The 60,893-nt window shown below is 37.6% G+C and overlaps 2 protein-coding genes across 5 annotated transcripts; one reads left to right on the plus strand and one right to left on the minus strand.

The window, feature by feature from the left end:
• Positions 1 to 224: 224 nt before the first annotated feature.
• LOC121331062 (uncharacterized protein KIAA0040-like) lies at positions 225 to 12,833 on the plus strand. 2 transcript variants are annotated; one of them, XM_041278212.1, is made up of 2 exons: positions 225 to 630; positions 10,781 to 12,833. In XM_041278212.1, exon 2 carries the CDS (start codon positions 11,258 to 11,260, stop codon positions 11,585 to 11,587), a length of 330 nt encoding a protein of 109 aa, XP_041134146.1. In that variant the 5' UTR covers positions 225 to 630; positions 10,781 to 11,257; the 3' UTR covers positions 11,588 to 12,833. The 2 variants fall into 2 exon arrangements, with proteins under 2 accessions (XP_041134146.1, XP_041134145.1); XM_041278211.1 differs by lacking the exon at positions 225 to 630 and adding an exon at positions 8,000 to 8,267.
• A 78-nt stretch (positions 12,834 to 12,911) lies between these two features.
• Positions 12,912 to 55,012, minus strand: LOC121331061 (tenascin-N-like). 3 transcript variants are annotated; one of them, XM_041278207.1, is made up of 29 exons: positions 54,868 to 55,012; positions 47,854 to 48,297; positions 47,281 to 47,655; positions 43,109 to 43,372; positions 42,106 to 42,288; positions 41,586 to 41,675; positions 37,940 to 38,203; positions 36,779 to 37,042; positions 35,889 to 36,152; positions 34,728 to 34,991; positions 33,837 to 34,100; positions 32,676 to 32,939; positions 31,200 to 31,463; positions 30,304 to 30,567; positions 28,828 to 29,091; positions 27,833 to 28,096; positions 26,555 to 26,818; positions 25,567 to 25,830; positions 24,653 to 24,916; positions 23,666 to 23,929; positions 22,741 to 23,004; positions 21,858 to 22,121; positions 21,534 to 21,664; positions 20,880 to 21,018; positions 20,483 to 20,634; positions 19,903 to 19,999; positions 19,632 to 19,793; positions 19,165 to 19,328; positions 12,912 to 16,416 (listed from the first exon to the last, which is right to left on the minus strand). In XM_041278207.1, exons 2-29 carry the CDS (start codon positions 48,248 to 48,250, stop codon positions 16,270 to 16,272), a joined length of 6,525 nt encoding a protein of 2,174 aa, XP_041134141.1. In that variant the 5' UTR covers positions 48,251 to 48,297; positions 54,868 to 55,012; the 3' UTR covers positions 12,912 to 16,269. The 3 variants fall into 3 exon arrangements, with proteins under 3 accessions (XP_041134141.1, XP_041134142.1, XP_041134143.1); XM_041278208.1 differs by lacking the exon at positions 24,653 to 24,916; XM_041278209.1 differs by lacking the exon at positions 23,666 to 23,929.
• Between the last annotated feature and the right edge of the window lie 5,881 nt (positions 55,013 to 60,893).

Below are 60,893 nucleotides of genomic sequence, written 5' to 3' on the forward strand. Positions count from 1 at the left end.
GATAATTAATATCCATTTTAAAAACAAACTATTTTAAAGTTAAATGGCATGTAACAGACTTAACTAAAGGGGACTGGAGATATCTTTTAATCTAAATCGTGTCAAGGTACTTTAACTGGCTATTATGGGTTGGTGAAAGAGTTCCTGAGATTAAAATAGAGCCTTGGGTATTAATAGTAGTGCCAGGCCTAATTAAGTACCACTGCTGGAAGTATCTAGGTGTGTGCTGGCTTCTCTGAAAGATCTAATCCTCTACAGTCTATTAAACTGGAGTTATAGCTGGCAGCCGGAACCAAAGTAATAGCTTTTACTTTGAACATTTTCCCCATTCAAATGGCAGAACACTGATGCATATTTTTTGTTAGGCAACAAAATAAACAACACTGAAACATGGGCAGTTTTACAAATCAGTGGGTCTTCAACCTAAATTACCACTGACATGTGAAAGGGCTGATTTACCATCCCCGTTGGAGGGCTTGCAAATAGCGCCATAAACACGTCGACTTCATGGCAAATTTCTGGTGATGGCTTCAAAGTACAGAGAAAACAGACTTGTCGAACCGATTGCAGGAGACTTCTTTAAACTATGTTCTCATGGGAAGTCAGAGACATTTTGATATCCTTTGAAAGGTAAGATTCTCTCTCTCTCTCTCTCTCTCTCTCTCTCTCTCTCTCTCTCTCTCTCTCTCTCTCTCTCTATATATATATATATATATATATATATATATATATATATATATATATATATTATATATTTTTAACATATGTTAAATAGTATGTTGAAGTGTGCTAGTCATCTTGTATAATACCAGTATGCTGAAACTTAAAATGAGGATGCAGTCTGAAAACATGTCTCTGTGGCTTTAAAGCTGATAATAATAGCTGACTGGAATTGAATGATGAGTAACATTTTTACAGTACATTTCTGCAGTAGAATAACAACAACAACAGTTTAGGACTTACAGTGCATAGCACCTTACATAGCAGAAGCCATCCCAAAATGCATTGCAAATAAAACACAGTAACAAAATGCACTAAAAACTAAGATCTAAAACTGACAGGCCAATTGAACTAAATGCTGTTTCAAAATGTTAAGCCTGTAGTCAAGATTACCCTGTTATAGCGAAGAGTAGGGCATTCCAATGTGGGAGCATACGTTCTGAAAGCCCTGCTGTGAAGATTTTGCAAATCTTTGGACCTATAGTACAAGTTACTAAGGAAGAGAGTTTATTGTGCCAGGTTGTTATTTTCAATCGGCTTAGAAACTTTTTACATCTGGAAAATAGGTTTTCTATAAAACAGTGTCATGTTATTTTAAACATGCATACAACATTTTGCATAGTTCTAAAATTGCTGTTATGTGTTTTGTGAGAAACACATTATCTTGCAGTGCATAGCTAAGCTTTTCAATGCTATTTTTGTAATTTTGCATTATTAATTATTGCTTGTACGCAAGCTGTGGCAGGTATAGGGTTGATTCAATCCCTGTCAGGACACACAGGTGTAATGTGGCCATTCCCTAATTAGATAATTGAGGGATAATTGGGGAATGGCTAAATATAGAAATAAACACATACTTTATGACGTTTTTTAACTGATACATTTCACAATCAGTTTTTTCCCAACACATTATTGAGATTTCTGTGTAGATTTACTGAAAACTCTCACAGTTCATAATCCTGGTTCATAACAACGTAGCTGTATAATTAGAAATGTTGTGGGGCATCAGTATTTTATATCTATAACAGTTTATTAGGACATTCTGTGTTTTTAAGAAGGGTTTACCAAAACACAAGTATTTGTGTTCTGTAATGAATTTGTAATTTTAATGTTGAAAAAAAAAAAAAAAGTTAGGGCTATAACATTAAATGTATCAGATACCCTGAAGGTTTCCATTCTAATCTAGCCTTTTAGACACTTCTGGACAATGCTGGGTTGCTGCTTTCAGGGATTTAATGTTTTATTTTGTCTTGCCCCAATAGCACTTTTATGTTGCATACAATTGCTATCTGATGCAATGCATTAAATAAGCCACTTAAACAGAAGAATCATCTGACTTTAGGGTAAAGAAGGAGAAAAATAATGTCATGGCTGTTGACCATTATATTACTACTAAAATTACTAGACATCTTTCTAGTAAGTTATACTGCTGACAACAATTGTTCGTGTTTATCCTTAAGCAATTAATGATACTATATATATATTATATATATATATATAATATATATTATATATAATATAATATATGCTATATATAGAATTATTTAGTACTAAAGATATTGTTTAATATATATATATTTACTGGTTACCCAATTAATGAATAAGACCAAGTGCAGATTTAGAGCAACTGAACACTAGATACAAAGTATATACATTTTACATCATCAGCTGAGCATTGCAGTCTCTTGAACTTCTTATTTTCATGACTTGAGCAACAGCAAAATGCTTCCCTTAACTAGTCAAGCAGCATTTGCAGCTGTGTATTCCACCCAAAATAAACTTTTAGGAACCCGCCCTGTACATTTTGCTCTGTCACCCAAATAAAAAAGGAACTAAATTAAATAGATTGTGAGCCTTGATAGTCAACCTTGGTTCAAAGGGGTTGATTCACAGAAATGTGCTATTTTTTAATTTATTCTAAGAAATGTGCATAACTATTTTAATTATATAAAATCTATATATATATATCTATTCTATATATCGTATATATATATATATATATATATATATATATATATATATAATATATATAAAACTGATTTTATGGGGCCCTTGTTAGTTTATTTACTGCTAACATCTTGCATACTAATGGATAAATAAATGTTGTACATTTTGTGTTAATAATTAGTTACAATACAGCTATGGCCTATGGCCAGCTATAGGTTTTCATGACCTAGTATTTGAGATTGAGATCTAATAAAAATAAAAAAATAAAACTATATGAACATAATTTTTGTATTTTATTTTACATCATGAAGTCACCTTGGATCAAGGTGTCTGCTAATAATAATAATAATAATAATAATAATAATAATAATAATAATAATCAAAGAAAATTAAAAATGATATCACAAAAGTCTACCAGAAGCCATAATAGTAGTACAGTGTTTCATATTAGATTTTGAAATGTCCCATTTTTTAATTTTTGTGAGTTTTTCATTAATTATATGGAAAAACTACAAAACCGCAAGTTCCATTCGACTTTATGAATCAACATTTGTTAATTATGCAAAACTTTTGGCCATAGCTGTATATTAATCTGTTATAAACAAAACATATAATATAATTAAACATGTTATCCGTAGGCGAAAAACATCTCCAGTAATATTCTTAAATATGCCTTTAAACATATGTAACCCCATTTGAATGATATGACCTGGAGTTGATAATCCCAAAGTAGGGATCCGATTGGTTGATACCATTACAGCAGTGATACCATTGGTATATCAAAACATGAAAATATTATGGCTGTGGTACCATTCTATCAATAGCCGTTACTATACTATATTTGCAAGGGTGCTGAAATTATCCTCTAGTAGAGAACCAATGTAATGAAATTAGAGCTTGTTTAAACTTGTTTAAAAAAAAAAAAAAAAAAACATTACTGTAAATTAATAGTGTAGATTTAGGGTTGGGTTTCTGATGGTTCCAGTTGATTACTGGTTGCTATGGAGATATAAAGGCGAATTTGATAAATAAATGAGGATACTGTAGCTGAATCAAGGTATAACATTTCCTGTTTTCGTGCAACTTGCTTTTTTAAAGACACTGTCATATATATTTGTCATATATATTTTAAATTCTTTGACTTTGCTACCATCATTTTAACGTTATATAAACAAAGCTCAAATTCTAATTCTGTATTATAATGTCACACTTTAACAGAAAATTATGGGAGATCCCAAACCCATTTTCAAATAAAAAGAAACTATGAATTGACCAAAGGTGGTTATTGAGCTCAGCAGACTCAACTTTGAAGTATGAAAAATAAATTGGTCATGTGCACTGACTCATTTTTTTGAAGAAAAATAAATACAAAATAAAAAAATAAAAAAATACAGCATTATTCCATCTCAAATGCAAGCTGTTTGAGTCATTCAGCCATTTCTGATTTCCTTTAATTTCAAATGAATAATAAAACAATACACATTTACATCAAGGCTTCATACCTAGTATTAGTCATAAAGGAAATGAAAAAACACAATATGAGATCTGTAGCAGCCTGCTAAACAATTTAATGAAGAGAGTTCCTGGTACTGCAGTTACACAAATATTGTACCCTACTGACATTTGAATAAGCCATCCTTTTTATTCTTATGAATTCATAATTCTGACTTTAACTGCCATTGAGACTTCCATGGCAATTTGCTTTTGGAATTAAATTTACTTAAATTATTGTAATCTGTTTTTTTTTTTTTTTTTTTTTTTTTTTTTTTTTTTTTTTTTGTTGTTGTATAGCTGGAATTCCAATACTATAAAAGGTAAGGAATTGTTTTGCATTGCAGTGATGTCATAGCATTCCAGCAACAGCTAAAATAAAGTACAGCCATTATTTATTTTCATCAAAACTTGTTAAACAGATTAAAAAATATATTGGCATGTACATTGAAAAATCTTATTAAATTAAAAAAAAAAAAAAACACCTCAAAGGGAATTCTCCCATCCAACCAATATGCAAATTGAGCATTAGACATAATAAGAAAAACTCACCCAGCTCTATTTTAATTCTTACCCATTCCTGTAGTTAAATTAACAGAAACAGTTGAGACATTCATAAAGTATGCTGCCAGTGCTTTTTAGCAGTTGGCTTCAACATTTATTTTGGGTGACTCACTGTTTTCAGTTGCTTCACTTTACTATATTAGATTCCCCATGCAGTATGAATTATCAAAAAACACACTAAAGTACACATAAAACATACCTTAGTAGAGTAAACACACATAGATTAATCTGTCAACAAAGACACTGATTAAACATTTATGGTTGAGTCATATAGTTGCTTATTTACAGTACTGCCATCACCCACTTGACCTGTTTCATATCTGCTCAGATCATTTTTTGTCAAAGCTAGTGTAAAAATACTTCTGAAAAAGCTTAATGCACACACAACTCAACACAAATATGCCTCAGTTCTCAAAATCTCAGAAGTAACTTTTTTGCTGGGTGCATTACAAATTAAATATAATAAATCATGGATATAGCCTGTACAGTCCAGTAGCCTACTGAAAATTAAGGTTGGCTAGTGATTTAAAAAGAAAGTGGCAGCATCTCAAACAGTAGCCTCACTGAGCACCATGCAGAGCAGCAGTATCAGATCTGGTGTATTGAAATCAGAAAACGGCACAAAGGACCCAGGATCTGACTTTGCGCACATGCCGTGCAAAATATGTTCCCTGAAGTGGGTGAAGGCCAGCTACTGTTGAATTTCTTGTAGAAAATAACTCAAAGCTGTATCTCTGAGTAGCTTCCTTACCTTACTGACATAAAGGTTAAAGGTTTGTTTTTGATGTCTGATATCAATCAATCAATCTTTAATTTTATAGCGCCTTTCATAATGAACCACCATCGCAAATCGCTTTACAAGATAGTGAGGAACAATGCATAATGCATTAAATACAGTGAAATACAGGGCATAGTACATGAAATACAAACAGTTAAAAAATAATGCAAATACATTAAATACAAGGCTAGGATGTGAATTCTAAACATTGTGGATGCGTGTGTCATATAGAATAAGATGCAGTGAAAAACCTGAAATAGCAATTTAGACAACAGCTAATAACAGATATCAGGCTTAAAGAGCATTGAAAGCAAAAGAGAACAAGCGGGTCTTGAGAGTTGATTTAAAGCGAGCTATTGTGGGAGCTACACACACTAAGGCTGGCAGAGAGTTCCAGAGAGTCGGGGCCATGAAGCTAAAAGAGCGCTCTCCAAGTGCGGTGCACTTTTGCTTGTGTATAACAAGCAAGCCAGAGTCAGAGGACCTCAGCTTGCGTGCAGGGACAAAGCGGGTCAGCAGGTTGGGGAGATACCCTGGATCTGTGTGATGAAGGGCCTTGTAGGCAAGCAGGAGAATTGTGAAAGTAATCCTTTAAACTTTACAGGCAGCCAGTGCAGCTGGGCAAGACAGGGGGTAATGTGATCATGTTTTTTACATCTGATAAGGATCCTAGCAGCGGCATTTTGAACCAGCTGCAATCGGTTTATGGCGTGTGACGGAAGACCACCATAGAGAGAGTTGCTGTAGTCGATTCGAGAGGAGATGAATGCATGACAGAGTATCTCTGTGTCCGGGAGGGAAAGGTAGGGACAAACCTTTGAGATGTTTCGGAGGTGGTAGAAGGATGATTTGACTACAAAGGAGATTTGGGCATCAAAGGAGAAGTTACTATCCAGAAGTACACCAAAACTTTGTACAGTGGGGGAAGGCAGCAGCAGACAGTTTTCAAGGTTCAAGGAAGCAATATTGAGATTATTGAGTTGAGTTTTCGATCCTACTAGAAGTTCAGATTTGTTAGTGTTGAGCTGAAAAAAATTGGCAGACATCCAGGCCTTGGTGTCTTGGATGCAAGCTGAGAGTCGGACCATGGCAGAGGGAAACCAGAGTCTAGTTTTAGGTAGAGCTGGGTGTCATCTGCATAGGAGTGAAACATGAGGCTATGTGGGCAGCTGAGGTAACCCCAGGGAAGCATGTAGATGCTGAAGAGAACAGGCCTAAGAACAGACCCTTGAGGGACACCGCAAGTGACCGGGTTAGCATCATCACTTCTTCCATCATAGAAAACAGACTGCATGGGTCCAGATAGAAAGAGGACAGCCAGGAGAGACAGGTTCCAGAGATCCCATCATACTTCTGAAGGCGGACAAGAAGAATGCTATGAGCTGTGGTATCAAATGCAGCAGTTAGGTCAAGGTGATTATATGGATCATTAGACTCTTTTCACCCTGGTTGTGTAGACAAATGTTTTTGCTATTCTTTCTTTCTTTCTTTCTTTCTTTCTTTCTTTCTTTCTTTCTTTCTTTCTTTCTTTCTTTCATTTTGTTCTTTCTGAGGTACAAATCTATTTGGCTTGATACCAGCTTTCTGTCACACCTAGTTTCAATCCGAACAAAAACAAATAGCAAGATCACATAGCTGGATAAGCAGAATATCCATCTCTGCTCCTGCATCTGTGGGATATAATGATGTACAGCTACCACTTGTGCTAGTACATGCATTTAAGAGCCATATGCTAAATACAGCTATGGTCAAAAGTTTAGCATCACCATTAATTAACTCAAGTCGAATGAAACCTGCAGAATAACGTGACAGTAACATATTGAATTACATACTGCTTTGAAGTTTTCCATATACTTAACGAAAAACTGACAAAAACTGAATAAATGTGAATATGAACTACTCTACTACTATTATGGCTTCCGATACAGTTTTGTAATATTGTTTTGTAGCATATTTGACCACATGATGTTAAATAAAAGATCTAAATTATGTTCATATAGTCATTGTTTTTTTTTTTCTTTTTTCTTTTTTTTAAATCTCTCAATCCTAAAATTCTGTGCTACTAAACCTTTGGCCACTGCTGTAGGCTGAATAAAACATGCCTGACTCATACACACTGTGTTACTCATAATACCAGTTCCACCTAATTTCCAAATACAGAGTTCTCCACCCTAGTTACAAACTTGCAAATGGCCTGAAGCTTTACTTTCCCTATGTGGAGTAGGTTATGTGCTGTTGTGATTTTTCTTTCTTAATTGAAGAGAACTATATAATTTGCCAATCTCATTTGAAATCTGCTCAGAAGCTTTAATAATACCGTGCAGTTTTGATGCAACACCATGTCATTCTGCACCTGCAGCATAAATACTAAGTCAATAAGGACTCAATTCTTGAGTTACTTTCACAATTTAAGCCCTTGCTAGCTTTGGCACACTAAACTCAGGAAGCAGTGTTCTGTGACATCACGGTTAAGTTCTGTGTATAAACTAAACACAGGAATGCAGCGTGTCAGCCAGTGAGTGAGAACAGAAACAGAGGGGGCTTTCTTAGTTGCTGGAAATTAACACACGTTGCCTTGTCTAGGAGCTGGCTGATTTGACAGAATAAGTTGGAGCCCAGGTGAAGGAGAGGGGCATGTCCTTACGAAACATTTAGAGGGAGCTGTGTTTTAAAATGAAACTGCTGTATATCAGAAGGTAAAGGCTTTAGACTGAAACCCCACGAGGCAAAAAAAGCTGGGTTTGTTAAACGGAAAACCTAAAGGCTGGTAAGATGTTTATGTTCAGCTTCTTTTTATAATGATAAAGAGAAACAAGTGTGTTGTTAGCATGTGCTTAAGAAATGAGAGTTCTGAATAGCATCTGTGTTAAATAAGGTACTTTTTTTACATTAGTTCTAGTCTGGTTGCATTCCCATTTGAAAAATGCTGCATTTGAATGTGTGAATCCCCTCAGGTACAACATTATATGCCACACTAGAATGAGTCAAAGACTTGCACTGATACCATAGGAAGCTGTTTGTTCAGAGAAAGGATTTTAAAGCTACTCTTACTATTTTCCAGTTAGCCAAGTATACTGTATTCAGGATTGTACAGCATTACGATGTGGTACAGTATATCAAGTCAATTTAAAATGTAATTTGTTTAATAGATATAGATTTTCAGATTAGTTCTAAAAGCACAGTAAGAGAAGCTTGAAGCCTGTGCCTTTGTTGGGAAATGACTTGCTGCTTTGTGAACTTTACCCAGTGTGACTGTCTAAAATAGTTTAGTTTTAGAGACTGAGTAACTACAGCGAAGGCTTATCTCTACAACAGACTGTGCAGCTGTGAAAATAAAACGTATCTATTGTACAATTTAGGGTTAGAACTGAGGAGTCATTAAAAATAAATGATTGTTTGTTGGTTCACTACAGTTTGTATGTGAATTTCTGACTAAATAATTCAATGATGAATGTCTTTTTATGAAAGGGCCCTGTTACCCATATATTTAAAAACACCATTCTATGTTACATTACAATAACTACATTTTGCTGTCAACTTGGCTTATAGAAAGCAAATGTATTCCGTCACCACATGATAAATTCACAGGAAGTGAAGTCCTAGATGTTGTGGCAGATTAGATTCGCTTTGAGTCAAAACAAAATAGACGTTAGCAAAATGATAAGAGGCTTATGAGAATGCTGTTGTGGGAATTCAGTTGTTCAAACACAGCATTTTTGCTTATTTAAAGAAAAGATCACCCTTTAGCGTCCCTCAGCTGGAAAATCACATACTAATGGTAGTTTTGGAGACAGGTTGTTTCTGTGGACTCCCACAGCAGGTATAGAGCAACGTGGCCAGACATAATTCTGAGGTTCAGCAGACCTGCCAGAAAGATCCACCCCAGAGGGCAGAGGTGAACAAACCCCAGCTATGATACAGGCCTACCCTGTAGATCAATACTGTCCACACCTCTTATCAAAACAAAATATTAAGAAGAAAACTGTACATAATTCATGGTTGTAAATAACATCTATATCCTGCAAGAATGTAGGTTTATAAAAATAAAAAAACAAGTGTTAATCTCTACTTGAACAGATCACACAAAGGCTGTAGCTTTAGATTTGAGTTGTTCGTTTTAGCTGGGGCTTTATTTCTTCCCACAGTGTCTAAACTTATCTTTGAGCTTAAGTTATTATACTTCTTGACTTTGCCCTCTTGCACAGCATAACAGAATATTCGAGGTACAAATATTCTACTTCTCAAAGCCTCCCTAGCAAGGTGTGATAGAGAGGTTTATTCTGTGGACTACATACAAAGCCAACAGCCTTAGACTCCCTTAGTTTTGGTTTCCATTCTCTGTCAAATTACCCAGAGGCAAGGCTCTGTAGAATGTCAGTACTAAACCCACATCCTTTTACAATTGGGCTTGCTCAAGCTATTTAACTAAAACTCAGGACAAAACCAATAATATAATTTTTGTTTTAAAAGAGCGTTAATGTCAGCAATAATATCAGCAAACATGTGAGTCCATTAAAGAAATTACACTTTAGCAGTCAAGTACTTGACATTACACCTTCTCAAGACTTTCTTGGCAGTTTTTTTTTTTCACAGATGCTCTGAAGGAAACAGTTTCCTGTTATTGTGGTTGAGTGTTGGAGAGCAGACGTTGCCTTTTCACACATTCGTTATAGTTAGCAAGGTTCAGCCGACAAGATTATGAAGTCACTTGTAAGGAGGTAGAGAACCACTTGGTAGGCTGGTCGGGCTGCATATTAGAATTAAATTCTGAGAACTTGAAGCTTCATGTCTTGAATCTCAGATTAACTACTGAGAAAACAACCCTGGGGAGTGTGCTCAGTCTTTTTTTTATGTATCATTATACAATTTTACTATTGTAAACCACGACAAAGAAAAAGCAAAAAAGACTAGAATGAAGCAAAGCACAGAATATGAAAAGCATTGCAAACAATTCCTGCTGTCAAATGATATGGTCATTGCTGGTATTGTTCTCGAGGGATCCTTCTTTACACTTTTTCACATCAGTTGAGAGATACCAGGTCTTACTGTATAATAAAATTGGTTGTCTTTACTTGCTGGTGTGGTATCTTAGATCTATCTAGCAAATGCAGTTCTGGCTAGCAATAAGGGCTAAGCCCGATCATGGGTGGACTGTGGAAGTTCAGTTACTACTCACCCAATAAAAATCAGTATGGAGAGAAATAAGGATATCTACCTAGGAAAAAAGTGACTGTAGGAAATAGAAAAATAATGGCTTATATTGTTTTCCTCTCTCCATAGAAGTTTCCTTTTTTGAGCAAATTCAACTCACAAAACCTCCTCAAATGTGGGCAGCATGGATTAAAATAGAACTACAATACATACAGGACTTCAAGAACACATTTCCTGAGAGACACACTTTTGAGTAAGCAGCTAGGACAATTTGATGGAAGTAACCAGCACCCAAGCCATCAAGATCGAAACAGCCACATCAAGATGTGGGTGGAGATGAGGACATCTAGATTATACTAGTAAGACTTTTTTTCTGAGGTGACAGGTCCATTGAGGTTGAGTGTCCTTGGATACCTGTGGTTCAGATGTCCTGCTGACAGCAAGCAGGGACTCAACAAGATCAACACGCAAGAAACCAATAAGTCAAGTTGGTGCAGCTTACTACCTGTATATTTTACTTTGCTGTGTCTGCCAAAGGCTGGTGGGTTATCATTGTTTCATCAATTTAAAAGCTGAAGGTTCATTTATATGACCACGCATTGAAATATGGAGAACAAAGTGCTCTCGTTTTTCAATGACTTGTGGAACATCGCCAGCACCAAGCACAAAGAAGGACTTTACAACACAGTCTGCCTGGTGGTGTTGCTGGCCCTGCCGTTAGTGGTGCTCGTGACCTCCCTGGTGGTGTGCTTTCACTGCTGCTGCTGCCGACGGCAGCCCTGCTGTTCCTGCTGTGGCAGCCATGATGGACCACCGCACACAAAGATGGAGAAGAAAAAGAAAAAGAACAAAAATCGGAAATCAGATGACCTTTGGATTTCCGTCAAACCAGGGCCGATGACACCAGATAGGATGGCATTGACTAGCATGGTCTAGCAATTGAAAACCTTGTATGGACCAATGTGGACCTAAGATTTCTTTTTTTTATTTAAAAAAAGCTTTTAATGGACTACTACGTTCACACTTTAGCCACCTCACTTATTGCACTCTAAGTGGAGACTTGCGCTTTGTTTCAATGGGAATATCCTAGCTAGCTCTTGCCCTGTTGAAATTTACGTATTCCTTAAATTCAGTGTCACATTCAAGAGATTATGACACTGTGGTGGAATTTTCTTTAATGCAGGCCACTACAAAGAGCAGCACTCTGGAATCCCCTAAGGCACTCCTCAAGGTGTTCTAGGACAAAAGGTACAAACAATGTGTGCTTTTGTGTGTGTGTGTGTGTCTATATGGGGGGTCCCCAATGATGATTGGTCCTCATTTAAAATAAAAAAGTTGAATTTAAAGTTTTATTTTACTTCTAGGCCAACAGTATTAATTGTTTGAGCCAAACCCTATAAAAAGCTTTCTGTGGCAGCGCTAGTGGATTTAAAGAAATGCTGTTCACTGTTGAGCCTCAATGTCCTACGAATAATGTGAGTTTTATCATTGGGTGTAGGGTCTTAGCATTGACATATATACATATAAATTATCCGTCACAAGGGTTCATGCCATTGTTTCAGCTGAAATAAATAGTCAATTAAATCTTTATTATGTCTGTGACTTTGTGCCCTTTAGAGGCTGAGCATATTGCTCAATGAGCATTTGGTCTAGATTTCAATTTTGAGTTTGTAAAAGAAAAGGCAGATTAACCGACACAATTTCTACCTACCTTTTTGGGGAAATGTTTATGGAACTAAATGAATATGGAACAATACTTATTGGCCCAGTGAAAATCCAACATGACTGTGGGACAGTTTTAAAAGGGTTTATTTTTTTCATCCAAGTATGGGACAGTATCTCTACAGATCCTAAGTGAAATTGTTCTCATTGTGAAACTGTTCTGTCTAGTGCTTTTTAGTATTTTACTTTTTCAACCCTGCAAACAGAATAAGATCTCTTTAAATACAGATGTCCTTGTTTATAAATGTTATTTATAATAATATAAATATTAAGTACTGTTTACAGACTGTATCTCCTACTGCATGAGCAATAGATTTCTATTCTGATAGACAATATTTTAGTTGTTCTAATTACTGTAATTCTTATGTGGCACATTGAGAGTTTAAAGCCATATAATGTATTTTTCTACATCTGTATTGAATTTTGTTTTGTTTGAAAGTAAACTATCGCAATATTTTAATAAACTGTTTGAAGAGTGTATATGAAAATTCATTTTATGTAAAGAAACTACTGTATCATTTTTGTGTAAAGGTTACAGTCATGGTTGAAGGAAATGCAAAAATCACTTAATTTCTCACCTTTATTTTCAAACGTGAACCTACACCCTTTTCTGGAGGTGGGGTTGTTAATACACTGTACGTTTCTTTTAGTAGACTCTGTGGCCTTCACTTGTTTAGTGCACACTCCAGACATTGGGTGGAAACTTTTCAGCACACAGTATATAAATTAAAGATGGAGTCTTCTGCACTTCTAAGAATGCTTCACGAGAGTTTTATACACAGGCCATGACTGATTATGCAGAAGATAAAAATAGTATAATATTTGAATTCTACCTCAGCACAAATCTTAAATGGAAGATGTGAAATTGGATATCATGTCGACCATTTAACTATAATATACAAACACAGCAGAAAAAGGGGAATATTTTGGATTAAATCAGTTCAATTCTAAGACATCTAAAAAATTATTTTTCAAAATGTCACTAAGAACCAGGCAACTGTTTTTTTATTTTTTTATTTTTTTATTGAGAACCATGAAAATGTTTACATCATCATTTTTCATCCAGCACTTTATTAATATTCAGAATACATTCTATAATTCCACCCTAAAAGTATATTCCTGCAATATTGTCTGAGGTACTGTACTATAAATAGAAAAGTAATTAGACAGAAGACTGATATATTGGAGTGCTTTTGAATTTTGCTTTAATATTCTGTTTATTCTGTCATTCACTTTTAAAAGTTTACCTTTACTGTTTATAGTTTTTTTTAGTCAGTACTCAGTACAATCTAGTGGACATTAATTAAGTTATCTGAACTTTGGGGTGATGAAACAATAGTACAATCATTTCAGAGAGCCCAATTTGATTATAAAGTTATTTGTAATAGTACATAGACTAAATAAATGTCTGGTTTCGACTGTCATATCTAGTTAAAATAAGCAACTTGGCTTTAATGAACACCCAACAAAGCATAGTTCTTAAACTGGAGCAGTGGATAAAGCATCTGTTTAAAAAAAAGGTAATATTTACATTAGATGTCTCTGACTACACTGTAAATACTGTAAAGCCATAAATATTTGCTACCAAAATATTTGGTGAATCACACCCATAAAACTTATTTTGCTTCAGAAATATTGGCAACCTGTTGCAATATACGAAGTACGTATTGTTAGTGGAATATGATATTAATGCCAAAAATGTTTGCGTTTTTTTTTCATACATGAAAAACGCATTATAAAAGGCTCACAAACATGTATTTCTTTACAGTACACTGCAGTAATATAGTAATTTCACTAATGGGTGTGCAGGTACATGCACTAACATATTTGATTAAAAAAGAGAGAAAAAAGTGATTTTACACTGTATTTACAAATGCATTTACAGTGTAATTACTGTGTTTGCTTAAAGACACTTAATGTATTACCCATAGTTATAATACTGATATGAATTATTTTAAAAAGTTAGTAATAACTTGATGGTATACTAACGAAATGTAGTTTAATGATTTATTTACATGTGATGATAACCATTCTATACAACCATCAGCAGATTATATTGATTCTTTGCCGGTGATGATAATTCGCACAAAAAATACTGAACATGCAAATGTATAAAACTACGGTTATGTAAACTTAAAAAAAGTTATTTAAAAAAAATGAAATATATATTTGCAAAAAGAAAAATAAAAGTCCCTCATTAACTGAATCTCAATGGTAGCAGGGCCAATACATTTTGCTAAAAGTAAGTGTGGCCATTAATTGACTTTTCTTAACACTAATGCCTCTATTCATGTGACAATGAAAAAAGTGAGATTCCTGGGCTATTCCCACACATTAAAAAGTGCTTTGCAGTTTCTATAATGCTTGCATAGACTACTCCCAAGAAATGTATCGGCTCAGAATGATCATGATTGACTGCAAGTTTCACAATAATAAATCTGGAATCACTGAATGCAATAAGCAAACAGTGACTAGAGGAGAGCACATTTTCAAAGTAAGATTGTTACACACATTAATTGAATCCATCAAAGCAGCACCCCAACAGGTAAGTTTGTGACTTTCCTGGGAGACGCACATTGAAAATGCATGTAAGAATGCATATGTGGCTGGTGCTGTAGATGTCCTACATTATACACCTATTGTTTTCTTTGATGTAAGGTTGGTAGGCTTTTGCACACTGCATTGTGATATTGAGGCAATTTTATTTCTGCTTCAAGGATAATAAACCTCTGCCTTTGAAATACCTTCTGTGCTGTCATTGTCAGGAGAAAGTGCCGTGAGATACATGGTTCAGAACTCTACTTTTTTTCACTGACCTTTGAAATACATAACTACTGTAAATAAATAATTTGTCAAATTTATTGCATGACTATTGTTTTCTAATAATATCTCTGAAACAAGAATTTTCAGTCATTAGTCATTACAAGACTAACCCTACTGTTAAAGTATATCATGATAAAACTACTTAAGCTACATTCTCCAGGGTCACTGTAGGGCTTGCCATTATAAAACAATACAAAATCATCTCTGTTCTAGCTTGCACCCTTCTACATGAAATTCCATTCCCAATTCTGTAGCTTTTTATGATGTTCTGTACAACAAAGCACTCAGGCGCTTCCAAGGACTCTCTTATCCACTTCATTTTACTGGGGCAAACTTCAAACATCAATGTTTAATATAACATACGTCTAAGTAAATGGGTGAATGGTTCTTTCAAAGATCAAATTTTCTACAAATATACTCTTACTACAGAAATGACTACGTTTAATTAAACAAACAGGGCTGTTGGAATTATTAATCTTCAGTGACAAATAATACCATAAATGTGGCTTTCAATACAAACACGTTTTAACAAGAGAATTGTGCCTTTTTATAACAGAAGCTAAAGATGGTTTGACAGGGGGCTCTACTTGTATCAGCAAGACTAAAAGCAATTTATAAAAAATGGTAGTAGTGTTACATATGCTGTATTCCCATTGAGTTTGTTACAGATATAGTATGAATAATGTTTAAATTGTAAACCAGGATTTCAAAGAAGAGCAAACGTTCAGCTAAAAAAAATGACAACTTTCACATTACATCTTTCACAACAAATGGCTTGCATAGTGGTTTGCATAGGTGCCTATGGATTAAGTGGTAATTTATGTAATCCCTGCCACACTTTACAGTATATACAAGTCTGAGATGAGTATTACGGGGCAGGCTGGCCACAATGCGGGACCAAAGCTAACCACATTGCCCCACAGTTCTCCTGCTGAGTGGGGCGCTGCTGATTATAAAAGACCACACAGTGAAAAGCACAGTGCAACCCCACTACCATTGAAATGCATTCTGAACTGAGCTGATACTAATATTAAAAGCTTATTGTTTTAGTTTATTTTTTCTTTTTTTTTTTCTCATTCGGTTCTCCTCTTTCCCCTGCCAGCGAGGGACCTCTTCTTCCTCCCCAGCACAGGGTTTTCACTGTAGATGCGGGGTCTCATTTTCATTTCCACGAAGGGGATGGAGAACTCGTGTCCCTTCCATGGCTCCCAGTTCACTCCCTGTGGGCAGGAGAAGGACCATTAAACACTGACAAGGAGCAGCAAAACACACTGGAAGAAACAAAATGAATAGATTTTCAAACTGACCCTGCATACTCTTATCCTAAAGGCTTTTTTTTTCTGCAGCTTTAATTGTGAGAATATTTACACTTATGTTTACAGACAGATGTACTGGACATGTAGTTATGAGCTTGGGATCAGTGGAGTGGGCACTTTCCCAGAATTCAAGTTAAGTTTTTAAATCATTACTGCTTCCAAGATACTGAACTAAATCCTCTGCTGCCATCTCCTGACCAGAAATGATACTGCAGTTCTAAAATAATCCATTCATCATATACACTATATATATATATATATATATATATATATATATATATATATATATATATATATATATATATATATGTTACACTCAGGATTCGCTCAATCACCAACAAAAAAAAAACATTTTGAGATTTGAGGATTTCTAAATTAACAAAGAACAAAATGAAAGGGTATTTCAGTCTTTGACCTAATTATTTTGATCACATTGCAAAATGGAAAATACCAAACAAGCAAAGAACAAAACACAAAACAAGAGACCAATTCTTCAGTCTTTGAGTAAAGCGACATACAGTACTGTGCAAAAGTTTTAGGCAGGTGTGAAAAAATGATGTAAAGTAAGAATGCTTTCAAAAATAGACATGTTAATAGTTTATATTTATTAATTAACAAAATGCAAAGTGAGAGAACATTAGAAAAATCTACATCAAATCAATATTTGGTGTGACCACCCTTTGCCTTCAAAACAGCATCAATTCTTCTAGGTACACTTGCACACATTTTTTGAAGGCACTTGGCAGGTAGGTTGGTCCAAACATCTTGGAGAACTAACCACAGTTCTTCTGTGGATTTAGGCAGCCTCAGTTGCTTCTCTCTCTTCCAGACAGACTCGATGATGTTGAGATCAGGGCTCTGTGGGGGCCATGCCATCACTTCCAGGACTCCTTGTTCTTCTTTATGCTGAAGATAGTTCTTAATGACTTTCTCTGTATGTCTCCAGCCCTTCGGCGAACAAACTGCCTTCTGCTACAGCCAAATATTTCAAATTTTGACTCATCAGTCCAGAGCACCTGCTGCCATTTTTCTGCACCCCAGTTTCTGTGTTTTAGTGCATAGTTGAGTCGTTTGGCCTTGTTTCCACGTCAGAGATATGTTTTTTTGGCCTCAAGTCTTCCATGAAGGCCACTTCTGACCAGACTTCTTCAAACAGTAGATGGGTGTACCAGGGTCCCACTGTTTTCTGCCAATTCTGAGCTGATGGCACTGCTGGACATCTTTTGATTGCGAAGGGAAGTAAGCATGATGTGTCTTTCATCTGCTGCAGTAAGTTTCCTTGGCCGACCACTGCATCTATGGACCTCAACGTTGCGTTTCTTTGTGCTTCTTCAAAAGAGCTTGGACAGCACATCTGGAAACCCTTGTCTGCCTTGAAATTTCTACCTGGGAGAGACCTTGCTGATGCAGTTTAACTACCTTGTGTCTTCTTGCTGTGCTCAGTCTTGCCATGGTGTATGACTTTTGACAGTAAACTGTCTTCAGCAACCTCACCTTGTTAGCTGAGTTTGGCTGTTCCTCACCAAGTTTTATTCCTCCTACACAGCTGTTTCTGTTTCAGTTAATGATTGTGTTTCAACCTACGTATTGAATTGATGATCATTAGCACCTGTTTGGTATAATTGTTTAATCATACACCTGACTATATGCCTACAAAATCCCTGACTTTGTGCAAGTGTACCTGGAAGAATTGATGCTGTTTTGAAGGCAAAGGGTGGTCACACCAAATATGGATTTGATTTAGATTTTTCTTCTGTTCACTCACTTTGCATTTAGTTAATTGATAAATATAATCTATTAACATGTCTATTTTTTAAAGCATTCTTACTTTGCAGCATTTTTTCACACCTGCCTAAAACTTTTGCACAGTACTGTACTCAAATTGCGAAATGTGCTTTGAGCAAATGCACAGGGCTGGAACAGATTTTGAAGATGCTGCTCAATCTGCGAATCGCAATTAATTGTGGGGTGTTTTTATTACATGAACTTAAAATCAGTAAATTATATTTATAAGACACACATCATTTATTCATTATGTATGTATATTTATGCATGAAGTTAACCCTTTGAGGCCGTGGCCTCATTTGCAAGGGGGTCATGGTCAAACATTAAACTTCAAGAGAGTTTGAAATAATGTTCATAATGTTTGCTTTGTTATTTAGAAAATACAGTTTTATAGGAAAAAACTAACACAGTTAGAAATTGATTGTTTTATTCATATTATAATACTATATACACAGTATTTAAACTGCAAAATCAAATGTAAATCCACACTGAACAAAATATATATAGTCATATTTATTTACATATGATGTATCAGCTACATTTAAACAAAATATATAAAGTCATATTTACTATCCAACCTTGCCTCAATTATTTTGTTGTCTGATTTATAAATTATCCATGTACTGGAGGCTCAGCCATGGTGGAAAATTATATGCCACTGGGAAGACTATTGTTACCTCAGCCCGTGGCTTCAGGCATTATAGCCCCCTGTTGGTAACAACAGTCTTCCCTCAGGTCAATAATTTATTATAGCCCTCCTCTCCAGTCCATATTTACTATGTATATATGTTTACGAGGAAACCAAAGTGAGTTACTGTAATATAACAAATGGTTATATATGACCCTGCTTTAAGTCTTATGTCTTACCACACTGTGGGTGGTTTGTCCATATTGTCCATTCAGGTTGGCCAAGTGGCAGTTCTTGTACCACCACGCTCCACGATGAGTGAAAGCACAGTTACTGAGAGCAATGTCATTATCCCTGTCCACTGTTGTGAAGGCTCTGCCCTGGTGGTAGGTCATTGCGTCACCTAAAACCAAATGAACACTTTAAAGCTTAACCTTGTATTTCTTGATGATTAGAAATATGCTGTTCCCACATTATTTAGAACCAATTTCTCTTTAATTCAAGTTAATTAGCACCCTTGAACTTGGAAGTACGAAAAGTACGATAAGAAATGTCTTGACAAATTCTTCAACAGCTACAGCCCCAGTTCCAATAAAGTCCCTGTAGCCACATCACAATGCTTTTGCATGTCTGGCTATAGTTGTAAGCTGTTTACTCCCACTTGCAGTGCCAAGGAAGCTGTGTTAGGATCTTTGTAAACACTAACCCGCAGTGCCTCTGTAGTTTCCAATAGTCAGCTTGTATTTCTGTCTTGCTGGTGCCAGTTTAAAGTTGTCATAGACGGCGTACACTGATTCCGAGCCTGCCCTCAGATCCACCCGCAGTTCATACTGTTGTGAATTTGTCAGGTCATACATCTTGTCCAGGCCTGAGATATTAAAAAAATAATTATCAATCACATGTTTCACTGGCTGAATCACCATCCTATTGTTCATTTTTCTAGTGTCTGTTATTCTAGGTTTGATCTTGGTACTAACCCAGCCAGAATTCCTCATTCATGTCCCCAAAGCCTTGAGTGTAGTTCTTCCAGCGTTTAAAGAAATCAATTTTGCCGCTGTTGCGTCTCTGAATAACCTACACAGAACACAGAGAGGGGTGAAGGGTTAACTGTTAAGTGTGTTCCCATCATCTACAACCACATTTTCTATACTATTACGAGAATTTTTAACACACTAGTGAAAAGAAGCACACTCAAGACATATTTTAAAGGTTGTCGGTCAGCACTAAATGCTCCAGGAATATTCACACTTTGAATAGAATCTGTTGTATAAAGAGTAATATGTAAAATATCTCACTCAGGGACTGAATAGTGGTTTTCTAATCTGAATGTGAACTTAAGGTTTGGATCAAGGCTTTTGAGTAAAAGTCTGATTGAGTGTATGAGAAGCATGGATGATTTTTAAAGGTATTTACTTCCAGGGATAACACATTTACTAACAAAACTGAGTAATATTACTTGTTTAACACTAGTGAGTAGTGATTATTCCTCCATCCTTAATAGTGATGTTAGATGTGGGATAGTTGGGAGAGGAATTGACCAGGTGGTAGTAAACTTACAATCCAGCCACCTCCATCAGTGGTCATGTCACAATACACCTTCATTGGTTGGGATCTGTCACTGTTGAGGTAGATGGTGTAGATTCCATTTGATGTGTTTCCATTCTTCATTACCTGAGTACAGTCCATGGGTAAGGGGAAAAGAACTCCGACTGCAACAGAGACAACAACAAAAGAGGCTCAAATTATGTTTCTACCACACATGGTGAAATCCATGTTATGTATGTAAACGCCCTAAAGCTATTAAACGCATTCTTTGGCCATAGACAAAAGCCCAGCAATGTATGCAGCTATGAATCAGTTTGATTTCTTTCACTTGGGGTGTCTGTTATTGTCAGATATGACTTTATTCAGTAAGTATTTTATCCAGGTGTTTACATCGATGATGAGGCCTCACCTGTGGTAAACGTGGTCTCGACTGTCCTGCTGCGCATCGCTCCTCTGAAGGCAACTAGGCGGACGATGTAGTGAACCCCCTGCTCCAAACCTCCTAGAAGGTAACTTCTATCAGCTGAGCTAAGAGTCCTCTCCTTCTCCTTCAGAAGGAATAGATGTGTATACTCATTAACCCAGAGTAGAGTGTTGAAAGAGCAACCACAGGCAGACAGATGTCAAATAAGTAGCATGCAACATGTAGCCACAGAGTAATTAACTACCATTCACAATATTTTAAACTACAGATCATTTTGGATCTGCCCATCACTGAGTCACAACTTAGCTTTGGCCAAAACTAAGAAACAAGAAATGATGGTTATTTATTATGTGATAAATATGTCTGAAGGTTCTTTGTATCTAGATGCAATGATAACAATGGGTCTAGGAGTATCAGTTAGTCTGTGTCAGTGTTCCTTTAAAATCAGAGTTTAAAGCCATATATTAAAAAAAAAAATATATATATATATTTTTATAATTTAAAGCCTATATTACAAAACACCATATTGGGTTCAAAACTTTATTGTGGGATCTTTGGACCCAAAACCCCTTTATCAAAATGCTCCAACAGACAGTACTATATTGTGATTTGCAGTCTCACAGCTAAAAGGAACCTCACCTGTCCTTTTCCATCTGCCCTCTTGTAAGTAAGAATGTAGCCACTGATAACAGCCTGTGGAGGGGTCCATGTTACCACGCCACTGGCCTGTTTGGCGTCAGTCACCTTCAGATTTGTAGGAGCATCAATTTCTGAAAAATAAATAAATAAAAAACCATGGTTGCATTGGTTTTGCGGTTGTACACTCATTTTGCAATTCTACTGATTTCAAAGCAAGACAGTCGCCTCTAGTAGCTTTAGTGGAGGCAGGGAAACAGATGAGACAACCCACACTAGATCATTCTAATGCATTCTATTGTACATATGAAAGGGCATTGCAGTTACCTGTGACAGCTTTAGTGGCGGTCTTCTTGCTGCTAAGATTTCCCTTTATAGCCCAGATGTAGACAGTATACTCCACTCCGGGTCTAAGGCCTGTCAGCTTGTGGGAGTTCTTGTCTGCCCCCACAGAGATCTCCTGGATCTGCCCATCAGCTGAGGTGTATCTGATCCTGTACCCATCGATGGGAGCCTGCACCCTGGTCCAGGTGAGTGTGGCAGTGTCCTCTGTCACACTCCTGGCCACCAGGTTAGTGGGGGCGTCAATCTCTAAGGAGCAGTGAATTTCAACACCATTGATCACAGTATGCAGCAGGAAATATTAACGGAACACAGGTAGTCCGTAGCTGTTATAGATCCCAGAAATGCATCTTCTGACATACCTCAAACTTTGATTTAATGACTGACACTCTTATGTATCGACAGGCTGCCATTAAGCTCCTTACCAGGCAGTGCGTTATTTTAGTTTTATGTTCACATCAATGCAGTCAATACCCAACTCTTTGTCTTTCTCCAGCCTCTAGATAGCAGCATTGAGAGCTGTATTCTTGTATCGCCTAGATAATTATACACATTGGTACATAGCCTTTAAGATGCTTTTGAACCTGAGTTTTCATTTGACATGCTTGTTCGGATAGTCACTAAGGCTTCTTATTACAACCTTACAAGTGTTGCTCTTCTTCAGGTTAACAAATGCTAAAATCCTGGTTCATGTTTTATCTCCTCCAGGGATGACTACAGTAATTCCTTTTTTTCAGGGCTTCCCACGTAAACAAACATCCAGCTGCAGACACTTCAAACAATAATGCCAAATCAAGGAAACACATATGTCACATCTTGACTGCATTACACTAATCCAGAGTTAAATACAGCAGGGCATAGCAATTACCTGTGACAGCTTTAGTAGAGGTCTTCTTGCTGTTGAGATTTCCCTTCATAGCCCAGATGTAGACAGTATACTCCACTCCAGGTCTCAGGCCTGTCAGCTTGTGGGAGTTCTTCTCTGCCCCCACAGAGATCTCCTGGCTTTGCCCATCAGCTGAGGTGTAGCTGATCCTGTACCCGTCAATGGGAGCCTGCACCCTGTTCCAGGTGAGGGTGGCAGTGTCCTCTGTCACACTCTTGGCCACCAGGTTAGTGGGGGCATCGATCTCTGAGGAGAATTGATGATCAATACGCATATGACTTTGCAAAATAATGCTGGCAAAGTCATATGCATTTCTATACAGTTTCATAGAATTACATAGTTAACAAATGTTTTACTGCTATTTTGTAATGATTTTTCTTGTGCAGAAGATGATTTTGAAAAATGGCAACAATTTTGTAATTCATTCAAGTGGAACACCACAGGCATAGCAGCTAATGCATTGGAATTCATAATAAATTCAAGTGGAAGCCCACAGGAATAGCAGCTAATGCATTGGAATTCAAAATGAATTCAAGAGGAAACCCACAGGAATAGCAGCTAATGCATCTGAATTCATAGGCATTTGCAGCCATTATTTTAATGTGTAACCAACACTTTTTCGGACTAGCTTCCAAACATTGTTCAACTTTGCTAATACCTCGTGCTTTGAGATGCTAAAATCCTTATCATCCCAATAGTCCTCCAGGGCAACCCTTTTTATTTACAGGGAGTCCAAGGTCTAGAGACTGCAGGATTTGTACAGTTTATAATCCTACAACATGGATGCTGATGACCTACCCCAAATAAGAAGAACATATTTCACATAATGCATGGAAATCAGGTGTGGCAACCCACACTAGATAATTTTGATGCATTCTATTGTACTATATAAGGGCATTGCAGTTACCTGTGACAGCTTTAGTAGAGGTCTTCTTGCTGCTAAGATTTCCCTTTATAGCCCAGATGTATACAGTATATTCCACTCCAGGTCTCAGGCCTGTCAGCTTGTGGGAGTTTTTGTCTGCCCCCACAGAGATCTCCTGGCTCTGCCCATCAGCTGAGGTGTAGCTGATCCTGTACCCGTCAATGGGAGCCTGCACCCTGTTCCAGGTGAGGGTGGCAGTGTCCTCTGTCACACTCTTGGTCACCAGGTTAGTGGGGGCGTCAATCTCTAAGGAGGAGTGAATTTTAACACCATTGATTACAGCAGTAAAAGGCCGAAGAAACATACTGGTCACCTGGTCTCATTCCTTAGCTGGTTAAGATCCTACCTGTTCCACAAGATCTCAGCCATCTGGGCCACACACTCTTTGACATCCATTGGGTGCCTCCTGGGCAGGTATGAGTTTTGTTCTTGCATCAAACGGAAAACATTTAAATCTGTTTCTTTCTATCGCATGGATAACAGCTCAATCTGCTCTTTCATTTTTCCTTGATGAGAGTGGAAGCTTTATTTCTACACCTTGGTACCAAGTTTTGATAAACATATTTATCACCTAGAAAATCTGATATCCTGGTATACAGCATACATCTACCACTACCAACTCAAATAAACTCTTAACAAAGTTGGAGTCAGTTTTGACTCCTAAGTATCTTTTGCCCCTCACATTTACATGACTTCCTAACACCACTTTAGAAGAATTTAATTAACTCCTCATTTTTGGATGCTAAAATCCTGGTTCGTGCTTTGTGACATCCAGAGAAGACTACTGCAATGTCCTTTTTGCAAGGCTTCCCTGATTTAGAATCTCCAAGCCAGACAGTTCTCACTTCTGCAGGCTAACCCTTTTTCAGGCACCCTGGTCCTTATAAATCCTCACTGGTCAACACATCTCACCAAGAGGATGAGAGGGAGATCATTCTTATCATTCACATTGCTAGACAAGGCAGTTACCTGTGACAGCTTTAGTAGAGGTCTTCTTGCTGTTGAGATTTCCCTTCATAGCCCAGATGTAGACAGTATACTCCACTCCAGGTCTCAGGCCTGTCAGCTTGTGGGAGTTCTTGTCTGCCCCCACAGAGATCTCCTGGCTCTGCCCATCAGCTGAGGTGTAGCTGATCCTGTACCCGTCAATAGGAGCCTGCACCCTGTTCCAGGTGAGGGTGGCAGTGTCCTCTGTCACACTCTTGACCACCAGGTTAGTGGGGGCATCGATCTCTGAGGAGAATTGATGATCAATACGCATATGACTTTGCAAAATAATGCTGGCAAAGTCATATGCATTTCTATACAGTTTCATAGAATTACATAGTTAACAAATGTTTTACTGCTATTTTGTAATGATTTTTCTTGTGCAGAAGATGATTTTGAAAAATGGCAACAATTTTGTAATTCATTCAAGTGGAACACCACAGGCATAGCAGCTAATGCATTGGAATTCATAATAAATTCAAGTGGAATAGCAGCTAATGCATTGGAATTCAAAATGAATTCAAGAGGAAACCCACAGGAATAGCAGCTAATGCATCTAAATTCATAGGCATTTGCAGCCATTATTTTAATGTGTAACCAACACTTTTTCGGACTAGCTTCCAAACATTGTTCAACTTTGCTAATACCTCGTGCTTTGAGATGCTAAAATCCTTATCATCCCAATAGTCCTCCAGGGCAACCCTTTTTATTTACAGGGAGTCCAAGGTCTAGAGACTGCAGGATTTGTACAGTTTATAATCCTACAACATGGATGCTGATGACCTACCCCAAATAAGAAGAACATATTTCACATAATGCATGGAAATCAGGTGTGGCAACCCACACTAGATAATTTTGATGCATTCTATTGTACTATATAAGGGCATTGCAGTTACCTGTGACAGCTTTAGTAGAGGTCTTCTTGCTGCTAAGATTTCCCTTTATAGCCCAGATGTATACAGTATATTCCACTCCAGGTCTCAGGCCTGTCAGCTTGTGGGAGTTTTTGTCTGCCCCCACAGAGATCTCCTGGCTCTGCCCATCAGCTGAGGTGTAGCTGATCCTGTACCCGTCGATGGGAGCCTGCACCCTGTTCCAGGTGAGGGTGGCAGTGTCCTCTGTCACACTCTTGGTCACCAGGTTAGTGGGGGCGTCAATCTCTAAGGAGGAGTGAATTTTAACACCATTGATTACAGCAGTAAAAGGCCGAAGAAACATGCTGGTCACCTGGTCTCATTCCTTAGCTGGTTAAGATCCTGCCTGTTCCACAAGATCTCAGCCATCTGGGCCGCACACTCTTTGACATCCATTGGGTGCCTCCTGGGCAGGTATGAGTTTTGTTCTTGTGTCAAACAGAAAACATTTAAATCTGTTTCTTTCTATCGCATGGATAACAGCTCAATCTGCTCTTTCATTTTTCCTTGATGAGAGTGGAAGCTTTCTTTCTACACCTTGGTACCAAGATTTGATAAACATATTTATCACCTAGAAAATCTGATATCCTGGTATACAGCATACATCTACCACTACCAACTCAAATAAACTCTTAACAAAGTTGGAGACAGTTTTGACTCCTAAGTATCTTTTGCCCCTCACATTTACATGACTTCCTAACACCACTTTAGAAGAATTTAATTAACTCCTCATTTTTGGATGCTAAAATCCTGGTTCATGCTTTGTGACATCCAGAGAAGACTACTGCAATGTCCTTTTTTGCAAGGCTTCCCTGATCTAGAATCTCCAAGCCAGACAGTTCTCACTTCTGCAGGCTAACGCTTTTTCAGGCACCCTGGTCCTTATAAATCCTCACTGGTCAGCACATCTCACCAAGAGGATGAGAGGGAGATTATTCTTATCATTCACATTGCTAGACAAGGCAGTTACCTGTGACAGCTTTAGTAGAGGTCTTCTTGCTGTTGAGATTTCCCTTCATAGCCCAGATATAGACAGTATATTCCACTCCAGGTCTCAGGCCTGTCAGCTTGTGGGAGTTCTTGTCTGCCCCCACAGAGATCTCCTGGCTCTGCCCATCAGCTGAGGTGTAGCTGATCCTGTACCCATTAATGGGAGCCTGTACCCTGTTCCAGGTGAGAGTGGCAGTGTCCTCTGTCACACTTTTGGTCACCAGGTTAGTGGGGGCATCGATCTCTGAGGAGAAATGATGATCAATATCTTTGATCACAACATTCAGCTAGAAAGACTGGTGACACATGCTGTTCTCTCAAGCTCATCCCTTAACTGGTTTTGATCATGTCTGTCCAGAGATGTCAGCTTCTCTTAACTGAAGGCTTTTTCTAATGGTGTACACAGTGTTCCATTTTTGGTATGTTACAGCACACCCCTACACCCTACATTCATAGTCTGCCAGCCAGTCAGGTAATTTAACAATTTGAGTTTCATTGTCATCTCTAACCAGACATAATTCAAATGTAGTACTGCTTCCATCAGACACAACCAAATCTGTAGGTAAAAGCTGTGAAAAATGTATAAAACTGTGTTTTTTGAATCACGTAAGATATTGTACACTCCATAGGTTTCAGACACACGTTACAACTAAAATAATCAGCAAGACCTTAAAATAATGGTTGCAAAGTCATGGGTTTCAATAGCGCTTCATAGGATTACGTAGCAGTAACATCCGAACAAATGTTTTATTGCTATTTTGTAATGATTTTTCTTATGCAGAAGATGATTTTGAAAAGTGGCAACATATTCATAATGAATTCAGGTGGAACACCACAGGAATAACAGCTAATGCATTGGAATTCATAATGAATTCAAGTGGAACACTCAGTAATAGCAGTTAATGCACTGGAATTCATAGGAATTTTCAGCCATTAATTTAATGTGTAACCAACACTTTTTCGGACTAGCTTCCAAACATTGCTCAACTTTGCTAATGCCTGCGACTTTAAGATGCTAAAATCCTTATCATCCCCATAGTCCTCCAGGGCATCCCTTTTTTACAGGGAGTCCAAGGTCTAAAGACTGCAGGATGGGCACAGTTTATAATCCTATAACATGGATGCTAACGACCTACCCTAAATAAGAGGAACGTATTTCATCGATCTCTGTGCATAATGCATGGAAGTCAGGTGAGCCAACCCACACTAGATAATTTTGATGCATTCTGTTATTCTTATATAATGGCACTGCAGGTACCTGTGACAGCTTTAGTAGAGGTCTTCTTGCTGCTGCGATTTCCCTTCATAGCCCAGATGTAGACAGTATACTCCACTCCAGGTTTCAGGCCTGTCAGCTTGTGGGAGTTCTTGTCTGCCCCCACAGAGATCTCCTGGCTCTGCCCATCAGCTGAGGTGTATCTGATCATGTACCCATCGATGGGAGCCTGCGCCCTGGTCCAGGTGAGGGTGGCATTGTCTTCTGTCACACTCTTTGTCACCAGGTTAGTGGGGGCGTCAATCTCTAAGGAGGAGTGAATTTTAACGTCATTGATCACAGCAGTAAAAGGCTGAAGAAACATGCTGGTCTCTTGATCTCATCCCTTACTTGGTTAAGATCCTACCTGTACTATGAGATCTCAGCCATCTGGGCCACATACTCTTTGACATCCATTGGGTGCCTCCTGGGCAGGTATGAGTTTTGTTCTTGTGTAAACAGAAAACATTTAAATCTGTTTCTTTCTATCGCATGAATAACAGCCCAATCTGCTCTTTCATTTTTCCTTGATGAGAGTGGAAGCTCTCTTTCTACACCTTGGTAGCAAGATTTTACAAATATATTTATCACCTAGAAAATTGAATATCCTGGTATACAGCATGCATCTACCAGTACCAACTCAAATAAACTCTTAGCAAAGTTGGAGTCAGTTTTGACTCCTAAGTATCTTTTGCCCCTCACATTTCCATGTCCACTTAGACTTCCTAACACCACTTTAGAAGAATTTAATTAACTCCTCATTTTTGGATGCTAAAATCCTGGCTCATGCTTTGTGACATCCAGAGTAGACTACTGCAATGTCCTTTTGGAAAGGCTTACCTGATCTAGAATCTCCAAGCCAGACAATTCTCACATCTGTAGGCTAACCCTTTTTCATGCACCCTGGTCCTTCTAAATCTTTAATAATCAGCACATCTCACCAGCAGGAAGAGAGGGAGATGATTCATATTAGTCACATTTCTAGACAAGCCAGTTACCTGTGACAGCTTTAGTGAAGGTCTTCTTGCTGTTGAGATTTCCCTTTATAGCCCAGATATAAACAGTATACTCCACTCCAGGTCTCAGGCCTGTCAGCTTGTGGGAGTCCTTGTCTGCCCCCACAGAGATCTCCTGGATCTGCCCATCAGCTGAGGTGTAGCTGATCCTGTACCCGTCAACGGGAGCCTGCACCCTGGTCCAGGTCAGCGTGGCAGTGTCCTCTGTCACACTCTTGGTCACCAGGTTACTGGGGGCGTCGATCTCTGTGGAGAGGTGAAGTTCAATTGATCACACTGATCATGTGGAATGCAGTAGGAAAAACATGCCAGTCTCTCAGGTAGGTGTTGCTTGTCCTAGAGATGACTGCTTCTGTGGCTTGGAGGCTGCTCATCTGCTCCCAGAGTTGTGTGTTCCATATTACATTATATCCTCCAGCTGTTTCTCCCTTTATTCAAGGTTTATGGGATTTACAGTTTCCAGGCTTCAATTATTTTTCTTAATTCTAAAGCTTTGCAGAATATCAAATCAAGGGAAGCCAAGCATATTATCATAGTTGCACAAAGTTCAACATGCAAAGCATTTAACAGACACAGACTATGTTATCCGCTATCATCTAAAGATGGCTTTGATTGAGGTTTCAGCCATGTTTTCATTTTCGTACAGTCAAATAAAAAATCTATTTCTCTTTCAACACCAGGAACATTAACCCTGCTTCTGGGCTTTCATATAATACTGTACGTGCACCATTTCTTTCTATGGGTTAACTCTTAGAGGTCTTGGTGATTGGTTCCCCTCATTAGCTAACAAATTGCATATTCTAATCAGCTTTCTAAAAACTAGAATCATTTTGACAGTATGTCTTTTGACACTCATGATTTCTTGGCCATTAGGAACTTACAGACAACTTAGAAAAAAAAAGTTGTATATAAGGTCTTTATGACCATGCAAGCATAGAGTTTGTGGATTCAGGACACTTTTTAAAACTTATGATGGGTTTTTGTGATGGCCAAGCTAAAATATATAACTCATGCCAGCCCTGCCATTTGAGCTTATTCTTTAGCTCATCTGGTAGTCCTATTTTTGACAGCAGAAGTCTCTCAGTACAAATCCTGAGATCCCCTGTGAAAGATTATAGTTGTGGATCCCTTTACAACATTGGCATCCTGCTTCATGCATATATTTCCTCCAGTTGTCTTTCCCTCTATTCAAGGCTTCTGGCATTTTCAGTATCCAGGATTTAGTTAGTTCTTAATTCTAAAGCTTTGCTGCAAACTAAATCATGGGAAGCCAAGCTAGCTGCACAAAGTTCAATACATGCAAAGCCTTTAACAGCCACATACCATGCTATCTGCTGCCACCTGAAGATGGTTTTGAGCGTCTAAGAATTCAGCTCATTCCAACTTTTTAAATGTGAAACATGTTTGTTTAACCTGACTTTGCCTTGACCCCTACTAATTTAAATATAAGCCACTTACCTGTGACATCTTCAGTGGAGGTCTTCTTGCTGCTGCGATTTCCCTTCATAGCCCAGATGTAGACAGCATACTCCACTCCAGGTCTCAGGCCTGTCAGCTTGTGAGAGTTCCTGTCTGCCCCCACAGAGATCTCCTGGCTCTGCCCATCAGCTGAGGTGTAGCTGATTCTGTACCCGTCGATGGGAGCCTGCACCCTGGTCCAGGTGAGGATGGCAGTGTCCTCTGTCACATTCTTGGTCACCAGGTTACTGGGGGCATCAATGTCTGTGAAGTAGTCAGTTTAACAACTGCATTTCAGAACAACTCATTATTCAAATGTGACGTAAAACCAAGGTCCTATTGTAAGTGACTATGCAGCAGCAGTTTTGATGCATAGTTTACCCCCTAGTCCCTGTAAGTCGCTTTGAATAAAAGCGTCTGATAAATGGCTAATTAATAATAATAATAATAATAATAATAATAGTCAACTTTGGAATCAGCTTGCCATTATGACCTTTAGATCAAACTTCAGAACATTCAACAAATGTGACTTCTACAAATATTAGAAAAGTGAAACCTTGAGCTATTTTACCTTTAAAATAAACAAGCATGTACATTAGAAAACACCTGATCACTGGATTGTGTCTGCACTTTGCACAATAGTTGTAGAATATGGAAGTTCTTAATTCTAAAGCTTTGCTGCATACTAAATCATGGGAAGCCATGCTAATTGTCTTAGCTGTACAAAGTTCAGTACATGCAAAGCCTTTAGCAGCCACATACCATGCTATCTGCTGCTACCTGAAGATGGATTTGAATGTATAAGAATCCAGCTCATTCCAACTTTTAAATGTAAAACATAATTGTTTAACCTGACTTTGCATTGAACCCCACTGACTTCAAGAAAAGCCAGTTACCTGTGATAGCTTTAGTAGAGGTCTTCTTGCTGCTGCGATTTCCCTTCCTAGCCCATATGTAGACAGTATACTCCACTCCAGGTCTCAGGCCTGTCAGCTTGTGGGAGTTCTTGTCTGCCCCCACAGGGATCTCCTGGCTCTGCCCATCAGCTGAGGTGTAGCTGATCCTGTACCCGTCAACGGGAGCCCGCACCCTGGTCCAGGTCAGGGTGGCAGTGTCCTCTGTCACACTCTTTGTCACCAGGTTACTGGGGGCGTCGATCTCTGTGGAGAGGTGAAGTTCAATTGATCACACTGATCATGTGGAATGCAGTAGGAAAAACATGCTAGTCTCTCAGGTAGGTTTTGCTTGTCCTAGAGATGACTGCTTCTGTGGCTTGGAGGCTGCTCATCTGCTCCCAGAGTTGTGTGTTCCATATTACATTATATCCTCCAGCTGTTTCTCCCTTTATTCAAGGTTTATGGGATTTACAGTTTCCAGGCTTCAATTAATTTTCTTAATTCTAAAGCTTTGCAGAATATCAAATCAAGGGAAACCAAGAGTATTATCATAGTTACACAAAGTTCAACATGCAAAGCATTTAACAGACACAGACCATGTTATCCGCTGTCATCTAAAGATGGCTTTGAATGAGGTTTCAGCCATGTTTTCATTTTCGTACAGTCAAATAAAAAATCTATTTCTCTTTCAACACCAGGAACATTAACCCTGCTTCTGGGCTTTCATATAATACTGTACGTGCACCATTTCTTTCTATGGGTTAACTCTTAGAGGTCTTGGTGATTGGTTCCCCTCATTAGCTAACAAATTGCATATTCTAATCAGCTTTCTAAAAACTAGAATCATTTTGACAGTATGTCTTTTGACACTCATGATTTCTTGGCCATTAGGAACTTACAGACAACTTAGAAAAAAAAAGTTGTATATAAGGTCTTTATGACCATGCAAGCATAGAGTTTGTGGATTCAGGACACTTTTTAAAACTTATGATGGGTTTTTGTGATGGCCAAGCTAAAATATATAACTCATGCCAGCCCTGCCATTTGAGCTTATTCTTTAGCTCATCTGGTAGTCCTATTTTTGACAGCAGAAGTCTCTCAGTACAAATCCTGAGATCCCCTGTGAAAGATTATAGTTGTGGATCCCTTTACAACATTGGCATCCTGCTTCATGCATATATTTCCTCCAGTTGTCTTTCCCTCTATTCAAGGCTTCTGGCATTTTCAGTATCCAGGATTTAGTTAGTTCTTAATTCTAAAGCTTTGCTGCAAACTAAATCATGGGAAGCCAAGCTAGCTGCACAAAGTTCAATACATGCAAAGCCTTTAACAGCCACATACCATGCTATCTGCTGCCACCTGAAGATGGTTTTGAGCGTCTAAGAATTCAGCTCATTCCAACTTTTTAAATGTGAAACATGTTTGTTTAACCTGACTTTGCCTTGACCCCTACTAATTTAAATATAAGCCACTTACCTGTGACATCTTCAGTGGAGGTCTTCTTGCTGCTGCGATTTCCCTTCATAGCCCAGATGTAGACAGCATACTCCACTCCAGGTCTCAGGCCTGTCAGCTTGTGAGAGTTCCTGTCTGCCCCCACAGAGATCTCCTGGCTCTGCCCATCAGCTGAGGTGTAGCTGATTCTGTACCCGTCGATGGGAGCCTGCACCCTGGTCCAGGTGAGGATGGCAGTGTCCTCTGTCACATTCTTGGTCACCAGGTTACTGGGGGCATCAATCTCTGTGAAGTAGTCAGTTTAACAACTGCATTTCAGAACAACTCATCATTAGGATGAGACGTAAAACCAAGGTCCTATTGTAAGTGACTATGCAGCAGCAGTTTTGATGCATAGTTAACCCCCTAGTCTCTCTAAGTCTCTTTGGATAAAAGTGTCTGCTAAATGGTAATTAATAAAAATAATAAAAATAGTCAACTTTAGAATCCTCTTACCATCAATCTTCAGAACAGTCAACAAATGTGACTTCTACAGATATTAGAGAAGTGAAACTATTCTACCTTTAAAATAAACAAGCATGTATATTAGAAAAGACTTGATCACTGGATTGTGTCTGCTCTTTGTACAATAGTTGTAGAATATGTAACCTGTGCAATATATGCCAAGCTCTGTACAATGCATTCAACCAATGCCATGAACTTCTCTCTAAAGGATTACTCGCCTCGTGTGGTTTTTGAACTTTTCACATTGAAAAGTCAGCTACTTGGTGGTTTTTGATTTCCGCTGATGCAGTATGAGTTTAGGCCAGCCAACCCATTTTTCAATACTGATGGCACATTGGCACATCATGTGTGCGATAGCTTGCCTACTACTCCTCAAACGGCTTTGGGGGTTTAATAGATGGACCTCATTCTCAGTGCTGCAAATCCAGAGACTTTCAGACCCATAAGAAAAATGGAAAACTGGATTCAATCGCTATGCGTTAGAGATTATCATATATGGCTAGCGTTTATTTACCCTAATGCAATTTGGCACATGTTTAATTTCAACAGGTCAGATAAGGCAGAGCTACTGTAAATTTACCAACATCCTTATGTAAACGTATAGTTGGTTCATAAGTACCATGCCCAACTAGCTTCAATTAGCATTACCAAATTTGTATCCAGATAGGCCAATTATACCTGTGACAGTTTTAGTGGAGGTCTTCTTGCTGCTGCGATTTCCCTTTATAGCCCAGATGTAGACAGTATACTCCACTCCGGGTCTCAGGCCTGTCAGCTTGTGAGAGTTCTTGTCTACCCCCACAGAGATCTCCTGACTCTGCCCATCAGCTGAGGTGTAGTTGATTCTGTACCCATCAATGGGAGCCTGCACCCTGGCCCAGGTGAGGATGGCAGTGTCCTCTGTCACATTCTTGGTCACCAGGTTACTGGGGGCATCAATCTCTGTGAAGTAGTCAGTTTAACAACTGCATTTCAGAACAACTCATCATTAGGATGAGACGTAAAACCGAGGTCCTGTTGTAAGTGACTGTACAGCAGCAGTTTTGATGCATAGTTTACCCCCTAGTCTTTGTAAGTCACTTTGGATAAAAGCGTCTGCTAAATGACTGATTAATAATAATAATAATAATAAAGAGTCAACTTTGGAATCAGCTTGCCATTATGACCTTTAGATCAAACTTCAGAACATTCAACAAATGTGACTTCTACAAATATTAGAGAAGTGAAACCCTAAGCGATATTACCTTTAAAATAAACAAGCATGTATATTAGAGAACACCTGATCACTGGATTGTGTCTGCAGTTTGCACAATAGTTGTAGAATATGTAATTTCTTAATTCTAAAGCTTTGCTGAATGCTAAAACATTGGAAACCAAACTAATTGTCTCAGCTGCACAAAGTTCAATACATACTAAGCCTTTAACAGCCACAGACCATGCTATCTGCTCCCATCTGAAGATGGTTTTGAATGTCTAAGAATCCAGCTCATTCAACCTTTCAAATGTAAAACATAATTGTTTAACCTGACTTTGCCTTGAACCCCACTGATTTTAAGACAAGCCAGTTACCTGTGACAGCTTTAGTAGGGGTCTTCTTGCTGCTGCGATTTCCCTTCATAGCCCAGATGTAGACAGTATACTCCACTCCGGGTCTCAGGCCTGTCAGCTTGTGAGAGTTCTTGTCTGCCCCCACAGAGATCTCCTGGCTCTGCCCATCAGCTGAGGTGTAGCTGATTCTGTACCCGTCGATGGGAGCCTGCACCCTGGTCCAGGAGAGGATGGCAGTGTCCTCTGTCACATTCTTGGTCACCAGGTTACTGGGGGCATCAATCTCTGTGAAGTAGTCAGTTTAACAACTGCATTTCAGAACAACTCATTATTCAAATGTGACGTAAAACCAAGGTCCTATTGTAAGTGACTATGCAGCAGCAGTTTTGATGCATAGTTTACCCCCTAGTCTCTCTAAGTCACTTTGGATAAAAGTGTCTGCTAAATGGTAATTAATAAAAATAATAAAAATAGTCAACTTTGGAATCCTCTTACCATCAATCTTCAGAACAGCCAACAAATGTGACTTCTACAGATATTAGAGAAGTGAAACTATTCTACCTTTAAAATAAACAAGCATGTATATTAGAAAAGACTTGATCACTGGATTGTTTCTGCTCTTTGTACAATAGTTGTAGAATATGTAACCTGTGCAATATATGCCAAGCTCTGTACAATGCATTCAACCAATGCCATGAACTTCTCTCTAAAGGATTACTCGCCTCGTGTGGTTTTTGAACTTTTCACATTGAAAAGTCAGCTACTTGGTGGTTTTTGATTTCTGCTGATGCAGTATGAGTTTAGGCCAGCCAACCCATTTTTCAATACTGATGGCACATTGGCACATCATGTGTGCGATAGCTTGCCTACTACTCCTCAAACGGCTTTGGGGGTTTAATAGATGGACCTCATTCTCAGTGCTGCAAATCCAGAGACTTTCAGACCCATAAGAAAAATGGAAAACTGGATTCAATCGCTATGCGTTAGAGATTATCATATATGGCTAGCGTTTATTTACCCTAATGCAATTTGGCACATGTTTAATTTCAACAGGTCAGATAAGGCAGAGCTACTGTAAATTTACCAACATCCTTATGTAAACGTACAGTTGGTTCATAAGAACCATGCCCAACTAGCTTCAATTAGCATTACCAAATTTGTATCCAGATAGGCCAATTATACCTGTGACAGTTTTAGTAGGGGTCTTCTTGCTGCTGCGATTTCCCTTCATAGCCCAGATGTAGACAGTATACTCCACTCCGGGTCTCAGGCCTGTCAGCTTGTGGGAGTTCTTGTCTACCCCCACAGAGATCTCCTGACTCTGCCCATCAGCTGAGGTGTAGTTGATTCTGTACCCATCAATGGGAGCCTGCACCCTGGCCCAGGTGAGGATGGCAGTGTCCTCTGTCACATTCTTGGTCACCAGGTTACTGGGGGCATCAATCTCTGTGAAGTAGTCAGTTTAACAACTGCATTTCAGAACAACTCATCATTAGGATGAGACGTAAAACCGAGGTCCTGTTGTAAGTGACTATACAGCAGCAGTTTTGATGCATAGTTTACCCCCTAGTCTTTGTAAGTCACTTTGGATAAAAGCGTCTGCTAAATGACTGATTAATAATAATAATAATAAAAAGAATCAACTTTGGAATCAGCTTGCCATTATGACCTTTAGATCAAACTTCAGAACATTCAACAAATGTGACTTCTACAAATATTAGAGAAGTGAAACCCTAAGCGATATTACCTTTAAAATAAACAAGCATGTATATTAGAGAACACCTGATCACTGGATTGTGTCTGCAGTTTGCACAATAGTTGTAGAATATGTAATTTCTTAATTCTAAAGCTTTGCTGAATGCTAAAACATTGGAAACCAAACTAATTGTCTCAGCTGCACAAAGTTCAATACATACTAAGCCTTTAACAGCCACAGACCATGCTATCTGCTCCCATCTGAAGATGGTTTTGAATGTCTAAGAATCCAGCTCATTCAACCTTTCAAATGTAAAACATAATTGTTTAACCTGACTTTGCCTTGAACCCCACTGATTTTAAGAAAAGCCAGTTACCTGTGACAGCTTTAGTAGCGGTCTTCTTGCTGCTGCGATTTCCCTTCATAGCCCAGATGTAGACAGTATACTCCACTCCGGGTCTCAGGCCTGTCAGCTTGTGGGAGTTCTTGTCTACCCCCACAGAGATCTCCTGGCTCTGCCCATCAGCTGAGGTGTAGTTGATTCTGTACCCGTCGATGGGAGCCTGCACCCTGGTCCAGGAGAGGATGGCAGTGTCCTCTGTCACATTCTTGGTCACCAGGTTACTGGGGGCATCAATCTCTGTGAAGTAGTCAGTTTAACAACTGCATTTCAGAACAACTCATTATTCAAATGTGACGTAAAACCAAGGTCCTATTGTAAGTGACTATGCAGCAGCAGTTTTGATGCATAGTTAACCCCCTAGTCTCTCTAAGTCTCTTTGGATAAAAGTGTCTGCTAAATGGTAATTAATAAAAATAATAAAAATAGTCAACTTTGGAATCCTCTTACCATCAGTCTTCAGAACAGTCAACAAATGTGACTTCTACAGATATTAGAGAAGTGAAACTATTCTACCTTTAAAATAAACAAGCATGTATATTAGAAAAGACTTGATCACTGGATTGTTTCTGCTCTTTGTACAATAGTTGTAGAATATGTAACCTGTGTAATATATGCCAAGCTCTGTACAATGCATTCAACCAATGCCATGAACTTCTCTCTAAAGGATTACTCGCCTCGTGTGGTTTTTGAACTTTTCACATTGAAAAGTCAGCTACTTGGTGGTTTTTGATTTCCGCTGATGCAGTATGAGTTTAGGCCAGCCAACCCATTTTTCAATACTGATGGCACATTGGCACATCATGTGTGCGATAGCTTGCCTACTACTCCTCAAACGGCTTTGGGGGTTTAATAGATGGAACTCATTCTCAGTGCTGCAAATCCAGAGACTTTCAGACCCATAAGAAAAATGGAAAACTGGATTCAATCGCTATGCGTTAGAGATTATCATATATGGTTAGCGTTTATTTACCCTAATGCAATTTGGCACATGTTTAATTTCAACAGGTCAGATAAGGCAGAGCTACTGTAAATTTACCAACATCCTTATGTAAACGTACAGTTGGTTCATAAGTACCATGCCCAACTAGCTTCATTTAGCATTACCAAGTATGTATCCCTGTAGGCCAATTATACCTGTGACAGCTTTAGTGGAAGTCTTCTTGCTGCTGCGATTTCCCTTCATAGCCCATATGTAGACAGCATACTCCACTCCGGGTTTCAGGCCTGTCAGCTTGTGAGAGTTCTTGTCTGCCCCCACAGAGATCTCCTGGCTCTGCCCATCAGCTGAGGTGTAGTTGATTCTGTACCCATCGATGGGAGCCTGCACCCTGGTCCAGGTGAGGGTGGCAGTGTCCTCTGTCACATTCTTGGTCACCAGGTTACTGGGGCTGTCAATATCTATGTAGCAGTTATTTACAGAAAAAGCATTTCATTTGTAGCTTCAGTATCGCAGCTCATACAAAAACAGGGATAGTAACTCTTGTGACATTTTACTAAAAGTTTAATTGATATTTTAGGTTCAATTAAATAAATAAAATGCCCCTTGTTATCCACCCAACCCGGTCAGGGCTGATTATTATACACTGACTGTTTACATGTATGCATGTTAATTAAAAACGGTGTCAAATTTAATGCGAGGCACTAAAATAAATGATTACTTACTGCCCTTCCACTCCTCCATAAATTGCATGCTTTTGGATGACCAACTTGCCAAAACATATTTTTAAAGTGTATTTTTAAAGTTTAAATTTTTTTTTCTTATTATAGATCTCAGTAGCATATCTGAGTTTTCATAAATTGCACTGTTGAAAGAGAATTGCTGTGGCAATGATATTTTCTACAATTCTAAAATTAGAGGTTTTATGAGGAAATAAGTCACTGAGGGTTATATATATATATATATATATATATATATATATATATATATATATATATATATATATCATCAGAGTCATAGTATCCTTGTGGACGAAGAGATACACTTATATATATATATATATATATATATATATATATATATATATATATATATATATAACATGTACAGCAATATTCAAGAGCAGTCAGCACCAAAACATCAAATTGCTTGGTGACTTGTGTCTGATTCAGGTTTTTTTCAAGAGGTCGAGCAATTTCCAACTTTTTCTAGCAAGAGAAACAGTGGCACATTTCACTGTTTGTTTACATGCCATTTTGTAGCGATGAGAAGCACTCGTGGAAATCAATGTGCCTCAAGACACTCTGGTGATAACAAGTCGCTTTTGAAAAGACTGAATAAACCCTTTTAATTTAAGTTTGATGATGATGATGATGATGATGATGAGTTAACATGTTACAAAACAGTACTGTATCTGTTGTGAATTAATCGTTATCTGTGCCAAGGTGTTCTTTTAAGCGAAGTTCCTATTCCTATAGGTGAAGTATTTACAATGGAAAGAATCAGTTTGACCACAAGGGTGTTCTCTTAGGAGGTGTGAACACTACTATCTATCTATCTATCTATCTATATTGTAAGGCACCAGGGAGGGGGTTAAAATCCTTCCCTGCTAAAAACCTTGTGAGAATGCACATTTGGGTGTTATGGGGTTTAATTGTGTAATTGTTTTAATGATTTAGTTAATCCTCTGCACCTGGTCGTAATTATAAATTAGAGACAGGTGCAGGGTATTTAAGAGAGGCAGCCAGACTGATCGGGGCTGCTGAGGAAAGAGCCCGACTGTGTGTACGTGAGAGCAGTCGCATCAAAGGAAGGTATTGTGTGGAACACGAGTTTAAGTTTTTGTGTGACAGGTAAACGGCTTAGCTGTCCTGTGGTTTAGTGAGGAACCAGTCTATGTTTAGTCAGAGCTCCAAGAGTGAGCTAGGTGTTTTGTTTGTTTTAATTTAATTGATTTTTTACGGTGCTGACGCGCACTTTTAATAAACACAAATCAAATTAAAACAAACAAAACAAACACCTAGCTCCCTCTTGGAGCTCTGACTAAACATAGACTGGTTCCTCACTAAACCACAGGACGGCTAAGCCGTTTACCTGTCACACAAAAACTTAAACTCGTGTTCCACACAATACCTTCCTTTGATGCGACTGCTCTCACGTACACACAGTCGGGCTCTTTCCTCAGCAGCCCCGATCAGTCTGGCTGCCTCTCTTAAATACCCTGCACCTGTCTCTAATTTATAATTACGACCAGGTGCAGAGGATTAACTAAATCATTAAAACAATTACACAATTAAACCCCATAACACCCAAATGTGCATTCTCACAAGGTTTTTAGCAGGGAAGGATTTTAACCCCCTCCCTGGTACCTTACAATATATATATATATATATATATATATATATATATATATATATATATATATATATATATATATATATATATATATATATATATATATATGCACACAGTACTAACAAAAATTGTTCAGTCATTGGGAAGGACTAATAGATATAAACTCCTAGATTAGCAGTACAACCTGTGGTTTGAAGTCTCCAGAAAATAACAACTTTGTAATGACAAACTATATTTGTATTGCTGGTGCACATTCACAGCTTGACAGGGCTGAACACTGTCGGGATATCATATTCAAGGGTAGAAAATGTTTTCCATAAAGGTTTGCTATTTTTTCTCTCATCTGCTTTTGATTATACTTAATTCAGCGACTGTATGGAATTTGAATCAACTGTATCAGCAACCAGCAAGACATGTAAAATAATCACATAATCCTTTGGCGGTGCTCAGTGGCGCAGTAAGTCATTTTATTTGGCATGTAGAAATAACAGTATATCCTGTTAAAGCATATGTTATATCAGCCTACTGTTCTGGCAACTGAGCAATTTACAAATCTTCATTAGTATGACTTCTGGATACATCAGTCAACTGCTTGAATAATGTGTTTTTTTTTTTCTAGTTGATGTTGCATTGTGTAACGGGCAGTGTTGTGTGACACACTGCCATTACTGATTCTGCTCAGTCCTCTGTCGGTGAGCTGAGATTAAAAATCGCTATAACCACGAATGCGAATGAACCCGGATCTTTTGCACTGTGGTTCAGATGTTCATTTGCAGTGTACTGGGTCGCTGGTGTGCGCCCAGCCTCCGCCCCTGTTACAAATGCAGCCTCAAAGGAGGATAAGGTTTCATGTAACACCATAGATGGCTTTTTATTATAGTACCTAATTTCTTGCCTTTAAAGTCTAAGCTAAATAAATTGCAATTTAGTGGAAGCGTAGTGAAGTGTGGCAAAGTATGATGGAGAAAGGTATGACCATGGTACAGCAAATTGGTTTAAATAGCATTTTTTTTTATTCATTACAGATGGTCATCCTTTGTTATGTAAAATAAAATATATATGTGTTTACTTATGTGTTTTAGATCTTGAATAGGAAGCAGCAAGCCCACTGGATTGGCTTGGTTTTTATTCCCATTGGTTTAATTGGCTAATGTCAGTAAAATGCACAAACATATATACATATATATATATATATATATATATATATATATATATATATATATATATATATATATATATATATATATATATATATATATAACCTGGATTTTTTGCTATTTTACAATGTGTTCACAAGTTAAACAATTGGTAAGTTCAAAATTTATTGCACCCCTTGGATGATTTTGAATTTTAAAAGAAAGCAGAAATCACTTAAGATAACATTTGAAATTATCGTGTTTTTAATATATAAAATACAAGGTGTTTTAAAACTTAAAACAGCAATGTGCAAGTTGTTTAATTTTCAAACATTATGAAAGTGGATCTCACCTGTTACACCATTAACTGAAGATGGCTTTCCCTCTATATCTCTCTTAACTGACTGCACTTTGATCAGGTACAAAGTGCCAGGTTGAAGATCTGCAAACAGTAAACTCAGCATTCATTTCAAGTCATAAGTGGTTTGCCTCAAATGGTCTTAGTCCTTTCTTTATTTTAAGATAATTACACTAAAGATTAGCTAAGGTGCAATAGCTCCTAGAGACAGAGAAAACTAGAGCTTTTCTTAAAGTAGCCAAAGATGGTCCTTTCATTTCAATGATGGTGTAACTTTGTGGGTATTGTTAATGCTGTACTTGCTCCATTACAGCTTTTCAGACTAAGAGCCTACCAAAAGCACTTTTGTTTCAAAATATAGAGAATGCACATATATTGAATACATAGTAAAGCCATTGTTTGCTAAAGCCGTATTTATATAGTGGAATAAAAATCATAGTAACAGTAAAATATTGGCAAAAAATAACTTAGTTTCAAGTAAGAGCAGTTATATCATGTTAAAATTAAAAGTCACCTCTGATGATGTAGCTGGTTTTAGCTCCTTTTGCCATTTGAACCCTGACCTCATTTTCCTGACCTTTTGGGTTGACAATAGTTAGTTTGAAAAAATCTACTTCAGTGGGAGGGTTCTTCCACTCGACATGGATGGAGTCCTCCATCTGAGAGACCACATTGATACTGTCAATAGAAGATACCACTGCAACGGAAAATAAGATAGCAAAGTAAGGTATATTTTAAAACATGAATAAAGACATTTATACTATTCCTGATTACCGGTACAATTATGACCAGCCTGGAAGGATGATTGTTAATGACTTCTAATATACCACATCCTCACATAGCACTGCATAATATAAAAAAAGTCTTTGTCTAAAAATAGATCAATTTTTCTTTTCTTCAAGAAATTAATTATTTAGATCTCAATTTAGAGCAAACAACTTCCAGTAAGTATTGTTTAATTTTTTTTTTTTTAAAGCCAAGATTTCTGAACACCACCTGTTTGAAAAAAAAATTCTGCAAAGCATAACATAAATGAACAGAGAGACAATGAGCTTAGTTTTCAAAAATATTCAAACATGCAAGCAATGGAAACTCAATGGGTTTGCATTTGTGCAATTCTGGGGACAATATGTTTCATACAGAGGCTAATAAATCTCTATGAAGCTCTGCACATCTTTAAAGATTATGGCTCTTTGACACATGTGCATAGAGCACCAACAATTGTTATTAGGATTATTTGTTGAAAAACGTAAATGATGAGGTGTTTGCTAACCTTGCAGCATCTTCAAGTGCCAACAAACGTTTTAACAGCAGGGCTATTAAGAACTGTGTGACATTATTTAGGCCAAATTTGCAAAAAAAAAAACAAACATTTAAGCAAAAGTATTAAAGCAAAATTACAAATGAAGAATTCTAATTACCCCATGAGACTGGTTCAAATATCACATTCAAATGCAGATAGCACTTAATGCAAGATAAGATAAGGTAAGGTATTTGTCATGATATAAAATGGTTACCTGTGCTGGCTTCCAAATTGCTTGGCTCACTGGAGATATCCTTTATGAATGTGTATAAATTGATGATGTAATTGACACCCGAAGTTAGGCCGGTGATCAGGTGGGAGTTCTTGGTCTTGGGCACTTTGATCTGCTTTATATTCCCCTCTGCCCCCTCTGGGTAATAGGTGAGGAGATAATACTCTGCACCAGGTACATAGTCCCAGCTCACCAACAAGGATTCTTCAGAGGCTTTCACTAAACGGAACTCTTTGGGGCCGAGCACTGCAAAATAGGCACAATATTGACTTTAATAAGCAGGTTTGTCTATTTAAATATAATGGGTATTATTCTCAAAACTGTTTAAGAAATATTAAGATTTTTCTTTCTTTTTTTTAAGGATAGTTTGTAAATATTATCTTAGGTTCAACAGTGAGTTGGAGATTAAGCTAATAAATCAGTTGAAATCATAGTGATTTGTAAAACAGCTGGAAGGGGTTTTCAAGAACTGAAAATTTGATTGAATTAATCAAAATTAGCATTACAAAAAAAAAAGCTTTTGTTAAATGTTATGAATGGGGCTCAACAACACATCTATAGTTAGTGCAACAAAGAATAAGCCATTCTGTTTAATTTAAAAAAAAAATCTGTATTGTTCATATATATTACGGTCCAACACGAAAGTAAGTTTGTGAAATTCTGATATATTTATTTAGATTAAATAGATTGAAAACCCTAAATATGTTTTTAATGTAGAGTTTAAAGACAACAATTTTGTAGCACAAATGAAAGTAATGTTTTTGTGTTTGTTTAGAGAAAATATTTGAATGTTGTCCCTATGTTTTTGTTTTTTAATTATTATTTGAAAGAATAATATTTTTCCCAGACTTCTTTATTCAGTAAATAAAGAAGTCAGAAACAGACTTTTCAAAAACAAAATTCAATTATGGCGACAGGCAGCAAAGGGAGGAAGAAATTTCCATTGCAATGTTATTCTGTGGCTTAGGAAAATGTAAAGAAGAGTAGGGTAGAAATCCAGGCATAATATTAAAGAAAAAAAACAGAAATGTACAAAAGCAAAACAGAGATGGTGACCACAAAAGTGAGGAAAATCTCAGCTTTCCTTCTAATCAGAACCAGGCTTTTCCATTGAGATGCAGTACTTATTCAGCAGGTCTACATTTCCATTACTCAGCACACGCCTTTACACAATTCTGGGTAGGGATTGCGCTGATGAGACATTTTTGTCCAAATAATCTTTCAGACACACAGCTAAGGAGAGTAAGATCTGCTTCTGAAATTTCACACGCACACAAACGGGTTTAATGTAATGACACCTGACAATGGAAAAAGAAAAATAATAATTCTGACAGATTTCTTCATGAATGTTTTGTAGCCATGCAAAATCAAGATTACAGTATGTTCTTAACAAATGGTCATCATGACTGTAAAATGTAATTAATTTCTTGGACTATTAAAGAAATTACAATCAACATGTGACGCTTCTGATGTTTTATTTGTTCTGAGTATGATAATTTGGAAGCTGTGGCACAATCAAGACTGATACAATCAGAAGCACTAAATATACTGGTAATCTATAATTATACAAAACATCCAGCATCTTCACATAGGCTACTTCACTTTAAACTGTTTTAGTTTTTTTAAGTTAGTATGCTAGTTCATTCCAGTTATTGGTACCCCATTTATTATCATAAAAAAAGGTTTATTCAACTTAGGACACAAATGTGCTGGCTGTAAAAACATTTAAACCTCAAATGTGACATTTAGAATGCATGCTTATGGAAAACTTTGAAGTGAGGCCGTGCAGCTATCATAGCAGTTAATGCACACTGTTGACACTCATGAAAGTTTTTATTCTTTCCCTTTCTTTACTGTTTATTAGAAGTGGAATATCAGGCAGCTTCTGCTGTGTTATCATGTGTGTCCCATTAGTACTGGAAGATGACCACATAAGAAAAAGAACATTTTTAATGGGTAACATACTACCTTCCTCAAATCTAATTTGCTGCACACAATACAATGAGGGATTACCCGAGGGCATGACGTTTCAGGCTATTGAGGCATGAAAGCAGGGGGCCGCATGTGGATTGTGCTGATCTGGGGTTTTAAAGAACTGGAATGTAGAGAGGCCAAAAAAATGACAGAAAAGCCCCTTTATTCAAAATTATAAAAAAAAAACATGAGGATAATTGTTTTTTTTTTTCTTTGTTTTTTTTAAATCCATTTTTAAGTTTAACTGCTATCTATTGATTAAGTAAATAGATTTTGATTCTGGTTACATTAACTTGACATTGCTGATACCTTTCTCTGGTATTAAGTCATCAGTAGTCCCTCATTAATATGGGAACTCTTATTTGTAAATGAGCACAAATCAACAGATTTCAATACATCTTGAAGTGGGGATGTTGGGAATAACTGATCAAAATTAATCGAAAACCAAAGAAAAAGATTCCCATCTGCATCTTTAATAAAAATCAGACAGCATACACATAGACACATCTAAGCTTATGCTGGGAGGAGTGTCTTGCTTAGGAGTTGTTTGTTCAGCTGCTTTGAAAGTTGTCACTCAGGAATGTAATGTGGTGACCAAAGCTGGCATACGACATTTGATACTGGTATCAAAGGATACTTTATAAGGAGCTGTGCATTACTGGTGACCACAAGTCATTGTACACAGTGACAAAGCCATGACTAACCTTTTTTCAATAATAATTTTAACTATACAAATTGTCAAAAGCTCTTGTGCACCACAATCTTGTTCAATATTAATAACTTTTAAAATAGTATTGCTATCTATTTGTGATGTACGTTCTTCAAAGCCAGTTATGCTTCTGCTAAACACTGCAGCAGTAGTAAGTAATTAGGTTACATATTTAGTGTTAATTAAGCTCTATCTATAACTACTCATCGGATACAGCAGCTCAAAATGCTTACACTGAATGGGAGTGGAAAAGGATAAGAAACGTCACAGTGTGCCAGTTACCCTATCCCCATAAGAAACATGATTTTCTGGAAAAATAATTTCCCCCCCTAGGGCACATTCTAAAATAAATGTCAGGCTAGATGCTTCTACGAAAGATACAGAGCAACTCGGTTGGGATCTCATTCAATTAAAAAGGTAAATTAAAGGCCTCCTTAGAGGTGCAGCCATTTAGAACTCTTCCAAGATTCGTGTGTTGTTGACTTTCAATCTCGAGATTGAAATGAGCAGCAAACAGGTAGCCTGATCCACCACAGTGCCAGGAAAAGGTAACAATCTTGAGAAATAAACAACTCAAGCAGCACTCTGGGAGGCACATGAAATTGACACATTTATTTGTTGAACAATATATATTTTTTTCAAAAAGGCAATATCCTAATATCTCTTTGACTCCAATCGCCAGGCATATGTCTACAAATAGTAGCTGCTTAGTTGCTAACCAATAAAATATAAATTTGCCCTGATTGTTTCTTGGAATTACTGTTGCTTTCTTTTTTTTTCGTCAGTTCCTGTATTGTGTTCTACTTGTTTTGCCTTTTGATTAAAATCAAAGAAATATGTTATTTGGTCTCCAGGTATGGCAACATTCACTGTGCTAAATTTATTACTTACATGCTGTGCATTGGAAAATACATTAAATATAATATAAAAAGTTGACTATACGTATTTTAACCTCTTGTGTACTGCAGTAAGAATTATAAGGATAGGCCCCCATACACTGAACACCTCACCCAATTTGGAAATTACGTTATTCATCTAGTGAGGCTTTGGTCACCAAAGTGATGTTTAACCATCATCACCTGTAGCCTTTAAAATTAAATCTGCCTGTTTAACAGAATGATTTTCAGGAAAAGTTTCAGAAGTAATTACATCTCTCAAAAAGAGTGATAAATAATATGTATTATTCTGAAAGAGCTGAAGCTAGGTAGTAGTATAGGTATTGTAGTAGTAAAATAGTTTTTCAAACTGTTAGCTTTTATTTAAATTCTGTCTGTTATGGAAATCTTCTCTTTTTGCACATTGCAAGCAGGTAATAAGTAGTGTGTTGCTAATACAGTAGATTGACCTCAGATACATGATGATTTCCACCTACTATCAAAATGTTAGAACTGTAGCAAGTCTTCCAAACATCTGGTGATGACCACGTATACATGTGAACAGGTAAACATATCTAAACAAATGTTGGCTTTACCTCGGGAGCAGTCGTCCCCGAAAAATCCTTCCTCACAGATGCAGACCCCGTCATCGCACTCCCCGTTGCTGCTGCAGTCGTTGAGGCAGGTGCGCTGGCTGCAGTCCTCGCCTGTGAAGCCGGAGAAGCACTGGCACATGCCGTCCACACAGCGGCCCTTGTCGCTACAGTCATTGAGGCAGAGCTGCTCGCTGCAGTCCACACCAGTGTAACCCTCATAGCAGACGCACTTGCCATCCACACACCGGCCATTGTCACTGCACTCGTTTAGACAGCTGCGTATGGAACAGTCCTCACCCTCCCAGCCCTCATGGCAGTCACAGCCGCATGTGTCCCTCTTGAAGGTCCCGTGCCCACTACACAGACTGGCCAACCCTATGGAAGAGGGCTGGAGTTAATCTCAGCAGCAGTGCATCACTGAAAATTCTCTTTCACTACTCTATTACAGTACTTCATGCTTGTGTCCAGGAAGACTTCATTTTGTCTAACAGTCAGTTACAATCACCTTATTAATTTGTATTGCATTTTTGACACTTTTTTTATTAACAATGTCATGCAAGTCAATGACATTACCTGCTCCACCACCACAGCAGTCTTGGGAACACTGGTCCTTCAGGTAGGTCACCTCCTCCTCCAAGCGGTTCAGCCTGGACAGCATAGACTTGAAGGCCTCTGAGGCACCACAGTCACACTTGGGTGTCTGCAGCCGGATGTTGTGTTTGAAGACCATGTTGTTGTCTGCATTCAGGCTCACAGGAGTAGCCACCAGTTTGGTACCCTCGTCTTTGGCTGGGAGAGAGTCCAACTCCACCTTGCAGTCGGAGGACGTGGGCATTTCAATCTTATAGATGTGTCTGAAGGTGACTTCATGGTCTCCTGTCTGGTCTGGGGCTGGTTTGTCAGCAGTGATGAGAACGCTGCAGACACACAGTGCCCCCAGCAGGAGGAGAGGTCTAAATGATAGAGTCATTATAAAATCCTACAGATGTTGAAAACCTATTTAGAAAAAAATCCTCCCTGAAAAGAGAAAATACAAGCATTACATTCCGTGCCATGCTTAACTAAATAGTGGACTGTCATTCATTCACTACAAAATAACTGTCTTTCAAATCCCTCTAAAACACTCCTTTCCCCATTCCAGACCTCTGGTCTAAGCACAATCAAACAACCAAATGTAAAACATCAATGTCATCTGATGAGTTTAAAACAAATGTGGTAATGGGTAATGTACATCTTTGCAGGCATGGTAACATGCATTAAGAATTAGTTTCTTCCTCCAGTTGGTCCTGCATCTGATACCAAGCTATTTCTATCTTGTCTCTGTGGATCAATAGAGTGCTACAGTATTTCCAATAGAGCGTTACAGCAGTAATTTCAATAGAGTGCTACAGATTATAGTACGCAAAACAGTACCTTTCACAAGCACTTGATTCATCAGACACTTTTGACAACTGAGACTATAAAAATTACCATCTTGAATACGAAAAGCAATAGTTGTTCTCTAGAAAGCCTGTGCTGAGATCCATCCCTGTCACTAAAGATAATATAAATCATCCTTGTTTTGTGAGGGTACCCTCATGCATCTTTCAATGTTCTTCCATGACTGCAAACCCCTGGTTGTAGATGTTAAAAAGGCCTGTGTAACACTGTTGACAGACAGGATTGAGGAAATAACCTAGAATGTCAGCCATGTGCAAATATGGTGCAAAGTTAGAAAAGACAAGCTGCTTGTGGTTATGTTTTGCATAATGCACTCTTGAAACACGTGATGTTAAAGGCCGATAAGAAAGTAAAGTTATCATACCTCAAGTGGAACTAGACACAACAACATACCAACCACTTCTGTGTTTTATATGCCCCTATATAGACAATCCTAAATAATTAGTCTGTATTGTAAATCACATTCAGGTTCAGGCTGATCCTCATATAGGTGTGAAAAATGAGGTTACACAAAGTACAAATGTAGACACTCATTCAATGCCCTGAAAGTAAAACAAGCTGAGCTTAACTGAAGCGACACAGCACCATAAATCAATTGGATTTCAGTCTACAACAGGGAACTGCACTTTCACAGCTGATTATGAACCATTCCATCAAGGTAAACCTCGTGATCAAACATGGGACACCCTCTGTTGTCTTATGTTCTAATAGAAATATCACTCTGTCTTTGAACTTGTCTTTGCATTGATGTCTGCTGGCTACACCCACATGAAATAAAAGAGACCCATAGGCAGGGGTCCTATCTATGTTTCAAAGATATAAGTGGTCTATCTCCTGATCTATACCAGACTGAATGAGACTTCATGGTATCTTTTTTTTTTGTTGAGTTGTATGAGCCTGTGGGTGCCATGGTGATTTGTTTCCCCAGTTACAGTATTGTAATCACAAGGGTTGGCTGGTGAAATATAAAATGAAAGACATTCTGATTTATTTTCTTATTATTAGGACTGGCTAAAGAGAATTTGAATGGCAAAAACTTTGGTAGAACATTTCAAGTAAGAAAAATGAAGATGCAGTACTGTCATGCGTCAGTAAATTTTTTTAGAGCACTCATCAGTATAGCACCACTAGCACATCCTCCAAAGATTCCCTGCAATTACAAAAACCTCAGAATCTTACATGTGCAGATTCTCTAACCAAACAGTATACAGTCAGCCTTAAATTATACAACATCGCTCACCAATGTTACATACGGTGTGGAAGGCTTTTACACAAAAATGATGAATTGCCTAATGTCATCCAAAACATTTTTCTTCTAGGGGGAGGTACAATTATATATACAACAAAAAAAGAGTATTTAATAAAAGACTAAGAAGATTCCTAAAAGTCTGTATTTTAATAAAGCTCTGAGGCCAACCTCAGGAGTTGGGAAATCTTCCTTTTTCCTTCACAAAGGGTGTGTCGCAATTAGATAATGCTTTTTGGTTTCTGTGTTTTAATTGCAAGGATTTCTGGGATAGGTTTGTGATGTGGCAGTTTATACTGTAAGACTCAACTGCTGTGGTTTGCATATTTAGAGTGTATATTTCCAACCTACAGGCAGCAAATTTGGTTATTGGGTTAAGACTGGGTTTTGGGTTTGCAAAGAGCTGGCTCACATTGCGTTTGCTCATTGTTTCAATGCCAGTAGTTTGTTTTCCAAATTTAAAGTAGTTATTTAATAGAGATTGCTTGGCAAGTTGTTGTCTTAAGGCCTACTGTGGCAGTGTGCCCTGCCCCTGTGTGTATTTTCTGTTTCATGTTGTATGTGGTGTGTTTTATGTTGTCAGTTATATGTGGATATAGTGGTGCACGGGATATAAATGGGTCTGTTTAGCACGAGTGATTTAAAATATATAGTTGTATTTAGGCACGGCGATTGCACAATCACTTCACGTGCAGATAAAGTATGTATTAATATGTGAGCACAGGGAGTGCACAAATTAATTCATGTGCTGGGATTCAGGTTAATAATTAATTAGTAATTGAATCCCAGCACAGTTGTATAAATAGTTACATAATTCACTCACTTTGGGTTGTGTGTTCGTAAGTAGAGAACGGGTGTGGAGAGGAGATTAAAATAATAAGTAATTAAAAATAACAATAACAAATGCTACTCATGGAGAGGATTCACACAATACTTGTTTAGTGTTCATCCACCGTTTGTTTGTCTGTCTGTTTGTTTGGCCATTGTGCCCTTTATTTTCAGCGTTTTGTTTTCTGTTTAAATCTTTTATTTGACAATAAGCCAGCACAAGCAAGCACATTCACCATTTCACCTCACAGTACTGTGTTTTTCTTCCGGGTCTGACATCACCACTACAAGCATCTGTGACACCTACCCAACAGATAACCAACTTGAAGTACAAAAGTTGCAGCACAACTTTATCCAGCACTATTCAGTGGCAGTTGGTTGTCATTTAACACTCTGCATCTGTGATGTTCACTGCATCAGGCTGGTACTTCCTCATCTAGGCAAACCAAGCATAGCATCTGTGTGGTAACAGTATTTAAAAGCATAAGTGGGATAAGTGTAATAAAATAGGTCAGATGTCAAGAGGAATGTGTTGAAGGTGGTGGGAATGCACCGACAGATAGAAAAACAGACAATAAACTGATATGACTCTTTGGTTTAGACCTTTTGGGGAAATCTGCTGCTGGAACTTATTTCTGTTTAAATTCAGTATTTTTTTCTTCCCCGAAAAACTAAAAATATAGCTCAAAATCTAAGGCATTTATTCTTCCACCACACAGCTTCTGATTATATACACAAATCTTGCAGCTTGCTGGGAGCACCATGAAACCATTCTATATGTAAAATATTACATCACCAGAGTTCTATCACTTGTGGTTCAAATGTTAATTACAGAAGACCATTTTCCAGCACCAATTTTGGTCAGGACAATCTTTTGTTAAATAACCACCTTTGTTTAATACAAGTTCTTACAGATTTCCATAAACATTGAGCTCAAACAATGGGTGAAGAAAATAAAAAAAAAACAAGTTATTAAAATGGTTAGAAGACAGTCTCACCCCTTGCCACCTGCTAAAAAACAAACAAAATAATAAATCTATGCGATCTGTTCATACCGGTGAACAAAAATGATTAGGCAAAGGAACATCGTATACTCCCCCTCCCCCCCCACCCCCCAGGACGAGGCTGGGAGTGAGGTGGTAATTCAAAAGCATGGCAGACTGACATTTTCCAGGAGAGCTTCTGGAGGCTTTAAAAATCAGTGTATTGATAAACCACATCAGGGGTAATATTTACTCATTACAAAGACCACCATATTGCAAGGAAATATATCGCTTTAGCTTTCTAGCTACCAAGTCACATCACAAAAACTCTCTTAGCCAAGTTGTTTAACTTTACTTTCTTATAACGATATATTAAACTTCACATTTTTATAAATATATATTTCCTTGGCATCTGTTTGCTGAATTCTTACATAGTTTCCTACCTTTGAAACCTATTCATGAGGCAGGAGCCAGGCCTGCGTAAAGGGACTACAAGAATAAAGACTAAGTGCTTGTAACTTAGTAAGAAAATAGGGGTTTCCCCTTGACTACTCGGAGAACCGCCCTCACTGAGGAAAAAGGGAAGGGAAAAACTAGGAGGACAAACCAAGGTCTGCCTGGCTTACTGAGTCGTCTATCGAGAGAGATCAGACTCGGCTGACACTCTGAGGCCACATGGAGAGCCTTGTGATCTATGTAGGGAGAACCAAAGCCTGGAAAAGAGAATAAGGAATAAACACATAAAGAGGGCCAGGGGTCTACACCCCCCCACCCCCTCCCCCACCCTCCCAAGCTGTTAGAGCCACCTTTGAGTCAAATGACTAGCTCGAAAGTTGGGAGCAAGCTTTGCTCTCCGAAGGGGAAGACTGGCACGGGAGCAAATGAATAGATTTATCAGGAAAATGGAAAACAAAATATAATTAAAGTTATTTGGCTGGGGGGCCCCTCTGGCCAGTGGGAACCTTCCTCTCAGGCGGCGAGGCAAAATAGTCAGCCTCTAAGGTTGGGAAGTGAGATTCACTTGTCCCCCGAGGGGACAGTACAGAGGTGATGCAGCAAAGTGAAGGAGGAAGGGAAGATGGAGGAAACTGAAAAGCAAGATGAGAATTAGAAAGCTGGCTAAGGTTTAAATAGGATGACTGACAGGTAATTAAAGGTTGACTGGCAGATATATTAGTAGGATGACTCAGGGGAGGAGTACTGACTCCAGCCCCCCAAAATACACTAAGGTTATACTTTGCCACTATGCCAGTCAAACAGACATGCTCATGCTATAACTTGCATGTGGTTATATGACAATGTTTTACACATGGAAATGCAGCATCTGTAAGCTTGATCCTGGTTTTGAATATGTGTTGCCATTATTAGCATGTAACTTACTGTCCACAGTAATAACTTAATCTTAAAACAGGATCAACCAATTTGCAACCAATTGAAAACATAAAAAATGACATGAATGAATAGAGTATAAATGTAATAGAGTAGTCAGTTAAACTTGCATGAATTTCTCAATACAAGCTTCTAAAACTGTGTTTTACACTTCGTCTGAAACATTTGGTCAGTATTACATAAGTGTCGCTATTTTACAACCGTGCATTGTGAAAGCAATTATACTTAAATCAAAAAACTGATACAAACTGCAGTTCTAACCTAAACATAATAAACAACACTGTCACTTCAGCTGGATTCCAAACCATTCTACCTTTATAAGGTTTAGTTAGTATTGCTAACTGAGCATTTTAATGTATAGTGAAGGTTTCAGAGTTAACTGTAAGCCATTGTTCACATCTGCTATTAATATGATCAGAGCTTCCTGTGAGTCCTTCTAGCCACCGTTGGCTTTTCTACACAGCAGGAAGGAGTGAATCAGGTTTGTATTTGAAATGGAGGTTTCAGACATCAAAGCCTAGAATTCCAGACTAAGAATGCACACAGATCTACATAATTATCAAGCAAAATGATGATTCTAATTATATATTTATTTATTTTATTTATTTATTTTATTTCCAGCAAATGTGTACAAAGGTGCTATCAGCACTTAATTAATATCCAGCACTGGCTTGGAAATTAATGCTCAGTTAATATCAAGGCACAACTTGTCTTTCACTTGTTTTGCAATACAGACCATTGCATAGAATATAGTTCAGTTATACAAAGTCAGACTCAGACATGTATTTGCGGGTTCATTTTTTCACAGTAAGCCTGCACAGGTTTAAACACTTAAGACTTAAGAGGTAAAGAAAAAAAGGCATATCCTTTTACTAAACTAGACAAAGTACAGCTATGGCCAAGTGTTTTGCATCATCTAAAATTTTAGGATTGAGACATAATATATATATATATATATATATATATATATATATATATATGTGTGTGTGTGTGTGTGTGTGTATCTATATATATATATATATATATATATATATATATATATATATATATATATATATATATATATATATATGAACATCATTTCGATATTTAACTTAGTATCATGTAATCAAAACTGCAAAATGATAATGCAGAAGTCTACTGGAAGCCACAATAGTAGTACAGTAGTTCATGTTAGATTTCGAAATGTAACATTTAAAAAATGTTGTCCATTTTTCATTAAGTGTATGAAAACTATAATGTAGTATGTAATTCAATATGTTAACATAACATTCAACAGGTTTCATTCGACTTTATGAATCAAAATTACTATATTCTATCGGGTGATGCAAAACTTTTGGCCATAGCTGTACTGTTTTATGATGATCTTTCAATGGTATTTTCACAAGTGCTGTCAACTGCACTTTAGCTATACACAGTTCACATTTAATTGAACAAATAACTGGAGAGTAGCTGTCCTGCAATGTAACTACACTGACAGTACTGACCTGTATTGCATTGCATTGTGAAATGTACTTGTATTTTGTAGTTAAAAATAGTATAACTGAATCTCCATCCTACTAAAACAAAAATATAGGCAACTCAAATAATTATAATGTATTTGACAATCTAATTGAAATGATTGCTATGATGTGCAGTTTCCCCAAGGCATCACTTAAAATGACATAGAAACAAAAAAAAATCCATACATGTCTTCCTTACCTTTTTAATATATTCTGACAAGCTAATCTTCACCTGCTGCAAGTTTGAACTGCTGTGTCTTCTCAAAGCGGAACTCTATAGACACATGTTGCCAAGTCGAGGACTACTGGCTTTGGGGTGAGAGTTTCCCAGCCACTGTGTGCCTCTTCCAGCTTACCCCAAGAGTTTAAATATCCTTCCATTCAGCCCCCGGGAACCAATGGAAACTCTGGGTGTGTCCTCTGTCCTTTAATGAAGGAATGAAAATATGGAGAGATAATGAGAAATTCCTGTATTTCTGTCTGGAACAAATCACACACCAGCTCTTTTGTTTTACCTTGTGCCTTTTTATTTATATATTTATTTATTTATTTATTTATTTATTTCAGCGGGGAACCTTCTGGGTTGTTTTTCTTTTCTTTTTTCTTATTGTGCTGCCACAGAAGCAGGATATACAGTGCTTATAGAAAGTCTACACCCCCTTTTTTTCACATTTCACATTTTGTTGTGTCAGTGCCTCAGAGTTTCATAGATTTAAATGAGGATTTTTTTCCACTTATCTACACACCATACTCCACACTGTTAAGGGAAAAAAGGTTTTATTGAGAAAAAATATCTATATATATTAAAAATACAAAACTGAAAGATCATAATTGGATAAGTCTCCACCCCCCTGAGTTAATATTTGGTGGAAGCACCGTTGGAAGCAATTACAGCTGTGTCTGTTGGGATAGGTCTGTATCAACTTTGCACACCTAGATTTGACAATATTTGACCATTCTTCTTTACAAAACTGTTCAAGCTCTGTCAAGTACATTGGGGAGTGTTGATGGACAGCAATCTTCAAGTCATGCCACAAATTTTCGATTGGATTTAGGTCGGGGCTCTGACTGGGCCACTCAAGGACATTTACCTTTTTGTTCCTTAGCCACCCCAGTGTAGCTTTGGTTGTGTGCTTTGGGTCGTTGTCATGCTGAAAGGTGAACTTCTGTCCCAGTTTCAGCTTTCTTGCAGAGGGCAGCAGGTTTTCTTCAAGGACTTCTTTCTACTTTGCTTCATTCATTTTCCCTTTTATCCTGACAAGTGCCCCAGTCCCTGCCCATGAGAAACATCCCCATAACATGATGGTGCCACCACCATGCTTCACAGTAGGATGATGTTCTTTAGGTGATGTGCTGTGTTGGGTTTGCGCCAAACACAACGCATTTCATTTAGGCCAAAAAGTTCCATTTTAGTTTTGTCAGACCACAAAACTTTTTGCCACATGGCTACAGAATCTCCCAAGTGTTTTTTTGCATACTTCAAATGGGATTCAAGGTGGGCTTTCTTGAGTAATGGCTTTTTCTTGCCACCCTACCATACAGGCCAGATTTGTGGAGTGCTTGATCTATTGTTTTCACATGCACACTTTGACCAGTCTTGGCCATAAAAGCCTATAGATCTTGCAAAGTTGCTATTGGCCTCTTGCTAGCCTCTCTGATCAGTCTCCTTCTTGCTCGGTCATCCAGTTTGGAGGGACAGCCTGATCTAGGCAGGGTGTTGGTAGTGCCATACACCTACCACTTCTTAATAATCATCTTGACCGTGTTCCAAGGAATATTCAAGGTCTCTGACATTTTTTTATACCCATCCGCTGATCTGTGCCTTTCAATAACTTTGTCCTAGAGTTCTTTTGAAAGCGCCTTGGTGCTCATGGGTGGTTCTTTGCTTTGAAATGCATTACCCAGCAGAGGGAACCTAAAAGAACTGCTGAATTTATCCTGAAATCATGTGAATCACTACAATTTAACACAGGTAGAGTCCACTTAACTTGGTGTGTGATTTTGAAGGTGACTGGTTATACCTGAGCTAATTTAGGATTGCTATTACAAGGGGGGTGGACACTTATCCAACCAAGCTATTTCAGTTTTTATTTTTAATTTTCTACAAATTTCTAGAATATTTTTTTTCACTTGGAAGTTGTGGGATAGGATGTCTAGATAAATTAAAAAAAACTATTTTAATGCATTAATTCCAGGCAACAAAAGGTGAACATTTTTAAACAGGGTGTAGACTTTCTATAGGCACTGTAGCTACTTCAGTAGCTAATTTAAAAAAGACACATTTTAAAAACTAAGTAAAAATGAGACTATTCAAACTAATTGGGACCTGGGGTAGCTTTTAAAATCAATGGGTTTGGATAATCAGATTAATAATATAAAATGATAAAATATAATTAGTATGATATTCTTTTTTTATTGTCTCCAATTTCTTACCCTGGTTTTCTCCCCAATTTAGTGTGCCCAATTATTATCTGTATCCTTGGCTCACCACTTGCAATGCCCCCAGCTGACCTGGGGAATGGAGGCTGGAGCATGTGTACTCTGAAATGTGTTCCTGCCAATATGTCATTTTTCGCACTGTGGATCCACAGCAGGGCTGCCAGACCTACAGTGTTGGAGGACAACACAGATCTGGTGGCTCCACTGCAGAACCACAGGCACCCTATTGGCCACAGGGTTTGCTAATGTGTGGTGAGCCATGGATTCCCCTGCTGACCTAGGCCATCCCTACCAGGGCAGCACTTGACCAATTGCACGCCACCCCCTAGGAACTCCTGGTCATGGTCAGCTGTGACATAGCCTGGGCTTGAACCTGCGATCCCCAGACTACAGGGCACATCTTGCACTCCACGTGGAGTGCCTTTGCTGGATATGCCACTCGGGAGCCCCTGTTAGTATGATATTCAAGATCAATCAACCTACAGATACAATCACAGTGAAACCCATGTACATGGCATATTAATGTACAGTGCTGTAAATGACAGAGATGGAGGGTTCAGATCTGCACTGAAGCCAAACATATAAGGACATGGAAAATTACAAAGTGGTATGTAATTCAATCTATTAATTTAACATTATTCAGCACAGTACATTCAATTTTATGAAGCAAAATTTAGTAATTCTATTAGATGATGCAAAACTTTTGGCCATAGCTGTACATACCCTGGCAAATAAATAACTGGCTACTGAAGCCCACAATTTGTAGCTCCTGGCTCAGTTTGTTTGAGTGGAAACAGGCGTCTTGTCCAGTGTTGAACGTTTCTGTGATTTTGGCCACTGCTGAAGGTCTGTTGCTTTGACACTGATTCACTGCTTAGTATGCTTTTATTAACATTACTATGTGACAGATAATGTGATGGGGAATCATTTTAGGTATGAATATCTGGATAGGGACAGTTAACTGGACAGATAAAATAATGTTAAGAACAATATTATTACATTATTTTTGATGTTTGGATCTATTTGGGTTGTAACATGTTAAAACAGTGGCCTGAAATATATGTGAATAACTACAATAGCTGATTTCTTTACAAAAAAAGGTCATTACTTTAAGGTGCTATTATGTGTTTTTTTTACTAAATACTACAAGTTACATTTTTTTTTTATACAGAAGTACAGTGATATATTAGATGTATGAGATTTTAAGCAGGCTATCTCGGAAGGCAGGCTATCTCAGAGTATTAAAGTTCATTGATGCTTATTAATCTGTGCTAAAGAATGTACTTAGCAAGTCAAGATCAGAGCAGCATTACTCATGATAAATGTAAAAAATGTGGGACATACAGATGGACAGGCAGACAAACAGACACCAGATTCTGGATTATAGCTATTTTTGTTTTCAATCTGCCTGCATCTCCCCAACCCCCATAGCCTGGACCTCATTCAGTGAAGAAGGATGTTGGTGCTTGATTGTTGTTGTCTGAGGTAGTTATGAAACTTTTTTTTTTTTTTCAGTCAACTAGAGCTAATAGTTTTTAGGAACTGTATATGTGAATGGGCATTCCATCATTCTTATTAATTAAAAATAACATTTAAATCAGTAGATTACTTGAATTAAATCACATTGTGGTGAGACTTGCTTTAACATTGTAACAAATTCAGTGATACTTTTCCAGAACGATTAATTTAAGAAAAGTTGGGGCTTACTGAACAACGTTACATTTCCTAATGAGCCAAAGTAAATATTGCAACTTTACATCAAATACCAGAATAATATTCCCTAACATATGATACATTATATTGTAATAATAATTCTTTCTGTAATACATGTATAACATTAGTTACTGTCAGAAGCATACTAGAAAAACATCAGTAGCTGCATCTGTATTGTAAACCCACTTCTCAAACAATTACAACTTCCCAACTAGATGTAGGACCCCACATGACTAGAAAGAGGCAACAAGTTTTTTTTTTTGTTTTTTTTTAAAGAGACCACACTTAAGCGTGATTAACCTAAATTAGGCAGTGTGAAACTATTAATAAAGCAAGCACTGTTAATGATTCACCTTTAGAAATGGTGCTAATCACTTTAAGTGGCATTACATTGAATTAACCTGGAACTAAGCTGCCATTTATTCTGTTTTTTATTACCATAAAAAAATTTGAGATTGCCAGAAATGATATTCATTGATCATAGGGTACTGAAGAGCAACTGTGCAATAATTAGCTGTAGCCTACACATCAATATGTTTTCCATTCTAACCATAAAAGTCGTTAACATTGGCCATACAAACTGGACAAAAAAAAAAAAAAAAAAAATATATATATATATATATATATATATATATATATATATATATATATATATTTATAGGACTTATTGACGTCACATGTACACAATTATGATATTATTCATATTATATTATATATATTATTTATTATTATATTATTATTTTTGTACAAAAAAGAAAGGTTCTTTCAAGACAAACATCTTGTTTTAGAATTTACGGTTTAAAAATTTTTGTTATTTTTTAAGAATTCTGAGGATGATATCATGATTATGTCAGAATACAATTGATCAGTTTACATGTTGGTTTGCTTCTCATTGAATAGACAATGCGCAGGGAAAGCTTGTGAAAATGTCCCAAAAAAACGGTCTCAGTATTTTACTGTTCTTGTGAGATTCCAGCAAATGCTTGTGAAATCAACGCCCACTTACACATGTAAACATGAGTTTCTCATGAAAATGTTAATTAGCTTGTTCAAGTCCTTTCCTAAAGCTGCTATAAAAGTCACATGGGAATATGTAAGTTATCATGGTCTAATGATGGCAGCAGGGAAATTAATGTTTTGTTTGAGGTATTTCCTCTCTGAAGAGGCAGCTTGATATTCAATGCACAACATGAACATTGTTTAACCTGCTCTCAAAATAAAATGTGGTGTGGAATTTTCGCGATTTATTTCTTGGGAATCAACAATACTACTCAATATTCCAATTCTTTATTAAGTAGAAGCAGTCATACAAGTATAGCACAAATGAGGATGTTATATTTGGTATAAAGAGATACAAAATAAGCTAATGAAATGTGATACAAAATAAAAGTACACTGCTGGTTTTACAAAAATAAAGATAGCTGTGCATCTCTAATAGCAGCACCCTCTTCACATCGCTGTTGTGCAATTCTTGCTGGTGGCTGAGGTAGCTGTTCCTCCGCTTGCCAGAACACCTCCTTACGGTCCTGGCACAGATTGTGCAGGATACAGCAGGCTGTAATTATTTGGGGAACAAGATCATGGTTCACTTCAGTGTGCTTCACTAGTATCCGCCCCCCTCCCTTACAATAGCCCAAACGCCTGTTCAACCACCACTTGGATTTGGCCCAGTTTATTATAATAATAATAATAATAATAATAATAATAATAATAATAATAAAATGCATTGTAGCCTATATTTAGCCATTGCTGTGAGTATCACGGCTAAACATTGTACACCCGTTTAAGAATACGTTTGTTTAATTTGTAGTGTACTATGAACAGCTCTTTGTTAAGTATGGCAGCCCATTGCTGCCAAGTGTGTTTTTGCTTTAACTGTTGCATAAATATGAGATAATAATTGTATTTATGTATTTATTTATTATTTATATAGAATATGTATGCATTGAGACTGAGGCCTCATTTGCAAGGGGTCCTGTGTTAGGATGCTAAAGTTGTGTTACAATTTCAACCCTGTGGTGTCCAGTTAGAAAATAAAATAATATTAAAAGCAACACAATAAATACATGTGTG

Source organism: Polyodon spathula, chromosome 18 (assembly GCF_017654505.1).
Source record: "Polyodon spathula isolate WHYD16114869_AA chromosome 18, ASM1765450v1, whole genome shotgun sequence".
In the NCBI taxonomy this organism is placed as follows: Eukaryota; Metazoa; Chordata; class Actinopteri; order Acipenseriformes; family Polyodontidae; genus Polyodon; species Polyodon spathula.

Excerpts from the sequence above, each read along its gene's own strand:
- LOC121331062 (XM_041278212.1), top strand. The coding sequence starts at position 11,258 with ATGGAGAACAAAGTGCTCTCGTTTTTCAATGACTTGTGGAACATCGCC.
- LOC121331061 (XM_041278207.1), bottom strand. The coding sequence starts at position 48,250 with ATGACTCTATCATTTAGACCTCTCCTCCTGCTGGGGGCACTGTGTGTC. Across the intron at positions 30,568-31,199 it reads CTCTACTAAAGCTATCACAG|ACATTGATGCCCCCAGTAAC; the intron begins GTAACTGGCTTT and ends ACTACTTCACAG. Across the intron at positions 25,831-26,554 it reads CTCTACTAAAGCTGTCACAG|AGATTGACGCCCCCACTAAC; the intron begins GTAACTGCCTTG and ends ACTCCTCCTTAG.